This window comes from Platichthys flesus, chromosome 23 (assembly GCF_949316205.1).
Source record: "Platichthys flesus chromosome 23, fPlaFle2.1, whole genome shotgun sequence".
NCBI lineage: Eukaryota > Metazoa > Chordata > Actinopteri > Pleuronectiformes > Pleuronectidae > Platichthys > Platichthys flesus.
In genome coordinates this window covers 7,495,830-7,566,822 of record NC_084967.1, presented here as the reverse complement: position 1 = coordinate 7,566,822, position 70,993 = coordinate 7,495,830, and the positions used below count along the sequence as shown (strand labels likewise).

At 44.5% G+C, this 70,993-nt stretch overlaps 4 protein-coding genes and 1 non-coding gene across 6 annotated transcripts; 3 read left to right on the top strand and 2 right to left on the bottom strand.

Annotated features, from left to right (window-relative positions):
- Window positions 1-30,837: 30,837 nt before the first annotated feature.
- creld2 (cysteine-rich with EGF-like domains 2) lies at window positions 30,838-35,825 on the bottom strand. Its single transcript, XM_062382450.1, has 10 exons — window positions 35,496-35,825; window positions 35,249-35,331; window positions 34,037-34,147; window positions 33,734-33,825; window positions 33,413-33,589; window positions 33,226-33,324; window positions 32,952-33,035; window positions 32,677-32,772; window positions 31,285-31,425; window positions 30,838-31,190 (listed from the first exon to the last, which is right to left on the bottom strand). The coding sequence occupies exons 1-10, from the start codon at window positions 35,637-35,639 to the stop codon at window positions 31,138-31,140; spliced, it is 1,080 nt and encodes a 359-aa protein (XP_062238434.1). The 5' UTR covers window positions 35,640-35,825; the 3' UTR covers window positions 30,838-31,137.
- A 182-nt stretch (window positions 35,826-36,007) lies between these two features.
- Window positions 36,008-39,836, top strand: alg12 (ALG12 alpha-1,6-mannosyltransferase). Its single transcript, XM_062382449.1, has 9 exons — window positions 36,008-36,269; window positions 37,077-37,209; window positions 37,297-37,470; window positions 37,548-37,742; window positions 37,830-37,934; window positions 38,073-38,295; window positions 38,498-38,667; window positions 38,945-39,020; window positions 39,121-39,836. The coding sequence occupies exons 1-9, from the start codon at window positions 36,045-36,047 to the stop codon at window positions 39,362-39,364; spliced, it is 1,545 nt and encodes a 514-aa protein (XP_062238433.1). The 5' UTR covers window positions 36,008-36,044; the 3' UTR covers window positions 39,365-39,836.
- Window positions 39,837-40,263: 427 nt separating this feature from the next.
- zbed4 (zinc finger, BED-type containing 4) lies at window positions 40,264-47,303 on the bottom strand. The gene is made up of 2 exons (XM_062382448.1): window positions 47,161-47,303; window positions 40,264-45,086 (listed from the first exon to the last, which is right to left on the bottom strand). Exon 2 carries the CDS (start codon window positions 44,891-44,893, stop codon window positions 41,102-41,104), a length of 3,792 nt encoding a protein of 1,263 aa, XP_062238432.1. The 5' UTR covers window positions 44,894-45,086; window positions 47,161-47,303; the 3' UTR covers window positions 40,264-41,101.
- A 948-nt stretch (window positions 47,304-48,251) lies between these two features.
- brd1a (bromodomain containing 1a) lies at window positions 48,252-63,982 on the top strand. 2 transcript variants are annotated; one of them, XM_062383001.1, is made up of 13 exons: window positions 48,252-48,893; window positions 50,342-51,752; window positions 52,082-52,238; window positions 52,571-52,702; window positions 52,801-52,929; window positions 54,078-54,390; window positions 54,475-54,798; window positions 56,024-56,623; window positions 57,155-57,296; window positions 57,955-58,088; window positions 59,183-59,292; window positions 60,484-60,638; window positions 61,651-63,982. In XM_062383001.1, the coding sequence occupies exons 2-13, from the start codon at window positions 50,359-50,361 to the stop codon at window positions 61,832-61,834; spliced, it is 3,774 nt and encodes a 1,257-aa protein (XP_062238985.1). In that variant the 5' UTR covers window positions 48,252-48,893; window positions 50,342-50,358; the 3' UTR covers window positions 61,835-63,982. The 2 variants fall into 2 exon arrangements, with proteins under 2 accessions (XP_062238985.1, XP_062238984.1); XM_062383000.1 differs by having other exon boundaries at window positions 52,082-52,250.
- Window positions 53,384-53,456, top strand: trnak-cuu (transfer RNA lysine (anticodon CUU)). The gene has a single exon. It is a non-coding gene; the product is annotated as a tRNA-Lys (tRNA).
- Window positions 63,983-70,993: the final 7,011 nt, after the last annotated feature.

Here is a 70,993-nt window from a genome sequence, read left to right as displayed (position 1 = left end):
TCTGATTCATCGTCCGTGTGAAAAACTGAAGATATCTGAGGTCTTGATGCCTTTCTCAGCTCCTCTACATCAGTTTACTTCTCCAATTCCAGCTTTATGGAGTATTTGCTTGTTAGGTGGGATGTCGTGGGTGAAGAAATATCCATATCTGGGTCCAAATGTTCTTTTTTAATCAGCGGGGAAAACTAAATTCATTTAAGTTTCCTTTTTCCAGCCAAGCATAACTGAAATAACCCTCATTTCTTACAATTATAGCTTCTGTGCTGCCCAGTGAACTTTGTTTCATGTCGTATTTAACCGATTTCACCATCTCAGAGCCACAATAACAGCAAGGGACACAGCACTGTGGCATTTTTAGAATACCAGTACTTGACAGATATCCCATTTCACGACCTAACACCTGAAGAGATGTAACGAGGCCAGATCTGAACACCCACATTACAAAAAACACATTGACCACATGTGGTCGTTTCTTGTTTTTCAACTAGACCTGTCTGTTTGTCAGGGCACCACTTTGGTCCCGACTGAGATATCTCAGTGGATCGCTGCGACAATGTTTACATGGACATCAATATTACAATTATTGACCTTACTCTGAATGAGACGTTATTTTGATCAGGGTGTTTTTACATGAGTTGCTGGTAGAACATTCCATTCATAATCCTGTTTACATGTAACAGTGCAGAGTCTGATTAGGACTCAAGTCATCACATCCACTGCCCCATTACATCTGATGTTATTCCACCAGTTTTAATACCCCAACCTGAGATAGTTTAATGTTACAATATGCCATTTTGGTTTCTTTCTTTCTAATATTGTCTAAGCTGACAAAAATGTTGGGATAACACCTGTAGGATGTTATCATGAAATCAAACGTAGACGTGTCTTCATAATGCTGGTCTACAGGGTCTTGTTCAGACTTTTGGCTTCATCTGGTTCATTTTGGAACATTGGTGCCACGTAAACATTCCCGGTCCCCAGAGGATGAATCCACATAACATGATCCTCAGGTCAGAATTGGTCAAATATTTTATTTGTTTTTGACCAAATATATCAAAATAAACCCCCTCGGCCTTAGCTGTACTTTGTGTTTGGTGCTGATAACCAAGTGTTAACATGCTAAACACAACTATAGCATCATACAGCAGTTGGGCAGGAGCTTTGTCTCTGTTGGCACGTTAGCTGAATGCACCAATACACAGCCTCACAGAGCTGTTGTGCACTGGGTGACCTTGTGCTGGAAGGAATGTTGTGTTACAAAGCATCATAGCTGCAATTCAACTGCATTAACAACAGTCATTCTAATCTATTGTGGTAGATTAGAAAATGACGTAAAAATGTGGTTCAAATAAATGTCATTTTCTTTTAGTGTGCAGTAAATATGAAGTAAAAGAAATCAATGTTTTCCTTCAGTGTGGCAACCCTCTAATATTATAACTTTGTACTGTATGAGTCCTTTCACTTGAACCGTGTTAATGATCTTGTTCATCTTCGTTGTGAGCCCTCAGGGTTGCCAGCCTGTCTCCTCTGGAGGCCTCCTGTTTTCTGTTTCCCCGAGCAGAGCCTCCGCAGGGACTTTCCACTGGTCTGGCTCGACGTTCTTTAGAAGCGTTGCCACTGCCAGCGAGGAGTGTACCTGGCTGCCCAGCTGGTGGGAACCTGCTGCCGCCGCCAACGCACACCGTGAAGGGAACTCATTGTTCTGGGTCGACGGGACACGCCGTAAACATGAGGGCAAGAGCGTGTTGTGGGAGAAGAAGCAGGGAGGCCCACGTAGAGGATCACTCACAGACAAACACACAAACAGACTGAAAAGAAAACAGGGCCACAAAGCTTCAAGTAGGCCGATGCAATCATCCCCTAAGAATCAACAACAGCAGATCTCAGCAGGTGAATCCGGGCGACTGCAGGAGCTGGATATTCTTGGGTCAGAACAATTTGTTTCTTGTGAAAGAAGAAAACACTTTTTCAGAGAAGAACTCAGGAGGAAATGGAATAGACGTCATCGCTTGTTAGCTCTTCATACCTTGCCTTTCACATACGAAAAACACAGCAGAATACCAGGGTCAGACACGTTCACGCCAATAGAAAACCACATGTTTTTGTTGACAGCACGTCAACGCTGGCTTCAGCCCTTATCGCCCAAAACCCTTAAATCTCAGTCTTTCCACAATAACATCTTAATCTTCCACCTGCACGGTACCTTTTAATTAATCCTGAGAATGGCAGGAGAAGTTCTGGAAAACGTCCAGAGCAGCTGGATTAGCCGGACATTTGTGTGTTGCATCTATAAAATTTCATGAAAATGTCCGGAGTTCAGTGCATGTTTGAAAGCTGCTTAAGAGGGAAAGCAAAAAGTGAGAGGAAGGTGAAGAGAAAGGTGTGGAGAATGAGACAGTGCGAGTGTGTGTGTGTGTGTGTGTGTGTTTGTCTGTGTGTGTGTGTGTGTGTGTGTGTGTGTGTCTGTTTGTGTGTGTGTGTGTGTGTGTGTGTGTCTGTCTGTGTGTGTGTGTGTGTGTGTGTGTGTGTGCAGGAAAAGAGACAGGGATCTTAATCATTACAGTCTCTTCACAAGCTTGTAACATGATCAAAGCAGTCATTGACCCGGTGTTCATTTAGCCCTGTGGCTGTTATCTGTTTCTTCAGCGGGAGGAGAAAGGTCTTTTTAGCTGATGAAACACAACACTATCTGGGGAAGTTTTGGTCCGATGACAACAAAACATTGTTGTACAGGAGTGTGTTGTTGTAGCGGTGACAAAAACAGTTTCAGGCTACTCCGCAGCGAAACTCGCTGATGTGTTGAGAAAATGGCAACCACACAGAACACTGTGAAAAGAAAACAAGTACAAAGAATGATATGATATCATCGTGTTATATTTAGTTTGTTGTTTTGGGTCAATTTGACATTCGTGAAGAGCAACAGGAAAAAAAACATAATGATAAACTGTTGCATAATTTGTGTCATAATATAATATAAACTCTGTTTATAAAGAAAACATGGCCGGAGTAACCTTCTCTCAGGCGCTGGGGCACAGATTAGCTGCTGGGCCCCCAATAACCCTCCTCTTCTACACACCTTTATGCCGTGTGTACATTGTATTATTTTATATTGTATAATAGCTTGTACACAAGTACTGCAGTTTGTATTGTCGTTCGTCTTTGTGATTTGAGCTTTGATGGAAGCTTACACATTTTCTCCATCTATCTGATGGTTAACAGAAAACTCCTGACGTGCGCACTTTACTTTAATTATGTTATAAAAATGTGTTTTTCTCCAGAGGTCTCGATATACATGTAAACTAGAGTCATATAATTCAGGGAACATAGGCACACAAACTAGAAATAGCGATGTTTACACATTACGGTTCCCAGATGATGTATTCTATTGAGTATGAAGTCTGCATGATACTCACTGTTTTGGTATTTGGTGTAATGTCTTCAATAAAATGGAACAAGCCTGAAATGAAACTGTTGTTGCCAAGTAAAAGCCTAATGGCTGTGATTGGTGGATACATAAAGACGTAGTTCCCTTGGGAGCAGCTTTATATTTTTTATGTTGTTGTTATTGCATTTCACTTCCAACCTGGACAATTGTGTCAACAGAACGAGACATGATTCATGGTTGTTAATGCGTAAAGTAACGATTGATGATAGACAAGGTGTAGCCGAGCACTCATTTGTGTGTGTTTGTCCAGTTACAGACATCATTTGATTTACAGTCGATGGATGGAACAATCCATTGTTTATGGCCGGAGCTTTCCAGGAACCGTGACCAACGGATTAGAGAGAAGCAACATGGAGTCATGGACAGTTCATGAGGGATCTTTGTAATGACTCAGGACTCTTGTTGGAACTGATCAAGCTAAATGTATCATATCGCAGGGTCACTAACATTCAACTTTCTCCCCTCTGCTCTACGCGCTCTTCTGTGACCCACTTCTGGGCCCAGACTCTGTTTAGAGAAAGACAACAAGAGAGAGAGAGAGATCAAGGAAACAGAGGGTCACATAGCAGCAGTGAAAACAAATCTACTTCCCTATTATTTAGGTTGGGTAAATATCACTTCATGGTGGATGGGAACAGTTTACACAAGCCGGGATCCGATTACAAGCTGTGAGAATGGCAGGTCATGCAGCCTCCCATCGAGGACGGGTCATGAAAGCTGGCGCCTCTTCTGGATGACAATGATTAGAGGGCGCGTGTTTGGCCGAGGTCTCTAACAACCACTTCAGGCCAGGCTCTGCTCCCCTCGGGCTTCAAGGAATGTATGGGAGCTGCTCAGAGAGGGGAGAAAAGTACCACTGTGCGGGGAAACTACTCCCTCCTCTCTGCCACTGCTCCAGGCTCCTCCACCACACGCACTAGGTGCACCGTGGAGCTGCACTTTCACCAGCCGCTCGGCATGCAGAGTTATGGAATCGGAGGGAGCCTGGGAAAAAGAGAGAGAGCGAAATTACGGGCGTTTTAGAACTAAAACGTGCTGGGAAATGAAACTGAGAGCTTGTTGTGATTCCTGTAATAACCAGGCAGGGATTGCCGGTCCAGAGCATCATTACAGCTGGAAACGTGCTAAACTGGACAAGTTTGTAACATCAGGGAACTTTCTCAGGTTCTGTTTCCTGTATTTTGGTGCAAATCTCTGTTTACCCTGCGTGGATGTGATAGTCACTGTGGCAGATCTGTTAGAACCAGACCATTGATTAGAGGAATTATCGCAGAGCAGATAACTATGAACAAGGTAGTGAGATACACTGAAGGACACTGCAGGAAGCGTCCAGGTTGTACCGTCTGTGAAATATCCTAAATACATTTAGACACAGGAAATATTTGTCCCTCCACTATCCATATACAGCTGGGGGCGGGGCACGGATCACCAGCATGCGGAGACACACAACCATTCACTCTCACAATAACCTAACCCCAATTGCAGAGAGGACGTGGACCGTGGGAGGAGAACGTGCAATCTTCACACGGCAAGGCCCCGGCTGACCTGGGAACCGATCTGCTGCGAGGCAACAGTGCTGACCGCTGGACCACTGTGCCGCCCGGCAAATTGGTGTTTGTTTCACTATGAACGCATGAACAACCAAGCTCAGTGTAGATATCTTGTACTTTGACCAGTGTGTTCAGCTTGAGATGCATCAATACTCATTATATGCATGTATTTCTCATCTCTTATACAAAATGTACTGGCAACTGTGTCTCAGGAGAGGGTTACCCACAAAAAGTCAATGGTTCGATCCTCAGAACCTCTTGGACAAGATGCTGACCCTGAAATGGCCCCAAAGTGGAGATTTCAAACATTGTATGAGTATTGCTGTGCATATAAGTACTGTTTGAATGTGTGTGTAGATGAGTGAATGTGTATTTGTACTCTAAAGTGTTGATAAGTCTGCAAATGTATTATAGGAATACAGTCCATTCACCATGTTTTCATGATCCTCTGACCTTCCTGCTCTGCTCAAGGTGACTCAGCATCCCAACGCATGACTCAGCATTATTGTGCATCTAAATCAGGCTTGTGCCCTCTTATAAGACAAAACAAAAACAAAGGTCCTTCATGGAACATCTCTGGAACACTGTGATCCCGGAGCAGTGCCAGTGTGTTATGAGTAAAACCCCCGAGGAGCTGGATCATTGGTGAACCCTGCTGCTGCCTCGGTCTTATCCATTCACTCGCCGGCCTCTTTCTCTAAATGTCTCCCTCAGTTATCTAAACATTATCCAACTTAAGGTAAAAACTGTCCCTGACGTGAAAAAACAAAAACAGAGAGAAGTGTTTTCTGTTGTGCTGCCCCTGTTCCGAACGTATCCTAAAGCTCTTCAGAGAAATATGAGTACGTTCTCATCCCGAGGTCATTTTATCAAAGCAGTCACTTGTTGTTTCTGTCCTCGCTGATGCCGGCGATGGTTTACATGAAAACACCCAGAACAACACATGGTTTAGGAGAAGTCGTTCTTTAAGTTGTTTTTTCTTGTTTGCCACAAAATGTGTTTCTGGGAATCTTTCAGCTTTTAACATTTAAACATTGGCTTAATTGTTTTCGCCATTAGGAGGCTTATTTCCTGTTCTCCTTTCTCTACCTCTCTGGCTCTCACTCTTTACCTCTGTCTCTCCATTCCAGCTCCTTCTCCTCATCTCCTGTGTCGATTAGCGGATCCATCGTCCTCTTCCTCACCTGTCCTCACGTTGCCTCGTCCTTGTCCTCCTCCGCCCCACCCCCTTGTTTACCTGTGGCTCTGTAGCCAGGGCGATGGCCATGTTTGTCACGGTGATCATGTTACAACTAGGACAGCAGGTTCCGAGAAACAGGAAACAGGGGATTCCCAATAGTAAGGTGCTATTGTTCCCAAAAGGCTCAATCTCTCTCTCTCTCTCTCTCTCTCTCTCTCTCTCTCTCTCTCTCTCTCTCGCTCTCTCTCTCACAGGATCACTCCACACCCACAACAAACACACACACACACACACACACGCACACACACACACACACACACACACACACGCACACACACACACACACACACACAATAACATCCAGATACACTCTGAAAAGGACACCACATACACACTGAAACATGAGTGCACAAATGTGAACACACAAGCAAATTGACAATTTCTTACAATTTGAAACAATCATTTGGATGCTACATGAAAATGGAAGTCGTTTTTGGATAACTAAAACTAAATAACTAAATATATAAACATATGTTAGATAAAATAAAATAAAACTTTATTGATCCCACTTTAGGGGAAATTCACTTTTTACAGCAACAGACAGGTAACAATGAGCTAGACAAGAGAATAGAAAAAGGTAATACAATTACAATAAAAGCTCATACTAAAATGCAGATAATATGTACATAATATATACCTTTCACTTTATAATATTTCTTAACAAATTGTACCTGAGTAAAGTGCAATATTGCACTTTACTCAGGTACAACATGTTTGCACGAGGATGTAAACTGTATTTTTGCATTTTGCATTAGTATAAGGAGATAATGAAGTAGATGTATACATATAAATAAATATATAGACCATTATAAGTAGAAGGGCAGGTATGGTACATAAAAAAATATGTGCTATATTAACTATATAGAAATGTGGAATAATATAATTGGTGTACATTATACATTATGGTTACAACATCTCCCACTTGGTGAAAACAATGGCTGCAATGTTATCCAATGTCAGCGGCATAAAAACTATTCAGCCAATTAAAAAGAATTACTCTCTATAGTGATTTTACTGCACTTCCATCAAGCTGGAGGACTTTGGACTCAGGTTACAAAAATAGTGGTCAAGAAAGGAAAAGATCCAAGTAGAGCTCAGGCTCCGAAACGGGAAGAAAATGCTAAATATTACAAGTCCCATAATGCGACTCAGTATCATCTTTCAAAGAAGATGCTTTTAAATGTGAAGTATCGAGTTCTGAGTGGATAAGACCCTGATAACATCATCGGGTTTATTTTCTCCTTCTGAGCCAAAGCAGCCATTTAAACAGCTGTTTTAAAAACCTGAGTCATACTTTAACAGTAAACTGTTCTTGTGTGAAATGAACGGAGCGACCCTTTAGTTTGACTTTATCTGGTGTGACCACTCGGCTGCTAATGGGGGAAACTCATTGTTCTTTTTAACCAAAGCAAAGCTGACGTTTGGACATTTGACTGAAATTCAGAGTGTTCCTGAAATTGAAAGGGGGCTGGAACTTTTCCTTTCCTGATAAATCTTCGGACCTTCATCTGAGTTCATGTCGGGAAAAGGGCTAATACAAAATAGGTAGCCTGATGTTGTCAGACTCACAATTCTAGTCAGAATGTGAGTCTGAGACCGCTCCATTGGGCTGTGATTATGGGGCGTGTTTCAACTGACCAGGAAATACAATTCCTCTTCGCTCAATTGGATAGACCTACAACCAATCAGAGCAACGTAGTATGTGACGTATGTTAAGCAACGCATTGTGAGTTATTTACTACGCCGGGTTCACACCGGACGCTGAAGCGATGCCGAAGCAACGCTTCAGCGCAGTGTCAAGCCTTAAATAACAGCTGGCTCCCATCCACTCCCATGTTAAAACTTTGTGCGGGTCACACCGGAGGCTGAAGCACCGCGCTGCGCCCAAGGCTGCCTCGCGCCGTGCAGCGATCGTTTCGGCGTCGAGTCTATTTTTTGTGCTTGACTCGAGCGTATCGCACCAGGAAACACACTGAAAAACGATCTTAAACTATATTGATGACATATTTTATATGATATAAATGATCAAATATGCATCCCATACTTTGAAGTCCCCTTCTGTTGTCCTGGAGTTTTAATTTGACCAATGACATTATTAAATGTCCCCCTCTGCCCATCCACTACAGCCACACAAGCAGTGATAAAGATAAAAAGAGAGAGAGGGGTGGCTACGTATTCTCCACATAGGCTTGAGTGGAGAATACGTAATTTACCCCCGACACCCGACCTTTAACGGAGCAAACAGCGAAGAAGTTCTTCAACATGGATGACATTAAATTAATAATTGAAGTGGAGAAGTACAGTGAGTTGTATGATCCTCGGAACATGTTGTATAAAGACAACACCAAAACAGACACATGTTGGGACGCTGTTGCTTAATGTTGGAGCAACAAGTAAGTATATGCTTTTAATCTACTGGATCAACGGGTGATATTATTAGCGCTGCCCGGCGGTTCAGCGTCGCTTCAGCGTCCGGTGTGAACAGCCAAGCGCCGGGGCGATAGGGATTAGCTCGGTGCGGCGCTTTGGCGTCGCCTCCACGTTCTCTGTTCCTCTTTCAAAATGAATGCGCTGTCGATGTCTTCTATAACAGACTCAATGGCAGCATCTACACATCTCAGCTCGCCAGCGGCAGGCATGTTTGTTGAAAACGAAATCAACCCAAGGGCACTTTGATGACGTGGTTGATTACGTTACCGTTGATCATCTGTCCATCATCGTATAAAGCCCGCCCTGACAATCTGATTGGCCAGGTCGGGCATAATTTGTCCTCAACGGAGCGACTCCGGACCGAACTTCCCGACCTCAAATGTTGTGGGCGTGGCTAAATTCGTCTGGCATCCAGGCTACAAAAATAGGAGAAACACACTGTTGATGCATGAAGATAAGGACATTAAATGCAAATGTTTGACTCCACTGTCAGCATGAACATGAACGAGTAAAGGTAGGATGGAGGATTTAAGTTTGTCATGTGGAGCAGAAGGGAAGAAAACAGCAGAGATGAAGTCTGTGCTGGGCCTTCGCTGCTCCTCTGGCTCCGCTGCAGCCGAGCACAAATTCCCACTGGCTCCTTCCTCTTCTTCTCCTTTTTTCTCCCTCTCTCTCTAAAACCCGGCGTGTACGTCAGGAAGCCGGGGCTGAGAAACGAGCAGCTCAAGTTTTATGGGAAGCGAGCGAGTGCAGTGCAGTATAACCTGCAGCGGGGAGCTCAGATGCCGGCCAAACAGAACTAGGTCACATCCAGCGTCATAGCACACAACAGCAAATATGGTCCAGCAGCGAGGGCCAATGATCACGGCCTAGTTTCGGCCTCTTTTCTGCAACTTTGCTGTTTATTGAAAGTCACAAAACGCACAAAAGAGGTTTGACACAGAAAATATATGGGGTGTTACGTGTTACAAAAGCCTTCTCTAATAAAACCCTTAAGACCAGAGGCTTATATTTTGAGTATAATAACGTGCATACACTCATGAAGTTGAAATTTATAAAAGGATAATTCCCTGAAATCCACTTGTTTTTTTCAATGCACCCCACGGAAACCTGCGGGGGGGGGGGTCAGTGGATCGATATCGCCTACTCCAACCCGGGACGCCTTTCTTCCTTCGTGTGATCCCTGTTTTCCGTTCGGATGCAGAGCGAGAGAGCGAATCAACTGAAAATAACTTCCCTGTGAAGCACCTTGCTCCGTCGTTCTCTGCCAAAAAACACACGCAGAGGATCGGAGCGGGCCAGAGAACCAAAGCTCCCTGGAAGTGGACCAGCGTGAGACACTGACGTGGGTGTTTCCACGTTCAGGTGGACGGCAGAGGCCCCGGGAGACCGTGCTACTCATCGAACCATCGAGGCTGCCGGGGCTACATGCACACTTCCACAGCGTTTCTTTTTCATTATTATTATTATTTCAGGTAAGAAGAGGAACTGCTTGCTATCTGAGAGAGCGCTTTAAGCAAATGGTGTGAAGCTCACAGCCGAGGAATCGTTTCCGCTTCACTGACCGTCCCACGTTTCCCATCTGAGGGACCAGCACCACTGATAAAAACAAACCTACTGTAAATCTACCACTCGGTATAACTGATCCTCCACAGCTCTGCACCATGTGTGTATGTTGCTCCGTCAGTTCAGTCATGCACATGTTTGCAATCTCTGTTTTTCCCTCACAGCGTTGACACCGACACGCCTACTGTGTCATTACGGAAGGTTGTGAGCGTCAGGCCTCTAATCTGTTTGTGTCTGTGGAGTCGTCTGCTTTGCATATACAGTGTAATCCTTGCCGACAGATTTACAGGCCGAACTTCGCGTAAAGTAGAAGCTAATTTATGGTTTTATTTATGGGAAATTCAAGCCGACGCCGGGAGGGCCAGAGCTCTCTCCGTGATGTCACCAGCACGCAGAGGCGGGAGTGACGTGCAACAACAACCATCAGTCACGGCAATAAACCCAGTAACTGGTTTTAATGATGTGAAAAATACACAGATCCACCATGGCATTAAAACCAGTTACCTGTGTATCTCCTTTATGGCTGCCACTGTAAAACTCTCCAATTCAGCCTAACTGCAGAACCTCTGTATGTCAAGGGCAATATTTAAAACACTGGGTTGGATTTTCCAAACTATTTTTGACTGTGTACAAAAAGTAATGAACAAAATGTAATATGTTCAATTATTATAAAATAAAAGGACCAGGTGTCAAGTCTCCATCACTTCTGATCCACGTGCTTCCTTTGTTTTCTAGCTCTGAGCGTGTGAGTGAGTGAGGGATTGAGTGATATCACTGCTGGTCAACCGTTGGTGACTTTGTTATGCAAAGGGCCAGGTGTCAGAGCCGGAGTCACGCAATCGGCCGGTGATGTCATGGAGAGGCAAATTTGAAGTGTGTGTGCTTCTGAGATGTCGGCGTGTGTGTCAACATTTCCCATTGCCTTTTCCTACATTCCCTTGTCACCCTCAAGCACACACACACACACGCGCCTGCACTTTACACCGCCCACGCAACTTGAACGTGTAGCGTAAGAGCACACGCAGACACACACACACGCACGCACGCACACACACACACACACACACACACACACACACACACACACACACACGTACACACACACTCTCTTTATCCTTCATGCATCCTTGATGTGATATTCTACATGAACTCTTAAAAAAACCCTTTCCAGCAGGATTATAAAACGTGATATGACAGCATGGATCACGTTAGAGCGAGGTATGGCCGAATGAAACAAAAGAAAAAAAAAAAAGGTCAGCAACTTTATTAGCCTGAGCTGGGACTTGCTCAGAAACCTATAGGCTAAATATACATCTATGGGCACTGAGAGGTCCGCCAATCACAGCCGGAGAAGGATTCTTACCCAGCAGGCTTTTGGGGTTCAACGGTGGGCCAGAGTACAAAGGCAGGTCAGGAGGAGCTTGAGGGAAAAGTGTATCCACTCTGACCAGTTCCACATATGCATATGCTTATTATATTTATGATACAGAGATTTTCAGCCTGTTAAGGTTTAATGTATTTCTTCACTCTAACATTGGTCACCTGAGCAGATATTAAGCCCAGTGCTATGGTGCAGTGGTTTTTAAAGAGGATTTAAAATGTATAAAGGTTTAGGTGTGTGGGGATTTTCACTCTATACATAGAAACCATTAGACTTCTTGCACCGTGTGGTGAATTCATCTGGAAAACAATGTGCCCTATTCCGCACAGTGGGAAAGAAATAGGGTCTGAGTAATATGTTTTTAAGGTCGATTTTTTACTGTATTGTATATCAGAGTTTTGGAACCATGTTAAGGGGAAGAAAATCTGAGAATAAATTCACAATATTAAAAGAATAAAGTAATTTTCACATTTCAGAATGTAATTCTATGATAGAGTCATAATTTGAAAAGAATAAAGTAAGATAGTTAAGTTATAATAGCCCCTTGCTGCTTATTCCCAATAAAGATTTCGTCTTTATTCTTGTATTAAGCCTTTTTTTTGTCATTACATTACTTTATTCTCAAAATCAAAGAATATCTTCTTGTACTTTAATATGCCCCTAATACTCGAACATAGTATCGACTAAAGAATAAACTTCATTAATTCTAAATCCCCAAAAAAGAAAGTCCTCATTACAACCCCAAAATAGGTTATTCACATGTGTGAGTTAAAGCCTATTTTATTATTTATTATCGCAGAAAAAACAGAGGTGTGAATGAAATGAAAGTAACAGTTCAACTCTCTGGGAAATTTGTTGACATTTGCTTTCTTGCCAAGACTGAGATTAGACAATCAACACCTCTGTCATCAGATATACAGCCTCACTTTACCCAAGTGTCATAAAAGACAATTTGTCATTTCATGTGCCAAACTATTTCTTGGATGGAACTCTCGTGGTTTCATGACGCTCCATTGACTTGGAACCAGTCCTAACAAATATTCTTTATGTGGAAATTTAGACTAACAAGATGTTGAATAGAATAGATAGTTTGTGAACTTTAGACGTGACGGTAGAGTGATTTTCTTCCCTTTGGACGGATCCAGGCTAGCAGTATGTCTCTGTTTCTAGTCTTTATGCTAAGCTAAGCTAAGAGGCTGTTCAAAGAGTGATAGTCTCTGCAAAATAAATTCTGAAAAAGTTTAACTCCTTCTGTAATTACAGGATACGGAGGGAACAAACGAAACAGAGTAGTACCACTGGATATCCTAGGACCTGAGGACCAGAGGAAGACATGTCAACAATGTCCCCTTTTTGAAGAGACTTGGGGACTTTGCATTTTTATGATTTTACTTCGTCTTCAAAAAAAGGGACAAACACTCGCTGTTATGTACATGATCACGACCTTCCCTACCGCCCCCATGATTGTTAACGTCAGAAATGCTCGACTCTGCGCTGCCCTCTAGTGGATGTATTGTTTAACAACCAGGCCAACATAAAGTACACAAGTTAGTACGTGTGGGTACCATCATTTGAAACTGACGATCTCTTTTCGTACACATAAGGCAGCATAAATGAGCCTGTGCTGGGACACTTGAAATGAACAAAGCCATCACGAACACCATTGATAACATTATGAGTCACATTTGTTTCCTACTGTCTCAAAATAACTGCGGTGACGTTTAGACTTCAATCGATGTTCCTTTATCTTTTCAGTCGTTCTGTGTCGTCTATCTAATTGTGGAATGTTTTTGTTCTAAAAAAAAGTTTCCCGGGAAGATTGACGCCGTTGCCCTTGTTGTGTTTGATGTCAGGCTCATTATTTGGGCCGGGAGCCACAGAGCTGCCATCATGTGACCGTATATTTGTGGGACTGTGCGCATAAATACGATGCAGGGCAGAGAACAAGAGTGTGTGTGGAAGGAAAACAAGATCTGCTTTCAATGAGCGGTTTATGCTTGAGCGCAGGCATCCATAAACATATTGGTTTGTCTGCGTGTCCCCGCCTCTTACGTCTCTACGAGTCATGCCTCCTAAAAATAGAGTTTCAGTTATCTGCCCAGTGAACTGCTCTGCACTGCTTAATTATTCAGGACTGGAAAAGGCTAGAGACTGCTTCCCCCCACCCCGCCTCTCTCTCTCTATCTCTCTCTCTCTCTCTCTCCCTCCCTGGCTGGGTTTTGTTTCCAGGACGTGGAGTGGAAGACGGATGAGAGCCCCTGCGTCACCGACTGCGTGTCACCGTGTCATCCACTCGCCACTGGACGGTAACAGTATCTTCTAGGCTTTTCCCCTTATCGCCGCCCCGCCAGTGCGTCTGTGTTCACGCTGTCCGTGATTAACGTCTGACGTCGGAGGAGAGAGAGATGCACAGTCACATGCTCCCTCCCAGACACAGCTAGTCCCTCAAATCCCCCCCCCCCCACCACCTGGTGACGACAATTGATTGTAACGTAGACAATCACAAAGCATTGATTTAATCATCATCATTATTCAATCAGATTTTTGATCCTATCTCAAAGCCTCCAGTGGTAAAATAGACATCAAACAGATGTCCTGATATTGGTTATATATCTCTGACATTTTATAATTGGGATGAATTTTTTCTCTCCAGAAGAGGTTGGTCTTGTTTCTGGATAGATTATATTTCTATTGTCGATCATATATCATTTTACAATACTCATATTTAAGATATAACATTATTTACAATTAAATTAACAATAACACTAACTTAACCACAAACCGTACCCTAAGCCTGGTGGCTGGCTGTGGTATGGTTTGTAAGCCCTGCCTCCTCCGTGATAGTGAACAGGACATGGACCCCAAAAAGTCATTCAGCATATTTTGTCTTTGTTTCTGCCATTGCAGACATCCTTTCTCTACAACGAACATGGGAACTGTCACTTTCTATGGTTTGGGCCTACAATACAAAACTGCACTCTCTGGTTGCTGCATATTGATGAGTTGACACATCCTGGATTCAGCATCATAGACAGAGGAGCTGCTTGGTAACATTAGTCTGATGTCACCCTCTTGTCACTCAGTGAGTCGAGCTTTAATCATCACTCAAACTTGACAGTGCCAAAAAAAACAGATGCAGTAATCGAAGTAATTCCAAGTTCTCATAACAATTCAAATTGAAAAGTGGAATGATTTACAACATTGAGTAACACACACAAATATTTGATGTTGTTGTGTGATTGTGTGTGTGTTTTTATGCACCAAGAAAGTAGTAGGTACCTCTAATTTCGATGTATGCATGCTTACAATGACAATAAAGGCGAAAGTGATCATGCAAATTACGACCGCTACATACAATTTTCAGAAAATTCCCTTTTATTTTCAGAACTGACAGCCTTTGTGCAGCATTGCTTTTAAAGAATCGTGTTTCTCGGAAAGAATAAACTGCCATAGATAAATATACAAACAACTTAGTTCATTTGGAATATTAAGTATCATTAGTTTTGGCCTCAGGAAAATACAGAATAACACAATTTTCCCCTTTGCAGCCTCCATGAAGATGATATACTGTATCTCCACTGTGATTCACAGGGTCACAGTGGCAAAGAGAAAGTGCGTCACTGCTGCATGTACAGTTACACAAGGAGAATACTGAAGGACCCTTGAATGACGGAGCTTGATGTGCGAGTTAGCCGTCTCCTCGACTGTGGCAGGCGCCAAGGTGACAGGTCATTGTCCAAGGTGACAGTTGTGTGTGTTCGTGTCCATGTTTGCTCACCTGTGCGTCACTGCCTCCACCTCCTCCTATTCCCTTGGCTGTCAACTCTCGAGAGTCCAACACTTCCTCCATCACTGCACACCCTCTGTCTCTCTATGTCTAAGTCCTCTGCATTCCTTCATCGTTTCCTATTTCATGTGGGATCAAGCTCAGTTTGACGTGGAGTCTCCGTCGTCTCATAATGACGTGCTGTGCTCCTTTTCATCGTCGGAAGTATTTTTTGGGTTTGAAAGGACAAGAGTGGTGCAGATAAATCTAATTCTTTCAGAAAAGGATTAGCATATCAAAACCAAGGCAGATAAACATATCCTCTCCTTTAATTCAAACTTTTGAGTCCCCATAACGTGGAGGTGTTTGTACCACAGATGTTAGAAGAAAGAGAAAACCCACTCAACAAATTTCTATAGGAAATGATGGAGGTTGTATAACTGACACATGTCCCGCCTTCTCCCCGATTAGTCTGCTTCATTACGGCCAATCAAAAAGCATATCAATACAATTGTGGTTTTACACTGACACAAGTGAAGCTTTCGGGTTTAAACCTTAATCTTTGGCAAAGTTTCCGACCTTTTGAGGTGAGTTTTATCAGATTTGATTAGTGGTTCTGTAAATGTAGCTTTGTATAATCAGATTATGTACGTGCATGTGTAATCTGTACTGGTTTGCTTTCAATTTACAGGGAATACAACAATTATATTTCACAAATGCCATAAGGCCACAATTCATAGTGAGACTGTTGAACTTTCATAAAGCAGCTTTATGTTGGAAATGGTTTACTGGACAGAAGCATAATACAAGAAAGGAAAAAGATAAATAAGTGAGTAACGAAAAATAAAGATAAAATAAACATGAACAGATGCCTACAGGCCACAAGGGTCACAGAAGGGTTTGATGATTATGAAAATGATGTCACCCATTGGGCTTCACTGCCTCGAGACTGACAGCCAACCTATCACGACTTATATCTCTGTTTTTTGGATTTGAGAGTTCCTGTTTTACTCAGATGCTTTTTTTTTCTGTTTCCTAGTTTGGTCTTTTGCTTTTTGGAGTTTCCCTCCCTGCCAATTTAACCATAAACCTGTTTTTTGAATCTACCATCTTCCTTACATCTTCTTGAGTCTGCCACAGAACCAAAGTGGAAGCTCCTCTGGTGGCTTATGGTGACACCCGAGACACTCAGTGCTGGTTTGTCCTTGAACTGGTCTCTTTCTGACCAATGGAAGATGCTTTCTTCAACCTCCTCCTCATGTTGCTTCTATAATCGGACTGCAAAACTGACGACAACAAAGCCGCCCGAGCTACACAATCACACACACATCACAGAACGCTCTCAAACAACTGAAAGAAGCGGAGTTCGGTCACAGAGTTCACTGAGGCCATTTGGTTGGCAGCGTCCATACGAGCACGTTTGCCCTCAACGCCCGCGCGTGCACACACACAAATACATGAACCCCCCTGACCTCCCTGCCATATAAACAGGCAGGCATGATAAGAATGCCCACGTGCATTTACAGACATGTATTGTGCCACCGGTGGCATTTGTTTGGTTAATCAGTCGGAGCAGGCAGCGGGCTCTTTTGTTGCGGGCCCGGGCTGCAGGGCGGGGCCTGCTGGTTGAAAGAACCTATGAGCATCAGCAACATCCTGCTTCATTCAGCAGGGGGATACGGGATGCATTCCTGTAACATGGCAGTATTGTCATCCCATATAATGGCGTAGAGAGGGAGAGAGCAGCGGGAGGAGAAGGAGGAGAGAGCCCTCATCTGTCACTGTCACAGATTCTCTCCTTTCTGCGGACCTCCATACTCCATCTGAAAGGGAAATGAGTTGGTACGGTCTCCATTAACCGTCATGGTTGAAATACAGTTTTCCAAGGGCAGGAGAGACGAGAATGGGCATTTATGAGCAAACAGTACACAGCACAGTTCCATGATAATCATATTCACTGCTACAGTGGTGGTAGGTTGATGAAAAACCCACCAATTCAGACAATTCCATATACTTTACATTTAGTATTTGCAGTGAGAGAACACTCATCATTGGTGCCTCCGAGTGAATGCTGACATTTAAGATTTCTTTACTGCCTGTCAAAAAGCAACGGATTGCTGGAGTCCTAGATCAGACATGGATTTGTGGAAAGAGGGACATGGATGTGATGGGTTTTGGTTTTTGCAGGTCACAAGAATCTTAATCTTCTTTTCGATTTATAACAGAGATTCTATATAAAGATTGAAAATAGGTCTCAACTTCTTTCCTTTCTAAAAAAAACAAATAGAGGCTTAAATATCGTGGCCGCAAGTCACCTTATGCTAACAGACAAAGTGACAGAGGAGAGGTGGTAGCACAGACCCTTAAAGAAGTGACCCATAAGTGTAGATATTATGTTTTTGACCAAACATAACAAAGAATGACTCGTAATAGGTTGCAGATGGAACTCAATGGCTTCTATGGAGGACGGAAGGTTTAAAGATTCTGTTTATTCCTAAAATCCACTCGTGCACTGATCACATGGCGGATCTTACTCGTTCTCCCCTAACTCTTCACCTGCACCACGTCCTTTTGGGATTAGCACACAGGTCAAACACAACTGGACTCGCAGTTTGGCTCTTAACATGTTCCGTCACTTTGCCCAGAGGCCTCCTCCGCTGACAGGACATCCCAGGCGTGTTAACCTCTGTGGGTCATTGAGGCTCTGAGGTCACATGAGAGTCACGTGGGTCCGATGTGGATCGTTAAGTGTGCGTGGTGCTGCACATGAGATTCATCAGGGGATGAAAAAAGACCAAGTCCAGTTGACTTTGGTCACTTATCTCTTGAGGGATAATGACTTTTACCTACATTGACTTCATTAGGGCTCCACGTGAGGAGATTCAGCCTCGAACAATTACGTCCATTCATAAAGCACCACATGCAAAGGCCTGCATTGTCCTTTAGAGGAGACCTGAACTAACCCTTCAGTTTCCCACAGACAGGATGCATTTAATTTAGTCCAGAGATGCTAAATGTAACCACCATGATCTGCATCCAGGGGTCTGGGCTCTTTCCATCCGACTCTGAGCTGCAGAGAATGAATGGCTTCTACATGAAGGAGCGATTGTTTTCCGATTTGCGGTTTGCATCGACTTGATTTGTAAAAGAAACAGACGTGGGGGGGCTGTATGACAACACAAACCTTGTATTTATGCGGCAACACAACAAGACTATTGTGCTGCAGCCTGTGTGATGTGGCCAGGTGGGGTGGGCTCGGAAGACGAGGAGGGAAAATCCATTTAAAACAACACTTGGCGTTGTTGTGTTTTTTGACAACCGGCGCATTGTTTGACCTGCAGTCAGGTGTGTGTGTGTGTGTGTGTGTGTGTGTGTGTGTGTGTGTGTGTGTGTGAGCGACGGTGTGTTACGCTGCAAAGGACAGACGGAGAGGCGTATATGCTGAGAAGGGAAATGGCATTCGACTCCCTCTCGTTTTCTTTTTCCCACATACTTGCTCTCTCTGCCTGTGTCTCCCAGGTCGTGGCGGGGCTGCTGGGTGCGAGCAGAATCACGTCCCCCCCCCCACACACACACACAATCCCCCCATCCCTTCACCCTCTCCTGCAAGCCCAAGACAGAGTGGCCTGTGTCCGGCCCAAGGAGCAAGGTGACGCCAGCGGGCCACACTGAGCCTGTTGTTAGAACCTGCACAGGGGGGCGGGGGCTGGGGGCAAGAAGAGAGGTCGGGGGGGGTGAGACGTTGTGGTGTTTTGGAGGGAGAAATGTGAGGGAGCTGGGGAATAAACGAGAAGGAAAAAAAGGAAAAGGAAGGAGGGAGATATTGAAAGCCTGGTCTGAGGGGGGTCGCACGAGCACTGAAAAGATAGGCAGAGCTGGATTAAGACGTCTGTGTGTGGGTGTGTGTGTGTGTACATGGCAGCAGAAGTTACATCTGTTCTCAGTTAGCCCCCCCCCCAAACTCACCTCTCTTCCCCCCCTTCAGCTTGTAAATGGTAGCATTCTGCCAGCCATGTGGGGCTGTGAGGGGTCTCGCAGCTTGGCGGGAGATGAGGCGCGATGGCCCGACATTAACAGTCCAATCTTGTTCTCTCACAACCTCGAGTTGTGTAACCACCTCCAGGACAGGGTGAATGTTGAAACCAAGCAGATCCTATTCAGTGTATAAAGAAGGCTGAGTGAGACTTCTCTAGATCATGGATGCACTTTATGCCTTTATCAGGAAGTCATATATTATTATTATTTATTATGTATATTTGTCGGTGGTACTTCTTGTACAATAATTGCTGTTATCCAATATAGAGCTTATATTAATGGTGAAAGAAGCATTTTGGTCTTTATAAACTTGTTGCTTTTATATTTTTATAAAAAAAAAAACATTGCAGTCAAAATCCAATTGCTGCAAAGAGGAGGACAACGTTCATGATATCAAACTTTGCGTGAAACCTGAGTAGTCAGATTGTCATATGGCTTCAAACACATCACCCATTTAGCTTAACATTTTTGGGACTGAAACTGTGTGTATCCAGCCCTAGATTTCAGCCAAATTGGCTTTTAAACAGTTGTCACCAATGGCTGTGTGTGAACTCTTCAAAGAATCACCTCCTCACACTAGAACTCTAACAAGCACAATATCTAGACACATAATTCCCACTTATCATGTAACTTGTGTGTTTTCGTGATGTTACTAGTCAGGGGTTTCTCCTGGGAAAGATTGTGTAGAGATCGTGTGACCCCCCTGTCGCCATTCAGTCGGGTAGTATAGACACAACGATTGAAAGATTCCCGATCATAAGACGGCAAGTCCTGTTGTGTGAGCTGCACAGCGATCTGACGCCTTTGAAAGACGTGTCAACTTTGCAGTGTTGAGCTAACTTTAGCCGACTAACAACTTGCTTGTTTATGTTGCGCCACAAGAAGATATTTATTGAAGAAACATGCAACATATCTTCTTGTACCTACTCTTGAGAAAGCAACACATAGTTTTAATAATCAACTCCCTCTTAATTGTATCTATTGTCACATTTTTCTATAAAAACTCACAGTCCGACATTGAGCCCAGTCAGTTTAGCGTGTCCGCTTTCAACTCATTAAATCAAATTCAATTCATTTCATAATTTCATTTTGTAATTTCCGTTTCGCTATCCATTTTTATCCCAGCGTTCCTGTGTAGAGCATGTGAGTGTATTTGTGCATGTGCGTGTGGGGGCAGCAGCAGGCTGGTGAGTAGGCGGCTCACTGCCTTCCTTCTCTCTGGAGTCAGACACACTTCCACGGCGTTTGGCACCAGAGCCATTCACAGCCGTCACATGGAGTCCCAGAAGGAGGAATAGGATGTCAAAGCCGCGAGCACGTTTATTCATCACTTCCTTCTGAAACAAGTCGAGAGTTGCATTTTATTATGAATAAAACAAGACAATAAAAGATACGCCTGCCCAGTCACTTGAGCTTGAGAGTCTCATCCTACTTTATCTTTAACCGTCTCCTCCCATGCACTAAGGGATTGCTGAAAACGTTTTGGATTAACATCCATAATAGTGTGTAGGTACAGTTGCTAAACCTAGCTAGTTATCTTGCTTTTAGCCTGTCTAGCATAAAGATGGACGACATGACAGCGCATACAAAAGTGAAGCCAAAGCATCTCGATCGCCACCTTGTGGCCGGCTGCAGAATAGGTCATAAACCTCACCTCCTCCACGTTAGCGGAATAGGTAGCTCTTATCTCACTGATGTTTGTTCAAGTGTTATTCTGTTCATTTACGTTTTATTCAACTTTTTTGATGCTATGAAAATGGGGTGAAACATGATTGACAGCTGAGACCTGACAGTGGGACCACACCACAATCCCTGCTGGACAGACGCCGGGCTCCAAACGGATCAGTAATGAAAATGGCAGTGTTTACATCCTGGATAATTCAGCTTCATTTCTTATTGGGAGGAAGTGGAGACACGTTGTCCCTCCTTGTGTAGAGTCTAAGGTCTAGGCCACTTTGTCGACTTCCTTTTAGCAAGTTAGCATTCCTAGGTCTCAGACAAAATACTCAGGTCATTAGTATATTATCATATATTTGGGACAACACTTCTCATGTAAGCCCAAATTCGAATTAATTGCAATTATCCAATAACATCCACCTCAGTTTTAAAGCATGATAACAATGGTGAATCCTTTTTACAGCCACGGTGAGGACTATCAAAAGATGGGAAATGTGTTTTCAAGTTTGTAGTTTGAAACAGGCCTTTGTTACATAATCTCTGCTTTGGTACGAGTCCATCTGGGAGTACTCTGCTGGCACGTACAAACATGAGAGTGAGAGTGTCAGTGAGTGGGCGAGAGCAAGATGGAAAGAGTTGAGTGCGTGTGTGTATCTGTGTGGGTGTGTGTCTATCAGCCGTATCCCTCAAATCTAATTCATATTTTATGATTTCATTTTGCCCATGTCAATTTGTTACCACATGATGATATGATGGCGGTACAATGAAGCCATCCTTCTTTCCGCTCTCCGACCATTCCTGTGTACGGTACGCAAGCGGGGTTGCGTGCACGTGTGTGCGGGGGCAGCAGCCGGCCGGCGAGTGGGCGGCTCACTGCCTTCCTTCTCTCCGCTGTCGGAGGCACTTCCACGGCATTTTGCTACCGGAGCCATTCACAGCCATCGCTAAAGAGTCCCAGAAGTGAAGGCAGGATGCGGGCCAAACTGGAGCAGCTAGTGGTTGGCCACGGGAAACCGACTCGGCTCCAGCATTACGTAAATCTGCCAAATCAAGACTTGCAGTCATTTGGTCACAAGCTGGATTTTCATTTTCAGCAAAGGGATTGAATGCTGGACTCTTCTCTTCACTCTTCTCTTCACTCTTCTCTTCTCTTCTCTGCATACCTGGAAAAAGCCTCTGTGCAGGTCTGACACAGAGGATGCCTTGATGTCACCATTATTCAACCTCAGGAGCAGCACTGGCTGTAAAGCTGTGGTCATGGCATTGTGTAATAACAGCGTGTGATAACTCAACCCTTGGCATGCAAGAATACAATTAGTGTACGCATACAAAAAACCTCAACCTGGTTCCAGCTCCATATAAACAAGCAACACTCTTAGTGAGAAGTATCACCTGAGGCTATGTTCTACCAGAAGAGAACATAATGTGAACTCATGCTGTTGGTTACTTAACCACAGCCAGGATCAATGTCTTCTAGCGGCCCGTCGTAAACTCAAAGTCGGGTCCTGAGGCGAAAAGCGCTCATGCAGGCACAAACTCAGACCAGCACAACAAGCACAGGCCGCCTGGAGGAAAACGCTCTGCTGGGTGATTCCTGTCTACAGCTGTGTCGAGCCTTTGAATTGTTCCTGTGTCCAGATGTTTCTGGCTATTAACTCTGTGCATGTGCAGGCCACCGTGGGCCAGCTGCCAGGCTGCCAAGGTCGCCTCCCTGTGGTCAGTGCTGTATGTTCACCACCGACAACCGAAAGTGCGTATGTAGTTTTTCTATGCTGCTAACTAACCAAGAAATAAAACATAACTTCCTTGCCGGGGATACCTGACTATTCAGCCTGAGCAGGAAGATCCACCCATAGCCTTTCATATAAGTAACTCACAAAAAAAGAGATTAAATGATGAAAATGATTTAGCCCTACTTGCCACTCATGAGTATCAACAAACCTTTATCACACTGGTATTTTGCATATGACAGATCTGACCATTTCATTTGTTTGTATTGGCTGATGACATTTACAAGCTTTATGATTGGATCTTTCCGTTTTAAAAAACATAAATGAATTGTCCCCACTGAGAATATAAAGGGAAAACAGTCGGGTAGCTTCACTCCAGTTTTCTCCGGCAGCACTTCACCTCTGGTTAAACCTAAAATAATTCATCCCTGTTCTTGTAAAATTGGACATTTATGTGTATTTTGAGTGTGAAAAGTGAGAGGCGGGGGCGTAGGGAGCGAGGGGCTTCGGCAGAGCGGGCTGCCGTGGGGAACGAGTGGCACGTCACCAACCCTGCAGCTCCACATGGCAGATACATGCCCAAAAGTGCTGAGCCGGCAGAGAGGTGACAGGCAAGGCTTAGCTGAGCCAGCACTGCTGCTCTCTCTGACTGCAGACTCATCAGCACAGCCTTCAATACAAAACCCCACTCTCTTTCCTGGAAACCTGACTGTCAGATTTACACTTTGCAACACAAAGAGAATGATGGATAGACAGATGGATAGGAAAATTTACTGTTTTAATTGAGGCTAATGTCGAGCAAGCCTTCAAATTGAAGCATCTGTCATTACGCGGGCTGCCATCTTGAAGAAGAAGGGTTTAGTTTTTCCCCTGAGTCTGCTGAGCTGAACGCAAATCACCCCCGGCGCTGACCGGAGGTAGCACTGTCGGTTGCATAACGGCCGTCTGTGGGGTGGTCGGCGCGGCTGAGCTGCTAAGCCCGCCCCCCCCCCCCCCCCCCCGTGATCGTGGCTCTCTCTCTTCTCGAGGGGTTCCCGTCCAGAAAAAACAAAAACCATATGAGCCGATAGCAGCCAGGAAATGAGTTACACGGAGAAATGGCGCAGGAGCCGGGGCCTGTTTCATATCCACTCGGTCATAATGAGGAGAGAACTGGAATTGATGCCTGCTGCTGTTGTTGTGGCGATCGGCCGGCCCTCGCTTTCATGTGGCCGCGTGCGCCTTTGAAGGTTCATAAGAGACTCATGTCCCTTTTTTATTACGCTGCAAGGGAACACATCCCCTAAACCACCCAATAAAACAGGGATCAGACGGAGTCACGTTAAGGACGCTGGAAGGAGACGTGAGAATGTTTTGATGACCCAACAGTAGTGGCCTGTGCGAGGCTGGGTTTGAAAAACAGGAGCGTGACTGCCATTGAAAGTAACTTGAGCATATTTACAATAAAACACACACACAATCGCCACAAATTAGAGCGTGAGAGTGAAGTTATACATGCGAGTGGAGCTGTGTGCAACCCACTCGTCACCCGAGAGCCAGTCTTTCACTTGTGGCCTCAGAACAGCCTGTGAGTCTGTCACAGTCTCCGGCAGGAGGACGTGCAGGGCGGCATACAGCTGTCCTCTTTTAACACTTAAAAAGAATGAACTGTTCCTTTTGCACAGCATCTTCCCTTCTCGGCAGCCTCTGTACTGAACAATCCAAATTAACCAAAATGATCCTGCGTCATCCAGACCCTGTTTATATAGCATCAAATGACAAATTAAGAAGTGTCTGAAAACTAAACACTTTCACAAACATCAGTATGTTAAGAAATTAATTAAAATTGATTTGCTAGGTATTTAGACTTTTTAATTTGGTCTAAGTCCTATCTGTTAACATGGATGAGGTGTAGTTTATTTATTGTACAGCAGCCAGCCAGCAGGGGGTGATTGAGACATTTTGGGCCTCACTTCTGGGGAGCTGTCATGTTGTCCATCTTTAGACACAATTTTCCACCATATTAGCCAACAACCGTGTATGGTTTATGTTAATATTCTGTTTACGGGTTTTATTTTCCCTAAAATGGCCAAAAAAACTTGAATAATAAGTTTTCTAAATATGTTGTGTTCATTCGTCATCAATTCGTCACTTCACATTCATTTGAGTCCATTAGGAAATTTTGCACCAGACAACAATATCTCTCAACAGAGCATTTCTCACAGCTAAGTTACACACAGCATCAAACCTGTGACCTCCCACTCTCCCCAAACACTAATCCACTGTAGTCTGTCTGAGCCTGTGTGTGTGTGTGTGAGACGCCCTCTCTCCCCTGCACTCCTCCACCTTGCTCCCTCTCCTCCGAGTGTGTTTACATCTTGCAGTGTCAACACCGCCCGGGCGCCATGGCAACGCACACCGCGGCGGGTAGGAGCGAACGCGGGGCCTCAGCTTCCATCGGGGGTTTTACAACTGCTCCTTAGATAAAAGCCTTTCGGGAAAAAGGTGCTTTGAAGCCGTGTCCAACGCTGACAGAGAAATATGTGTTTGATGTGAGGAGGCTGCTCGTGGTTTGCACTGCTGCAGGTGCTGAAATAGGTTAACAATGCAAAAACACAAACTATTCATAGACAAACATCCACCTTTACAACTGGTGTGAAATAGGTCACACTATCACACACACAATCCCTGATACTCTACCTTTCTAGGGTTTGGTTGTACCTTGTTGTTGACACCTGAAAAGCTGGAATAACACTTTGAATAACACTTTACTGTCTGTTCAATGCTCCTCCAATAGGCGCCCGGACAACCTTTTAAAAATGACGCCATTGCGATGCTTTCTCTCATCCAAACACTGAAGTAGACAACAGGCTGTTCTTTGATGAAACTCAACCTCACCCCATCGTCTCATCGGTGTGACTTTTTGTGTCCTTATGAGGCTCCGGCTTGTGGTTTACATGACATTTAAGTAACCGGTTACTTAAGAAAGCCGAATGTAACCTGGTTACTTGATGTATTAGCATGTAAACACTGTGGTCTAAAAGCATTTGCTATTTCATGTCAGTGTAAAAAAGACAGTAAAGCCTCTACTTGTTGGGGGAAACGGATTAGAGTGTCAATTAAGAGCCTTTAATGTAAGTGTGTCGTATAAATCAGGATAATAAATAAATGCCAAGATGGACAGCACTGAGGTGATTTATGTGTGCTCTCTCTCTCTTCTTTTTGACTTGGAGTCTTTGAAAACAAAGATTTTAGGAAAGAGAACGGCAGCACCGAAATCTCCGGGAGATCAAAGTCGCCCTCTCTGTCTCCTCTCATTCCTGATGGGTGGAAGAGATCAGAGGCCAGACAGTACAGTCACACTGTAGAGCCGCACGCAGACGGACACACACAAGCCAAATCTTATCACACTCTTATGCAAGCACACACACACACACACACACACACACACACACACAGATGTGCAGACAGACACGTGCAGACATTGGGCTTTTGCCTGTCAGATCAAACAGAGGTGAGTGCAGCATCAATCCATCGCCCCTGTCTGCAACCTCTCTGTGCAGCCGCAGCCGGTGAGCGCCGTGCCACTCCCTGTCTCCTTTTCCCTCCTCTTCCTCCTCCTCCTCCTCTTCCTCCCGCTCCCATGAGAGATACTGAGAAGCTGTTTAGCGCCTGTATTTTCCTATGGGAGGCTGATGTGCAAGTGACTAAACTGAAACCAGCATTAATAATTCTCTATAACAGTAGAGAAAAGCAAAAGGCTCTTTTATTTTATATATCACGTTGTCTCCTGTATACATGTCTTTGTGTGAATATAGTTCTCACACTGATCCTTATTAAAGGAGACATTTAATGCTCATTTACAGGTTCATCATTTCAATTTGGGTTATTACTTGAAAATGTTCACATATGTTCATGTTAATAAAACTCCTCCCCCTGCTCACACTGTCCATTGCTGCAGCTCCTCTTTTCAGCCTCTCTTTGAAACATCTGGTTTTGCCTCCTGTCTCTTAAAGGCCGCCTCCCAAAAAGCGCATTCTGCTCTCTGATTGGCCGGTACTTAATATTCGTTGAGTCACTTGACTGATGGCTCCGAATAAACTCTTTATAAACAGGTCACAGAAATATGCCGATCCGCCACAACAGTAGAACCAGCTTCTGTGGCTGATGTCTGTATATTTCTAGTAAAGTACATTAGCTTTCAAGGGAAACTTTGCACATGAGGTATAAAGAACATGGAGTTACATTCAAATAGATGAAAAGATGAAAAAGGGATTATTTTCATTCTAACTTTTCATTTCAAGCACAATCCACCTGCAGGGCCACATAACACGCTGAATAATTAAAAGTGTTTGGATGGGTTTTACACTGTTATTGAACAGAACAGTCCCAGGTAGAATATATATATATATATTTTTACCTGTGAGTGGAAAACACCGGTGTTACTGGTGTTTTTAGCTAATGTATTATTTCTGTGCTGCTCCAGGCACCTTGTTGTGAAGAAAAAGCTATTTCATGATGTAAATAATTCAGATTTACATTACTGCTTCCTCCCATCAGAAAGTCGGCCCAGATCCTAAACACACACTGGAAAGTCGGCACGACCGGAGCTGCGTGATCCACTCAGTGCTAATCTACTTTTTGATACTGATTAACTTTTACCACTGAAAACTTGTGCTTGAATTTGTTTTAGAGAAAGACAGGTCAACCTTCAACTAAAGTTAAAATACTCATCAACAAGCTCCTCGCAAATAAACACTGTTGATTTTAAGCCGGAGAGAAAATAAACTGACGCACCAAAGTCAATTTACATTTTAATTAGTTTCAGTTCAACTTAAAGCCAGTCAAGGGTACTGTATCAAGAGAACATCCGATGAATAAGGCCACATGTTTGTATTTACACACATGTAGGCATCATGGCTTCCACACATAGGCTGGGTCTGTTTGGTGAATGATGGACAACTACTGGATGTCCAGACACACAACTGAAGCGGAATGCTAATGTGGCTAAGAATTAAAGATACATATGAGTATAGTTTATGTTTGCTTCTCTTTTAAACTGTCTTTTTGAATCCCACTTTTGATCGAAACACAAATCTTCAAGTTCCTCCTTCCTGACTCCAGACAAGCGGCTTCACTTGCTGCCCCAGCTCCCATTTGATTCTTTTACTTGGCGCAAAAGTCTGATTCATAAAGCGACTTGTTGCTGTCGGTGTGTTCACTGAGGCTGATTCCCAAACAGCATCTTGAGAAGCTCTATATTCGAGTTGCTTCTGCCTGGCAGAGTTTCCAATTTGTCCGGCTTAATTGCCGGCGGTGGAGCTTTCCAGCTGGGTGAAGGGAAGGCAGACCCGACCGCATCAGAGGGGACAGCGAGTTTGAGGGAGGAGTGCCCGACATCAGAGGCGGTGCAGACCACTGACAGCCGGACAGGAGCACATGGTGCCACATCTGGCTTCTGGCTTAGTGTGCAGTTCCCCTCAATGCATCTCCGCACTGTGATTATCTCTGTCACCGCTGCCTTACAATGGAACAAAGGGGATTGTTGTCCAAGGATAGCTTTGGGAAGCAGCAGCTCTGAGATTTAACTGATGAATGAGGAGGAGGAGGAAAATGGAAGGCAGGGCGTCCGGGCCTGTGAGAGTGCTCCCGGGTTTCCTCAGTAGCCCTGTCAGTGTCCTCATGGTCACCCCGCTACAGCTGGACCATGTGGGCCACAGCTGAGGTTTACTGGCAGAAGAAAACCACCACAAAGTGCCGAGAAAAGAGCAGGGTACCCCTCCGACCACAGAGCCTTTGTGCACATGCTGCTGCAGTCAGTGTAAACACACTTATGGGCAGTTCTGTGCATGTGCACGAGCACGAACGACAACATCAATGTGTTGATGCACGTTAAGTGGAATCCAAACGGGGACTCGCCGCGACGCACGAAAGGGGCGGGGCAACACGTGGAGTAAATAAGATTCCAGAGGAAGTGTCTCAAAAAGGTTATGAGTTCAAAACCCTGTGAACACTTTAGTCAAGAACCTGAAACACTCCTCCTGCTCTGTCTGTAATGAGGACCTCCCCAAAAGTGAAGCCAAACGCCACCTGCTGGCTGACTGCAGTATAGGCCATAGAACCCACCCCCACAACACAAGTGGATGGGACAAGGACCGAAGTCAAAAGTCAAGTACAAATCTAAATACTTGGACCTTAAATATTTTGGCGCCATGTCTCAGTAGGGCCGGTTGCAGCAGACAGAGGCAGGAAGTAACTCATTCATTATTAATCCCGCTCCGGAGATCACATGGCTATGTTTACATCACATAAACGTCTTCGTCAGCTCTTATCACCAGAAACTCTCTGGACATCTTCGTCTGTGTTTTTTTTATTTTATTTTGACTGTTGCTGATTTGTACCAGGGGGCCTGGTGGGGAAAGTCTGCAGATTATCCGGAGACTCTCGCTCGGACATTTGCATTCAGCTCATATGCCTTTCCAGGAGGTGATCGGTACAACTTACGAAGCAGAGAAAGGTCACAGGTCGTGAGCTTGAATCCCTGCTGCCCCTATGTGCAGCAAGTCAGTCGAGCCGTGGTGACTCAGAGGAGCCAGGTGAATCTCTGGAGATTCTTACTCATGGTAAAAAGTGACTCCATCAGCATCAGCTTGCCGCGACACGATCGCAAAGTTTCCTGGTAGAGCGTTTATCACCGAGACCAGATGTGGAACTCAAACATCTCATCTGCTCCAATAAAGATTCAACTCACCGAGGAGGGTAATGTAGCATCAACAGGCGATACGCTGACTCATGTTAGTCTGAGCGCTGACTCATGCGAACGATCTCTGTTGGTTTCTCTGCTTTATTGTGTTCTCATCTTTCCTGACCTCTCCCATTAAGACAGACGTAAGCCCTTCACCTACTTAGGATACATGTGTTTCACAGGTTGCCTAGAAGCGAGCTTTGTTTACTTTGCTGCTTTTACTTTTCCCGTGTCCCACTTCAGGGGCTGCATCTTCTGAAGGACTCTACTTGCCGTCCACGGCGTGTCCCATGTGGACCGAGCAGTCTGCTGAGGCTGAGACTAAATGAGACGGGCTGGTCTACGTAAGGACCCCAGCTCGTCTTGCTGTTACCAGTGTATTTTTGTACTGGCCACCACATTAGCTCCATGCATGATGCATTCGGTCTTCTAATGCAGGACACGTCCCTGAAGTAGGACACATTAAAGAATCCTTGATAAGTGGACTTCCATATGAACTCATTATTTGTGTTTGCTTCTCTGTTTGGTCATTTTAGAAACATCTTCTCTGTGTGATTTCATTTATATCAATTGTAGAATGTATATTCTGGTTTTTTGGGGGGGTGTGAACCATTTCCCATCCTCCCTGATAAAACCTTCCCTTACAGTGGAGTTCACATCCAGGGGTGAAAAGTGGAGGCTCGGGTGCTTCAATGTGTGTGTGTGTGTGTGTGTGTGTGTGTGTGTGGGGGGGGGGTGGTGGGCCTGTGGCATGATTGCATCTCTGCTGCCTGACATCCAGCTCAGACAGGTCTCAACTGGATGTTCCTTCCACCTTCAGTGGGCTTGTCAAGTCAAAACAGCTGACATCATCCCGCAGGAAGCTCGGAAGACTTATTCCAAAGGTGAGACGCGGGTTAGAGAAATATGCTTTGATCCGAGCGGGGCCGCGGGAAGGTCTCGCCATCTGAGTGGTTACAGTGCTGCATATTTGCATAAGAGCAAAAGAAGAAGTCTGTGATAAAGAGATTTGAAGAAGTCCCGGTCTGAGGTAAAAAGGGGACCCGTGGTATGAAAACATATTGAGGTAAATCCCTGCATCAATACAGTTATATGAAGAAAGCTTGAGTAAAAACAGTGAGGTGCTCTACTTGGTCCTGTTTGGCTTCATTGTAGTGAAACGCAAACTCCACGTGACTAGACTGCCATCGTGTGGCCATTTATGAGGACTGCAGCTGCACAGATTTAACTTCCACCTTCTGCATTTGTTCCCCTCAAATAAACAACAGAATAAACACAGTTTATTGACACGAGTTTACCTTAAATTCAAAATGATTCACCTTTATTGAAACGCCTCCTAATTTTAAAACCATACAACAGATAAAGACAACAAGTGGTCATTCGCACACACCAGAGAAAAGCGACAACACCAACCAGCGTTACTAAGAGCATCAAATGTCTCTTTCCTTCTGTCCTGTAATCCCCGGTCCACAGCTGGAAAACACTGTGACAGCAGCTTCCAGTCGGTCCAAGTGCAGCTGGTACTTCAAGTGCTCATCGTTGACGATCTCTAAGATCAGCGTCTTACTGACTTTCCTCTAATGGTCCCAGACATCAAAGTTCTGTACGAGTGCTCGTCTCCTCCGCTTCTGTCTCCTCCTCTTTTTCTAAAGCAAATACAATCATGTGTGAATAATAATTTGATGTGAACAAGTATATACAATGTTATATACAAAGTCAGTATATTCAGCACCGACTCACCTGGCTGTGGCGGTTGCAAACACTCGCCCTCCTCCTCCTCGTAGCCCACCTCACAGATACACACGTAGCTGCCTTTAGTGTTGATGCACTTCTGGTGCTCCTTCGTACACACCGGCTCGGACTGGGAGCACTCATCCACGTCTTAGGAGAAAGAAAAACATAATAAAGATAAGTGAAACCAGACTTAGAAGAAAATTACACCTAACATGTTAGTGTAACGATTTGGGAGTCGACTAGAATAGGACATTAACTGAATATTGATACTATTAGAATGCTTGAATTCCTATTTGAATGTGTATCGAATTGTGATGCTGCTGCTGCCGGCCCCGTCGTTCAACTTTGAGTTTCACAATGTGGTTTTGTTCACAGTCGTTTCCAGAAAGGAAGGAAGAGAGAGAGAACGAAAGAGGGAGAGAAAGAGAGGGAAACACCAGAAAAACAACTGATTAAGATACGTTTATTTATACCAAACACATGCACAGACATGCACAACACACTCATGCAATGGTAGGTAAATTTATCCTCTGCATTTCACCCATCTGGTGCAGGACACACAGAGCAGTGAGCGACCCTGTACAGCGCCCGGGGAGCAGATGTTGGGGAGTAAGGTGCCTTGCTCAGGGGCACTAGACAGGGTAGGGAGAATTCTCTTGGATTTTTGGACAGATCAATCCAGGTGAGTCTTTTTGTTGTCTCACCGTGGAGTCGAACCAGAGACGAACCAGAGACCTTTTCTGCCCATTGTCCAAGTTTCTGCCACTCTTCAGTTTACGTTTTCACGCCTCTCATATATAAACAGTCGACATTTACAGACATTGCCACCCCTGTGAAAACCAGTACTGTTGCTGGTTTAAAGCCTCAACAGATCATTTCCACTAGGTTCGTTACAGTTGGTAAGAGTAAATGTTTATTTATAGCCTGATGGTGGTAATGCCCTCTAGTGGACAGAATATGTTCCAACCACATGATGACAGTGGCACTAGTAAAGCATAAGCCTGTATTTACATAATGGGCTATATTATTTAAAAAATGTAATTTAATATTCAAACATAATACCAAACATAAGTGAAATATGATGGGATTATAGAGGGTGATTGACAGCTGATAGAGTATAAATCCCTAATAATTGCACCAACCCTTACTGCTACTACCACAAAATTTGTCTTTGTTTATTCAAACTATACAATTATGATCTGTTTTATAAATTCTCTTGCCCAGTAGAAATCAATGGGCTTGGGGCTGGAAGGAGTCGAGTATTTATAGACAACGAACATAACGTTGTTCACTATGTGTTAATGGCTCCATTTTTGAACTGACTCCCTATTTCTTCTAGAAGTGACCGAGAGCATATAGAAATGTCACCCTTCAAACAGGCTATGATTGCCACCATACCTGTGCAGGTGCCCTCTGCGTCCTCGTAGCCGCCGGCACAAGCCTGGCACTTATCAGAGCCTTCTCCAGTGCAGCCGGAGCAAACTTTATCACAAGCTGCAAAGGACAAACAGAAACACTCTCTCTGTTAAACTCACATCACAGATATATCTTTAAGTGAAGTGGAATAAATAAATGAAATGTTCATCGGCCCTGTAGTGAGTCCTGAGAATCTCTCAGTAGACGAGTCACAGATTTCTTTATTAAATGAAGCGGTTGATTATCAGTGTTCTTACGCTTGCAGGAGTAGGAGCCTTCTGTGTTGAGACAGAACTGATCTTTCTCACATGGAGAAGCGTCTTCGGAGCACTCGTTCACATCTGCAGATTAAAAGATTACAGCCACGTGAACTGGTGTTGCACAGATTGTATTGTAGTTTACATTCTTTATGTCTTTCATCCAATCAGCATGAAAACTATTTTATCCTCAAAGATCAATATATTTGAACACAGCTCTGGTTTAACCCCCTTAAATAAATATATCTTCTCATCTTTTCTTATCTTTTCTTACCGACACAGGTTTCCTGGTCGTCCTCCTCCCAGCCGTCCTTGCACTCATCACAGTCCTGACTGGTTCCTCCGGTGCAGGTCTTGCAAGACGAGTCGCATTCTGCAGGAGGAAGTGAAGCCCAAACAGGTTAACCCCCTGCCCGACATGTTTTAAGATGAAGGCTGGAGACGTGTCGGGGATCCTGTACCGGTGCAAAGGGAGAAGGTGTCGTTCCTCACTTCGTTGAAGTGGCCGTCGATGCAGTCGAGGCAGAACTCCCCCTCGTAACCGTGGCTACAGCTGCACTCTCCGTTCCCTCCGCGGGTCCCATCGCCGTCGCACATTCCATTTCCGTGGCAGGGTCTCTCAGAGCCGCCGACACAGGCTTACAGGGAGAATCACAAACACAAACATTACATTTTAACATTGGTGCTACTTCCTCGGGTGGACAGGGTCACTTTGTATATCTATCGTATTCAAACAGCAGCACTGTGTGTGTGTGTGTGTGTGTGTGTGTGTGTGTCCTCACCGTTGCAGTCCGGTCCAAACGTTCCCTTGGGACAGCACACTTTGATGGTTTCAACACAGAACCACTTATGCAGATCAGGATGTTTTGTTTTCCTGCGAGGTGACAGGAAGCAAAACAGGAAGAGATGAGGGTTACCACATGTTACTGAGCGAAACTAAAATAACCTCAAATATCTCGGCAGGTGGAGATCTCTATAATATAATCGCATCAATCTGTCTGTCTTTGATTTCGACATCCCAGAGTTAAGAAGAGTTTCTATCCAGCTTCCTTGTTCATCCTGAATCTGCATGAAGCGACCCTCACCTCTTGAACCACCAGGTCTCAAACTGCTCCTCGTGCTCTTCTACCATGTGGTTGCACTCGAAGCTGCTGCTGTCACACAGGCCCTCCACAATCTCCATCAGACGAATCTCACTGCGAAAAGACGGACGGGGCGGAAACTGTATCAAAAACTGTCAGGAGTGGTGTGTGTGTGTACGTGTGTGTGTGTAAATGCATGATGCAGGGATGAGCAACAAGGCCAAAATGACATGACCCCCAAGGAGCTTCATCATACACACTTTCCGAGGGCTTGGTTTGGTGGCTGCTCTTGGTTACTGTACATGTTTTTGGAATGGATTTCCTTTCAATTACTTATAAGGCACTCAATAGTCTGACTCCTCAGTACGTTGTAGCTTTTATCCCCACACAACCTCGGGTTAAGGGGGACAGAGCTTTTGAAGTCAGGGCCCCGAGGCTCTGGATGACTCTGAATGAGGAAGTACTGCAGCTGAGTCAGTAGCTTCCTTTGAATCAAAGCTTAATAACGTTTATCTTGATTTACACAATTCAAGTTGTTATTATTGTGCATAATTTGAGTTTTTTGCAAATTTGTTTTGAGGATGAGGTTTGAAATCTTATTTCTATGATAAGAAACAAATACTATTTGTAAAAAAACAGACACATTTCTGCATTAAAAGGTTCCAGAGCCCGATGACAAAGACCTGGTTGAGCCCTCAGTTACTGTCTCGACTTCAAGACCTCAGAATACGACTCTGAGCAGCAGATGTAGTAGCTCTGTAATTTGACTGGCTCTGGTACAGGCCACCTGTCAGTTCAAGATTCAGATCTTTGATACGCTTCATGTGTGCTCAGTGCAACGCTCTGCAGCTCCGGTGTGAACTAAGCAAACACGACTCTGGTGACACTGGGGCAAGTTAGCGTGACCCTTAACCAGTTTAGTTCTCTAGAGCCGTTTAAACCCCTGAAGTAGTGGGAAACTATTTCAATTCAAGTATTGTCCGTATTGTGAAGGTGTTGCTCTCTGTCATTACTTCATGTAAACTGACTTTAATGTATTTTTCATTCAGGACATTCAGCACTGACTTCCCCTGAGCTCCTTCAAGATCATCTATACCAGGCACCAACTAGCAGGTCCCTCTCTCGTGTCCCTCTCTGTTCTCTAGCAGCTCTGATGAGATACCCCCGGCTCTCTGTGAATGGGACCTTGTCCTGAAGTGGGACAGGACGTCTCACCTCGTCTCGTACTTGGACAGCTTCCTCTCCTCCCAGGCGGTGTTGCCTCCACCAAAGTTCTGCTTGGCTGTTCGGTCATAGCCCTGCAACACAAACACCACAGTCATGGTGGTCCAGAGAGAGACCAGGAGGAGACCCGAGTCATTTGAAGACATTTAGACACACAAGGGTTAACCCCACGTTTGGTTGGACTCGTCAGTAGCATGACAGACAGTACATCACAGACAGTGTGGTCGCGTTCACTGACCTTGCCGAAGTCGTCGGTGATTTTTCGACATGTGCTACAGGCGCTTTTTAAATCCCTCTTGGCGCTGCTGCCTCCGAAGAGCAGAAGCAGAGTAACACAGGAGAGAAGCCGCAGCAGCCGCAGCTGTGGACCGGTGGACAGCATCGCGACCGTTCACTACAGACACCACTCTCACATCGGAACACAGTTCGATTCCCTCTCAACAAATCGAGGTGGGGTTAACATTAAACATCGGTAAACGCGGGCTATGCAAAGCGCAGTTAGGTTGTATTTACATGCCGGTAAGTGTGGTTGTAGTTTCCGCGTCAGCGTCCTGCTACAATTGTGGCTTGCGCTCATTGGCTGTCTGCCCTTGTCAGTCAAATGTGTAACGAGTCACAAGCCGCCACGCGCGGGACAAGTAGATCCTTCCGCACGTGGAAATAACAGGAAACCTGGTTGTTTCGTTAAAAATGTAATCATTTTTTATTCTAATCGAATTATTCAATTGAATTCATAAGAAAAACCCTGACAAGGTGACTATAACAATAATGTACATGTTTTAGCGACATGACAGCATGTCGTATAGTGCAACTTCCGGCCAGGACCGGAAGTGACAGCAGGCTCTCAGCTGTCATGGCTGAAAAGAGGAAAGTTTTGGGGCTTCCACTGCTCGTTTTGTTGATTTCTGTGTCTCTCCTGCATTTATTCATCTGCCCGTTCACCAAGGTCGAGGAGAGCTTCAACCTACAAGCTGCGCACGACATTTTATATCAAAGACTTGACTTTGACAAGGTAAGGAGCTGTTTTAGATTAATTTAGAGGATGTGCTAACAAGCTAGTTGTACACAACACCAGTCCATGGCATCATATTTATGTAAACATAAGTGAATATCTAACACAGATCACACTTACAATAAAACAGTTATTATATATTTAAAAAATACACCGATTTTATACTGTTATCGGTCGTAGACAAAGATATTGTTTGAATATTTAAAGCCTTACCATATATTGAGATATTTAAAGCTATAATTGTGCAATTTGAAGTTATTTTTCAATATTTAGTGCAAAAAATATGTAACAACAAGGAAGCTTGTACTGTTTGAGAAATGAAAAAGTAATCGTTCAGATCTATACAAAGTAATTTGACTGCTTTAAGAAATAGAACCTGTTCATGCGATACAATATATAACATAATATATGTGTGCTTTATTATTAACATATTAGCAAAAAATAATATATATTTCATATTTAAAATACTTTCCATTTTATTATCTCCAATCATACAGTATCAGGTTTACAGAACCGGTAATAGTATAAATCTGTAGCTTTCATCAAAATCACATGACACAGTCTTCATCAGAAGGCGGAAGTTACCTGCTTGTCAGGGTGAAAATGGTAATCTGAACATCTGCATCTCCATGACAACTGGGTGATCATCCGTCTCTTGCGGTCTTGAGACCATGTGACCAAAGCCCCAGATCAGCTACTAAATGGGCTGTTGTTTCCGTGTGACGAGCAAATAAAAAAAACTGAAGTGATAACCCATTTCCTGTGTGATGTTGTGGCTGCATTTGTGATGTATCTTCCGTGTTCCAGTATGACCACCATGAATTCCCTGGTGTCGTGCCACGGACTTTCCTTGGCCCCCTTGTCCTCTCCGTGCTCTCCTCCCCTGTTGTGTTTGTGTCCTCGCTGCTGGATGCACCCAAATTCTACACACAGCTGATTGGTAAATCACTAACATTTTACAACTCGCTACTCAAATAACTGTCACTTCAAACCATTTAAACATGAGTTGTTGTGATGTTTTGTTCAGTCCGAGCTTCCCTAGGATTCTGCGTTATCGGTGCACTGTGGCACATGCAGAAGGAGGTGAGGAGGCAGTTTGGCTCCACAGTTGCAGGGCTCTTCTGTTTGACATGTGCGTCACAGTTTCACCTCATGTTCTACAGCACCAGGACACTCCCTAATGTATTTGCACTGCCAATAGGTAAGACAAACCAGTATTAATCATCCAGAAACCATTTTGTTAATCTACAAATGATGACAGTAGGTTTTTCTTCCCAGTTCTGGTAGCGTTCACATCTTGGATGGCTCAGAAATATGGCCGCTTCATCAGCCTCTCTGCTTTAGTCATCATCGTGTTCCGGTCGGAGCTGAGCATCTTCATGGGTCTCATGTTGTTGATCTCACTGCTGAGCAGGAAGCTGGGGCTGCTACAGCTGCTTTACTACGCGGTTCCTGCCGGGATCTTGTCCCTGGGTGAGCGGTGAATGTACATTTTATAAATAAAGTTTAGCTTAAACGGAACATGCACAAAGATCGTTTTGATTCCTTTTGTTTCTGCAGCTCTGACAGTGGCTGTTGACTCCTTCTTTTGGGGGAAGCTCCTGTGGCCTGAAGGTCAAGTTTTGTGGTTCAACACTATTCTCAACAAAAGCTCCAACTGGGGAATATCCTTTTATTTAAACTTGTACATTCCCATTAACAAACTGATCAACTCTACATTTACTTCTTGCTTTAAATGAAAACCATCAAGGCTGATCTCAGCCCCTCCCCCCCGGGTTCTCCTTGACTCCTCTCCCCAGTAAACCTCCCCCTTTCTCTGGTACTTCTACTCTGCTGTGCCCCGGGCCCTGGGCTGCACGCTGCTCTTCGTCCCCCTCGGCCTCCTCGACAGGCGGATGAGGCTGCTGCTGTTTCCCAGCGTCGGCTTCATCCTCATCTACTCGCTGCTGCCCCACAAGGAGCTGCGCTTCATCATATATGTTTTCCCAGTGCTCAGTTTGGTGGCGGCCCGAGGCTGCTCTTTCATGCAAGTCAAAGCACTGAACCCCCCCCCCCCCCCCCCCCCAATGTTTACAGTGAAAAAATTAATATCATTATCACTTAATCAGACAAAGCTGATGTTTAGGATACAAAAGAAACAGAAGAGGAGGAGAAACCTGCTTTTCTTTTAGATGAAGGCTTCTGCTCATGTTCCTCATTTGTTTTTTCGTTTTTCCTGTTTGCTTTAGTCTGTGCAACTACCAGAAATCCTGGATGTACAAACTGGGCTCTGTGGTTGTGGTGGGCCAGCTGTTGATCAACGCAGCGTACTCTAGCATCTGTCTCTATGTTTCCCATCACAACTACCCAGGGGGCCGCGGGATGCAGGAACTCCACAGGCTGTTGCCGGCAAATGCAGGTTGGAGTCACTATCAGCTTATTTGTATTTGCAGGATCCGCCATATTACCAATAACATATATGAAATGTTCAAGAAATAAAATGGGCAAAGTGTGAAATCCTCGTTCTTTATCTTGGGTTACTTTTTCTGTTTTTGTGTTATTTTCAAGCTTTTGAATTGTGTGACAAACTGTTAGTTGTGCAGGAGACAATTAAGAATATTTTTTTTGATATTTGTTTTAAGAAATTGTACAAAGTCTTCGTTGTATAAAAAGTCTGTTATGTTTAATTCTTCCAGACGTGTTTGTTCATATTGACACCTACGCTGCTGAAACTGGAGTATCACGGTTCTTGGAGCAAAACAGAAAATGGAGGTCAGTGTTTATTATGTTGATCTCACGTCTGTCTTTGAATCTAATGCGAACAATACTGACATTTAATGCTTAATAATAATGACTTACTGTTTTTGAACAGATATGACAAACGTGAGGACATGAATCCCTCACACCCTGAAATCAAGATATACTCTCACCTGCTAATGGAGGCTGATGAAACCAAAATACATCAACTCCGGGACACTCACCAGCCTCTGGCCTTCTTAGAAGGTTACAGCAACACAGCCTTCAACGTGTTTCACTTCCCTCCAGTCAGCGTGAGACTGGAGAGGAAAGCTGTGCTAATGAAGAGGAAGACTGAAGCGAGGCCTCAAAGAGAGTGACTTTTACAGGAGTGCTGTGTTGGATAAGGACGATTATCTTGGTGACCAAATGTGACAGTTGTGGACCAGTGTTTTCACAGGTTATAATAGTATAGACTGGAATGTAAAGGGTATTTTTTCCAGATTAGTTTGTATTCCACTACAGATTAACTGCTAAAATGTGCTCCACGTGGTGAACATGTTGAATTGGAGCAATAATACTGTCATGCATCTTTTCTGGTGTTTCAAATATTCAACCAGTTGAATTAACCAATTCAACTGGTGCTAGTGTTCAGACTGGTATTAGAGTTGTTAAACACATGGATTGCAAGAAAAAATGCTTTCATATAATCTGAAAAGTTTATATATTATTTACCTCAGATTGTCATTTGTATATTGTGTTTTATGGCTGAATAAATCTGAATGTGAAGATGGTAACAATTAAAAGGCACTATGCAACTTTTTCTAACCTTTTAAAATAGCAGCTTTAAAATCAGTCCCACTCTGAATGATTGTTTTTGCTTCATGCAACTCTGGTGGGTGGATACAATCTCCAGTGAGAGATGTGAAGCTGATAAGTCACAGTTTCAATTATCAGAAACAGGCCGAAGTTCAGGAGTAGCGCTGAACTGAAGATCAGTTAAAAAGACTTAAGTTATTAGAAAAGTGTTTATTTCTGATATCAAGTAAGAAAACTTTTAAAATATCATGAATCCTCAACATAGTGTGTTTGTTACATAACATTTGTTGCAGCAGTTTTTGTGGTTCAGGAAGCTGGCGAAGTTCAGGAAGTGGTTAATATCCACCGTTCAGTTGTGTTTCAGTTCAGAGAGGGGGACTGTGCAGTCCACGAGTAACAACCCAGAAATCCCTATTTGTACAAATATCCTAAACCATATTAAAAAAAAAAATACACTGCAATTTTTCATAAGGAAAACCTTTATTTACAAATGACCACAAAATTTGCATGGTTCCAGTCTCAATGCTCAAACATTTATCAAATTAGGTTCAGAAGTCATTTCATATAAAATGTACAGTACATTGTTTTACTCAATAATAAACCCATAATTTAATCCCCTGGACATAAACTTAAATTGTGCTTAAGAGACAAATTGTATATTCCAAACAAACTCCTTATTCTGAAAATACAGCAATATTATACATGATCTTATTAAAAACATTTCACAAGTAAAAAAATGTTCTATTTCTAAATGACAGTACCATGAGCCACGAATTCACAATGAAAATTAAATAACATTAACTTAAAACATCTTTCAGTCACAGCATTTATTTTTGGACCATGTTTCCACTTGGAAAACAACTCTGCATCTATCGTTTATCCATAAAAATTAAAAAGCAACCTGACGTGATCCGCGCAATTTAACAAAAAGTATTTACAGCATCTTTGACCTGAAGTAGTTTTGGATAAGGCACAAGGAGAGAGTAGACACAGAACAGAAACGTCGATTTACAAGCAAACACATCATCATCATCAACCCCTACAGCTAGAAAAACCCTCCCTCCCTGATACACTTCTGACTGAGACTATTCATCACAACAGCTCCAAAGTGTTTCAACAGTAGTACACAAAATACAATAAAACCTCATCTGGCCTTTGCATTGAGACTCGATCAGTGTATAAATTGATATTTTACATTTTGCCCGACAGTAAAAAAAAAAAAAAAAACACCCCACCCATTTCACAGCTAAGCAACTTGGTCCTTGATAAAGGGTTTTCAAGTTAATGCTCAATAGTAATCAGTACTGAAAGTAGATCAGAGGGAGGTTGACCTTGAGGAACAGCAGGCCCTCCATGTTCTCCAGTAAATGTCTGGGCTGGTTTAGAGCATAGTTGACGCTCGCTGTGCTGAACAGTGTCTCTGCTGGGATGATGCTGGGGGGGCAGCCAACGTAACGGGCGGCTACTTTGGCGAGATCGGACCACAGGAACTTTTTCATGTTCCAATAATCGAGGGGGTCACAGCTTTGATCGAGTATGTCTTCCTCGAGGTACTCCAGCACCGCCAGCTCTGAAGACTTTGGCTTCTCCTCGTGTTTTATCTTTTGCCGAATGTCGGCCATCAGGGACCAGAGGTTGTCCCTGTTCGGGTGGGGGGCGTCGGAAGAAACGGGTTCCTCGTTGCAGCCGTTGGGCAGCGAAGGTTTCGCTGCAACTGAGGTAGACGAGGAGTCCAGCTCGCTGATCAGATCCTGCTTGAATCGCTCCGCCTCTTCCTCTGAGAACAGTGAGGTCTTGTATCGCGGGTCCAGCATGGTCGCCCAGATGTAGCGTGGGTCCTGCAGGGTTGTTGACATTTTGCTCACCATGGCTTCCTTTAGAGACTTGAGCATGTTGTCGATGCCCACAGTCTCGTCGAACAGCAGGTCTATCTTTCTGTTGAGGATGTGGGTGAGTGGTATGACTTGTCCCAGGGTGGCGGTGTGGCTGCTCATCTCCCTGCAGGCCACTTCAAACGGCTTCAGTGCATTGCAGACCGACAGCATCACCTCCCACTGATCGCAGCTGATGATTTCCCTGAAATTGCACTCGACCGACATCTCGTCGATCGCTGTCTTCTGCTCCACCAGCCGCTCCAGCATGAAAAAGGACGTCCGCCACTTCGACGGCACATCCTGGATCAGCTGGTTCTCCGGCAGCTGGTGGACCCTCTGCAGCTCAGCCAGCTTCTCCTTGGCCTTGGCCGAGCGGTGCACACGTTCACAGATCTTCCGTGCAATACTCAGCAGGTTCTGAACCATTCTCTGGCTCTTTATGGCTTCGCTAACAATGAGGTCTATGGTGTGTCCGAAACACTGCATGGCGACATGGCCATGGTCCTCCAGAGTGTTTCTGATGGTGCTGTTGTCTGTGACGGTGAACCCCTTTTTCAGCCCTGATGAGGTGATCCAAGAATCCCACAGATACTCTAGCTGCTTTGGGATGTCTTGCATATCGTTATCACAGTCTATTTGGGAGACATTAAGAAGAGCGGAGCAGTGGAAGTCCTGACCTTGGGGTCTGACACTTGACTCGTACGTCGCCCAGTGGGCGGTAAGGGTCAGGTATTCCCTCGTCTGGCTACTGACCCAAATACTAGTTGTGAAGTGGACGACCCCCCCCTCAGCCTCTTTCAGGTGGGTCAGCACCACATCCTTCACTCTTTCGTACATGTCTGGTATGGCAGTGCTGGTAAAGTAAGAAGAAGTTGGTAGAGAATACTGAGGCTGGAGGTTCTCGAGCAGTCGGTTCAGTCCAGCATTCTCCACCAGAGCTGATGGCTGAAGATCCAGTGCGAGCATTTCTGCGATAAGTTTGGTGATTTTTTTGGCAACCGGGTGGTGTTCATCAAACCTTTCAAGGTTCTGTTCCGTTTCGTAAACTGACGGGTCCACGAGCTCTTGTTTAACATGAACTGCAGCAGACGGCACATCACCTGAGATAGCATTGTTACTTTCAAGAACGTGTCCATGAAACCTCTGCATGTGTCTAAAGAGGCAGCTTGTGCCGAGGTTCGTAGTCTTTTTGCCTCTGCTAATTGTGCGGCTACAGTGCAAACAAACCACCTTGGTGGGGTCAGTGGGTGAAATGGAGAAATGGTTCCACAGTTTTGACGTCTTTTTGCTGAAAGCAGGCAGGGTGTGTGGCTTCTTCTCACTGGACGGGCTGTCAGTTCCTTTGGTTGAAACGCCGTCCGCTCCACTGAGACTTGTGAAGGGATGAGGGGAGGAAGAGTCCAGCTCATCTGTGCTTTTTTGGTTTTTGAGGACGTCTGGGTGGCGTCTCATGAGATGCCTCATCAGACAGCTTGTACCAAAGTCGCCCCGTTTCCCGCGGCTGATGACGCATGGACAGTAACGGCACAGTGCTTTTAACTGGTCTACCGGAGACACTATGAAATGGTGCCACACCTCGGATTTCACCCGTTTCATTATCTTCTTGTTTTGCTGGAAAACTGAGTGATCCTGATCGAGGCCGGCGCCCTCCGAGGGGGGACACGGGGAGGAGGTCAGGGGGCTATCTTCTTCTTGAATTTTGAAGGAGAGATTGAGAGAGGACTCCTGCCCTGAGAGTTGCATCGCCTCATCGGATTCCTCTTTTATATGCACACTTTCCTCCATGCTTTGGGGCAGCTCATTTGATATGGTTTCCGGTGACGAGGGAAGAAGGGGGGATTCTTTTTTCACCTCGAGTGAATCCTGCAGTTGTGTGCGAGACAAAAGTGAGGGCGGGTTTGTGTAGGGTGGGGGAATGTGATTTCCCTGGCCGTTCTCCTCGATCACAACCTCTTTGTGGGCCCTCCACATGTGACGAATGAGACAGCTCGTCCCTAGATCTTTCCCGTTTTTCCCCCTACTGAATTCATTCATGCAATGGATACACACTGCTTTTGAATTGTCCACAGGCGACAGGTAGAAATGTTTCCATACAGCCGATCTCCGACGAGAGCTGGAGCTTTTTGGGGTGCCGGGAAGACGCTCGGCTCCTCCGTCCGACATGTCCTCGAGGTTGTTGTCAGTGGAATGTGAGGAAGAGAGCGTGCTGCCGACGGTGTCTGTGTCGACGTACGGCTCGAGTTTTGGTTCTACTTTGGGTAACACTTCTTTGGATGACAGGTCTGAGTTCTCAGCTGAGGAGGTGGACGGTGAAGTGTTCTTTGAGGCAGAAGTAGTGACGCTGTTAGCCAAGTCTCCGTTTTTTGGTGAGTTTGGGGAGGCAGGTGTGAAGGAGGAGGCGAGGGAGCCGGTCAGACTGTTCGAGGAGGCGTCTGCTCCTTCTTGTAATAGCACAGTGGGGTGAGCCCTTCGCACGTGCCTCATCAAGCAACTTGTGCTGAGGTCTTTCTCGTTCTTTCCCCGACTGAACTCTTTCATGCAGTATAAACAGATTGCTTTGGTACCGTCTCGTGGCGATATGCAGAAATGATTCCAGGCAGGAGATTTCTTCCGCGGGTTGGAATGACTCCTCATGGACGACAGAAGGCTCTGAGTGACAGCGTCCATGGCAACATCATAGAGGCTTGAGTAGCCGCTTAGTAACGTACTGTAGTCGTCACCGTCTCTCGATACAAAAGGGCCAATTGAGCTACCAAACGCTAGCCTCTCGTCATCCTGGGTCTCCTCCTCCATTTCAGTTGCATCCCCCATGTCCTCCTTGATATGTTCGCTTGCTTCATCAAGGTTGTCAAACTGCTCGTCCTCTGCGTTGTCCTCGGTTTCAGTGTTTAGGCCTTTGTTTGAAAAAGTGGGGGAGCCTGGATCAGTCTCTTTTGCATCGTCGGACTCCACCTGTTTGTCACCCTGAGAAGATAGACTGGGAGAAGGGGGAGCGTCTTTATCCAGTGTTATGGAGGAGCAAGCAGGGGACGTTGCATCAGCCGTGTCACAAGGTTTAAGGGTGTAGGATTTGAACACGTAGCCGTCCTGGCCCTCAATTTTCAGGCAGGTCCCTTTGGCCTCTCTTCGTCTAGTTTCTATGGTTCCATTGGGTTCACTGACCATATCCATATCCATGTCCTCGCTCATGTGTGACACCTCTTCCTCCCCGTCCATGGCTGCAGCCCAATGGTTTCTGTAGAATGGTCAGGTCTGCGTTGTCAAACGTAATCACCTCCTTCAGGTGCAGTCATCGATACAGCAGCGCTCAAGCAGGCGTTCTAATATGCGTAGGGCTCTCCAGGACACAGGGTGCCTGCTTGTCGCTCTCCATTTATGACTGAAGCTGTTCCACCTCACCGCACACGACCTAGAGAGAGGGAGAGAGAAAAATGTGATTGTTTTAAAAAGGAGCAAGACTCCAAAAACAGGTAATACAGGTAGTTTGAGAACAACAGATCCGAGCAGGCCGCTTAACTTTTATTCTTATTATCTCAAACTAAACAGACTTTAATATAACACTGGGTTTGGTTGGTGTGTAACATTACAATTCCCACTGTAAAATGATGTCATGAAACTTTAAATGCGATACCGGCCACTTTGATTTGCCATTCGGTGATAGACATGGAAATGCCTGAATTTGCAAGCGGATGAGCACCGCCCGGACCGAGTGTTACTTTTGGCCTCAGTGAGACTCATTACCAGGTGCCTTGACAGAGTCAGTCCAGTCACTCTGGGAGCAATTTGAATCACAATAGGCCCGTGCTCGTCCCAAACGCGCCGCCCTCTAAAGCTGTATGCAAATCCATTCACTGGAAGAATTATGTTTCGACGAAATGACTGTTTACTTTGAATTTTCCCACATGCCATTGCAAATTTTGGGACAATGCTTGTCTATACATGCTCTATAACACCAGCCACCTTCCACCTAACACATTTGATTATTTTGGATACATACATGATAAATCTTTAATATACTAAATGTAGATTTTTGAAAATAGGTAATTTTGATAAAACACGTTAAGCAGCTGCTGTTATAAACCATTGAAATACACGGAGGTTGGGGTTAGAATAAAATTGAGAAATATGTTTTTCAGTTTTCAGTGACTCACGTTGTTGCACACTGCTACTGCTAGCATTGGTTTCAGAGAAGTGATTTAAACACTTATACTAACCTCACTTACATCAAAACTAGAAACGAGACAAATTTGAAATATAAAAATAAAACAGAGGGCAATTCAACAGCACCAAAATCTAAAGCCTACACAATGACCAATGAGTAGAAATAACACCAGCTCAAATAAAAAAAGATATCATGATCGTCTAAATGACAGAAGGATTTATTGCAGGCTGTTTAGACTGCATTAGTGTTCACTAGGTACACATAATAAACCGGTCCTTGGTTAGATAATATGTGTATCTTGTGCCTCGATGGCCGGTCATTCACAGGCTGAGGGATCAGGTCAAGTGTGGTTATAACAATTGTTCAAAATAAAAATATGTTCAAAGTCATCAATATCCAGCAGAGATATATTAAGATCGTCCCAACACTTGTTTTCAAGACCATAACAGTATATGCTGGTATTGCACAACATATAGGTTGTGTGCCTACAAGCCACCTCAGCTCTGAGATCATTAGCCCGAGTAAACAAGTGTCCCAAACCACGCCAACTTGGAGTAATCCATAACAAATAATCGTCTATCGGGCTAAATGTGAGCTCGGTTATTTGGTAACAAGACCGATGGTGTTCTCGATCTTCAACTCGAGTTCGGATCCACGAAAAACAAGCAGCCGTTTCCTGCGCGGTCGGACGGTGACAGCCAGTTTTCCGGGTTTGGCTGAAGTGCTAAAGGCAGGAAGATGCGAGAGGACAGCAGAAAATAGCCACCGCTGGCTAGCTTACATGTTCATGCTAACGCCAAAGGTTGTGAATGTGTGGCTTCACGCCGGATTTCTTCCCACTCTCACTGAACCACACGAGCCGTTTAAACTCCAGAGAGCCTCCTCACAATATCACAATCACGTTAGAATGAAACACAGCATCCTGATCCGCTTCCTCGCGAGTAAACACCACGGTGGCTACCCTGATGCTAAATGGGCTAGCCGCGAGGCTACTAAACACATTAAAAACAACGCGCAGGAACAGTAGTGGTGTCACATGGATCCACAGCAGGGATATTACAGCTAATGTAACTTCTTCAACTGTCCCGCTAACGTCCGGCTGACCCGAGTAATCGCGTTTAGCCCGTTTCGGACCGCACCACGACAGCTAGCTGGTTAGCTGCCAGCTAGGCCACACACAGGACAGACGAGCTAACCTGGCGAGGCAGAACCAGCCGAGGCGACACGACCCACACGGGATCAGAATCAGACCAGCGCTCAGCACGACGGCCCGGCCGAACCAGGCCCGCCCGGGACGCCAACGAGAGCCCGGTGGACTTACCGTGGTGTGTGGCGGTGGGATGGCCGGGTTTGTGGCCCCGAAACGGTTAAATCTGACACATTTGATTGATCCGGAGCGGGGTTCACTTTGTTGCTTTTGTCTCCTGGTCTGCGAGCAGCGGTTCACGTTCGGCCGGAGCAGCTCCACACAGCGTCGGACGGAAGGAACATGTTTTAGTGATGTCACCGGGAGCTCCAGTGTCAGACCCACATTCACACAAACTATTAACTTTAATTTAAACTGTCACATTACACCACTATCTACTTAGGACCTTTAACTTTCTATTATTAACAGGACAGACCCAAATACGTATAAATATGTAACAAGCCACGTGTTTTCATATTAACAACAACAGATCACAATAAATAAAAATAATTATGGATGGGGCTTTATTTTGTATTTAACTTATATTTTCGATATTTTCCAACCGAATTGCATTTATTTAAAAGTGAAGTAAATAAAACCAATGAGGCTAGAGTATTACCCTGTTTCCACAAAGTATTATATTATCTCTTATTTTGCTTATTTAAAACATGTAAATTAAATGATCATATTTGGGGTTGGGATATTATTCTGTATCTGTGAACTATTAACTAGCTTGTTTATTTAAGTTTTGATTTGTTGCAGTCGAGGTTTTAGTTTGCATTTTAGGCGAAATACATTGATTTAAAAAATAAATGAAAATATAATAATGGAGACGGGCGTATTTATTCTGCATCTGTTTGTTATAGTTTATTTCTTCACAATTATACTGGTAGCTTTACTTTGCAATTTTAACCAAATTGAATAAATAATAAATAAATAAAATAAAATTAACAAGTAGCCCAGGGACAGAACGAATACGGATTTAAAAAAAGAAGAAGAATAGAATACAAATAAAACAGAACAAAACAATAAAATACTGAACAATATTAAGAGCGAATAAATGAATGTTGCGTTCAAGGTCATCCCGGGGAAACGGTATTTTCTGTGTTTATAAATCTCAACAAACAATGCACTATGATTGTATCACGAACATGATGCTGCTGACAACCGACGGTGTCTGGTGACCTGAAGGACACGGCGAGGCTGAACCCTGGGTGGGGCTGGCCACTCGTCTTCCTGCTGCGTGCACGTCAAACACAACTTATAGCACAGAAACACACACATCCCCGTTAAAACCCAGATCCGATGGTTGTGTTTTATAAAGCAGCTCGGCGCACAGAGAGCTACCACACAGAGACACACAGTCCCCGCAGTGATCGGAGCCCCGTGTGTGTCTGTGTGAGTGGGGATCGACATATAGTCAATGCATCGATCGTGTGACAGATGGGCCATTGTGTGGGAGCTACGACTCGACACTAAACATGACCTCCAGCGTCACACGTAGAGAGCGGAGCGTGCGGGTGGGAGTTGTCTGCTGGAAACGCATTGTTGTGTTGGGGGATGAACCGTCCGTAGAGCCGCTGCTGCTGCTGCTGCTATCCGGTCGACCGCGGCTAGCGAGTGGCTCTAGCCCCTGAATGGTCCGCGAAGCAGCCCGCCGTGCAGTGCCTCTCAGCGGGAACCCACAGGCACCACAAAGGCCCGGTTCTCTTTTCGCTAGCAGCGGTGAAGTCCCCCAGCTCCACCCGTTGGATGAGAACACTGTGTGCGGGTACAGAGCCACTTAGCAGGCCCGCTCCCCTCTGCTTTGTACGGCTGCTGGCTAGCTCCCCTCCTCCTCGGCTAGCAAAACTGTTCGTGCACCCGAGGTACGTGCTTTGGTTCATTTGCCCCTTTTACTTCACTGCTCGAACAAATGCTTCCACGAGTGACATGTTTAACTCCACACACTTGGTTCGACTTTACTAGCGGTCGCACAGGGAGAACTCTTATTTTTCTTTGACGCCATTTGCTCCGTCTGCGAAGGGGGAAGCTAGCGCCACTCGCTAGTCAGCAGGCTAGCTAATGTTTTTGTTAGCAATTGGGCCACTTTGGACTGCTAGGCGGGTCGTAGGAACAGAACAGGGGGCGATTGCACCTCTGCACCAAACGGGCAAGTGCGAACTCCTGCACGGTGTGATCCAGATAGCACGGGGTGGCCGCCTCCCACCGCGGTTAAATGCCCCAGACACCAGTGTGAGTCCAGGAGCTGGCTAACAACACCACAGCTCATCACAGAGTTATTCACCAGGGCTAGAGGCATCAATGGAAGTTGCCCCTTCCCTTTCCTCTCTTTGTCAGCTGAGTTTTAAACTATCATGCACTCAGATCACTTGTTGACAGTTTTTTTTTTATAGTTCGGTTCTATAGTAGAATCAGTTTCTGTCTTGTGTAAAGCTGATGTGTTATCATAGCAAAGGTACATTAAGCAAGCTACAATATGTTTTAGAGTATTTGTTATCTTACTGAAGGTTATGCATTGTATTTACAGTCTTTATTCATGATTCTGAGCCATGTTGTGCACACATTTATCACCTCATATTATATTTTGCGCTGTGCCAAGTGGAAGTCTATGTCTTTAGCAAATTGCCACCACACAAGACTGTATCTCTGTGTCTTTTGAGTTTCTTCACCCTCAAAGTGCAGCTACTCTTGTTTTATCCGGAGACCTTTTCAAACATTAACCTCAGAAAACAGGGTCCAGACGCTCTCTGGACTTTCTCACTTATTAAGAACGTGGCAGGAGCATGTCCATGTCAGATGCATTCACAATAATAGTAAAACCGAGGAGTGGTTTCTTGGTAGAGGATGCAGGAGGCAGGACATGATTTTTAAATGGCACTGTAGTAAGCCTAATGTTGTTGTTTACAGCTGGCGTCAGCCCTCATCACCAAAAGCCCTTGAATGTCCTGGTCTTTTCAAGTGGAGGCATCTTTGTCAGTGTCTTCTACGTTCACTGATACAGGCCACAATTTACAAGACCATGTGAACTGATTTGAGCACTAATGCTTGCAGTGTGAATTCAGTGTTTGAAATTACATCAGCACGCCCAGTTCTAAGGAGATTTTCCTGCTGCATTCACACATGGTCTTACTTAGATATTTCATAAGGGGGCTGGCAGGAATAGTGCTGACTCAGACATTTGTGTTCTCACACACAGCCCCTCTGGATAACCTCAGGTAAATGTCTGGAGCTCAGTGCGTGTCAATACTTGACCCCGGACAAAATACATGTATGCAGATTTCTAACTGTGCCGCTCCCCACTCTGTCTCCACAGCAACACGGAGCATCAGGATGAAGAAGAAAGCTCGGCAGCACCGGGTCGCGGTGCCGCAGAGGCCATCATCTCCCATCATGCCTTCCCCCAACAAGCAGATCCTGACTTACGCCCAGGCGCAACGCATAGTGGAGTTTGACATTGATGGCCGCCTCCATCGCCTCAGCGTCTATGACAGGCTGGACGTGATCTCGGATGAGGACCCCATGGCGCAGGAAATGATGGAGTGCACCAGTAATAAAGAGAATGCTGAGAAACCACAGCAAGTCCTCCTGAGGTCAGTTCGATTAAAAAACAACCAGGAGAAGAGAAACGCTGCACTGGGCATAACTAGTCAAGGAGAAGGGGCTGGGCAACAGGCCAGCGCCAATGTCGGCCCAAAGCTTCCCGAGCCAAAGTTCCGTGCAGTGGAATATAACCTTCCAGCAGTTCCTAAGCGTCCAGCCACGTTTTACAAATACATAGAGAAAACCGAGGAAGAGTTAGATGAGGAAACAGAGTATGACATGGATGAGGAAGATTACGCTTGGCTAGAGTTGGTGAATGAAAAACGGCGAAGCGAAGGAGCCAGCCAGGTCTCCCACAATGTCTTTGAGTTCCTTGTTGACCGCTTTGAGAAAGAGCTGCACCTGGAGAGCCTGGATCAAGGCTGTGAAAAGCAAGCCGCCATCGACGAGGACGCTGTCTGCTGCATCTGCATGGACGGCGAGTGTCACAACAGCAATGCTATTTTATTTTGTGATATGTGCAACGTTGCTGTGCACCAGGAATGTTACGGTGTGCCCTACATTCCCGAGGGCCAGTGGCTGTGCAGACACTGCCTCCAGTCTCCGACTCGGGCGGCAGACTGCATCCTTTGCCCCAACCAGGGTGGAGCGGTGAAAAAGACGGACGACGACCGCTGGGGCCACGTGGTGTGTGCCCTCTGGGTCCCGGAGGTCGGCTTCTCCAACACCACCTTCATCGAGCCCATCGACGGTGTCAGCCACATTCCTCCGGCCCGCTGGAAGCTCACCTGCTACCTCTGCAAGGAGAGAGGTGTCGGGGCGTGCATCCAGTGCCACAAAGCCAACTGTTACACTGCCTTCCATGTCAGTTGTGCCCAAAAGGCAGGCCTCTTCATGAAGATGGAACCCATCAAAGAGGTGACAGACACAGGGCAGCCTACGTTCTCTGTGAAGAAAACCGCCTACTGCGGAGCTCACACACCAAGTGGGTGTGTGAGGAGGCCGCTTACAATCTATGATGATGCCAAACCCAAAAATGGACTATGTAGGAAAATGGACAAAGGGAGAGCCGCTGGTAAAGGGCATTCAAAAGGAAAGAAAAAGAGTAAGAGTAAAAAGCCTGAGCCTGAAGTTGAAAGTGAAGCTGCAACGCCTGCTACTGTGCCTACATTTCCTGCTCACAGGTACACACAAGATTTAACTTGTTAATAATGGATGTGTTGTGTGTTGTATTTGGTTTGGTGTCCCATATGTCACTGGCTAATATTTGCTTTCCCCAGTGATCTCTTCACATGCATTTGCTCTGTGTCAACTGCTGTCTAAACTGTTTGGAGCTGTGACGTGTGATGTTTCTCTGAAAAATACAATCAAATGTAACCAGCCACAGATTCTGCGGTCGACTTCACTGATAAAACTCTGGCAGCAGCAAATAACATTGAGTGTTTGAGATTAGATGTGTGGCTCTGTCTCCCTGGTTCTGTCCCTCTAATACCCGTCTTCTTTACTCCTCCAGGTTACAAACAATTCTCAACCAGGTGTCAGTCCAGAAGAAGAAAGCTTTTGTGGAGCTGGTCCTAAATTACTGGACACTGAAGAGGCAATCTAGGAACGGGCTTCCTCTCCTGAGACGCCTCCAGACAAGCCTGCAGTCCCAGAAGAATGCACAACCGGTTTGTTCATCTGTCAGTCAACCCCGGAAGACTTTCAGTCTTCATTTTGCCTCTTTACCAAAGTACCAGTAGTTTGTAGAACTTGAAGCATGTTTATTGATCGTCCACTATCTTCACACATTTGGTCAAGCCTATGCAGAAGTTCTGTCAAGATATTTGATAAAGTATGTATAAATGCCTGTGTCTGCCTCAGTTGGCCATAAAGTATTATACGAGCTTTCTCTGAGGAAAAAATGTGTTTGCCCTGAAACATGTATATATTATGCAAGTAGTTTCGTGTTCCGTTCCATTCCTGAATGTGCGTTTCATTTTTATTTTAATGTCTTCTCCAGAAGCAGAATGAGGAGGAGAGCAGAACATTAAAAGACCAGTTAAAGGAATGGCACCGACTCAGACACGACCTGGAGAGGGCCCGGCTGCTGCTGGAGTTAATCCGCAAGCGGGAGAAGCTCAAGAGGGAAGAGGTAGAAGTGGATGCATGGATAGAGTCGACGGACTATGTTACTACTTGTCGGAGAAAATCCGCCTAATAAAAGAGTTTTCCTTTTGTGCTGTGTTGTAGATGAAGCTGCAGGAGACTCTCCTGGAGATGCAGCTCACTCCCTTCAGTATTTTGCTCAGAGCTCTGTTGGACCAGCTTCAAGCTAAAGACCAGGCCAAGATCTTCATCCAGCCAGTTGATCTTACTGAGGTGAATTAACCACAGAATTATTTTTCCTTTGCATTCCACAGATACTTCCATATTGCTGCTTACCAAGTTTCATATTTCAGAATATGTGTTTTTTTGTTTGTTACTGAAGCAAGTTGTACATCGGTATTGAGGTGCAGAATTCACAGTGTCCTCCTTGTAAATATCAAACCATTGAGCTTCTGGACGGACATAGCTGACTTTAAAGGTTTTATAATTCCAAAAGGAACTTTGTCCTTCTCTGTAGCTATTAAAAGTTACACCCGCATCACAGAGCTGCACCCAAACACATCACAGAGGTTATCACTGCCGGCTCCACGCCACAAGATCTGATCTTTGTGAGCCAGGATATCCACCCCCGCTCCGCTCAGTGTCGCAATGGAATGTGTAACATGAGACCGAGGTCTTACGGCAGAGGATGCCGGTTGTAAAACCCGTCGGATGTGTGGCGAGACAAGCCCGGCTAGCTCAGTCGGTAGAGCATGAGACTCTTAATCTCAGGGTCGTGGGTTCGAGCCCCACGTTGGGCGCTGTTCTTTTCTCTGAATTGGATCACGTTACTCTTAAAATCATAATTTGATTTGTTAGTTTTGCATCTGTAGAAATGTCTGTGGTTAATGATCCTAATGAAGTTCAAAACTTTTAATATTTTGCTAAAATATGGAATTGTATTGTTCTTATTGAATCTCTTAAGATGCAATTGTACAAGCTATAAAGGATTCATGCACAGACATGAAGGAATTTATATGCTTTACTACAATGTTTCCCAAATTTAGAGAAGTGGCCCATTGGTGGGCACTGGAGGTATTGCAGGTGGTTCTCAGCCTGGGCTATAAAAACTCTTCTTTCAGCAAATTCATTAAAATGTGCATTGTTTGTTTAAATATTTTAATTAAAAATACATTATAATATATATATCATAAGGTAGGATTTGTAATTATTTGATTTGATTATTTCAATCATTGATTAAGATTAATTTTAGAGATTAAGATGCATTTATTAGTCCCAAACACATGCACAGACATGCAAAGGCACACTCATGCAGGTAGGGAAATTTAACCTCTGCTTTTGACCCATCTGGTGTAGGAGACACAGAGCAGTGATAGGATTATTATTTCTTCTTCCATCATATTTGTATTCCGTCCACTTAGGTGCCCGACTACCTCGACCACATCAAGCACCCAATGGACTTCTCCACCATGCGGCAACGCATAGACGCCCAGGCCTACAGCAACTTTCAGCAGTTTGAAAGCGACTTCAATCTCATAGTGGAAAACTGCATGAAGTATAACTCAAAGGACACCTATTTCCATCGGGCCGCTGTTCGTCTCCGAGATCTGGGTGGGGCCCTGCTCAGAAAGGCGCGTCGTGATGTGGAGAAAATCGGCTTTGACGCGGAGAGCGGCATGCATCTAGCAGAGGCTCCGGAAATTAAAACATCAACATCCTTTTCCTGGGAGGACGGTAAGGGCAGCAATAAAGATGCATATCTCTGTGATACTTCCAGGGCAAGGAATATTCATTAGATGTGTTTAATGCTTTCCTTAGTGGACCGCCTACTTGTACCAGCCAATCGGGAGCACCTGCCTCTGGACAAGCAGCTGCAGCAGCTACTGGAGAAGTTTGACCTGACCTGTGGCATGAAGTCCAGCCCCTCCCGCAGCAAGCGAGTCAAGCTCCTCAAGAAGACCATCAACGACGTGCGCAACGAAATGAGCCTAAAAAGAGTCGTACCCTCCCACCGCCACCACTGCTCTTCCTCAACCACTCCCTCCACAGCCACATCCTCTTCATCGGCTCCCTCCCACCCAGAGACGGGGAGGCCTCAAGAAGAGAGACCGAAGTCCAACGGACATTTTCCAGATGATGACAGTAGGTTTGAATTCATTTTGTGGTTGACTCTGTGCTGGTCATCCAGCTTCCTTCTCTTTTAAAGAGAACCAGATGCCCTCAATATCCTGAAACGCATGTCAGAGATTAGCCCCCTACCCCAGACATGACCTCGTAAGAGCAAAACGGTCGAATAACATAATCATTCCTAAATGTGGATGAAACATGAGTGTTGTTGTCATTGTTGCTTTCAGCGCTCTAACTTTTGACTGGTTCCTGCCTCTGATTTGCTGCCCATATCTCCGACTTGTTTAGGGATTTGAAGAGAATGAAATGGGGATTAAATCAGATTATCAGGCTACTACATAGTGTAATTATTATAAATCCCTGCCCTGTTGTACAGAGGTGAGCATCTGCTCGTTGGGTAAATCTGCTAAAGTAAACAGTGCTGTTCTTGTTATTTATTCATTTATTCCCTAAAACCAGAAACAAGTGCGTAAAATCCATTATAAACATGTTTTAACCTAATTAACCCCATTTAATAGAAATAGGGTTATTAGTGCAAATATGATCTGTGATAGTCCAGCTGAAGTTTTTCAGTGACATTTGCACACTCCTAAGATTAAATTAAATTAATTGAAGCAAAATGCCAGCTATATGTAAACCATCAAACCATCCTGCTCACATTTGTAAACAAGGTCATAAGAAAGTGATTGTTCAGCTTCACCCGCTGCGTCAATGCAGACGCTTCCTCGAGCCTCAACCTGCAGCGCTCGCTGAGTTGCATTAAGTCGGCTGAAGACGGCATTAGAAGTAGCTAGTGGAGGGGAAAGAAAGAAGAAAGTCATTTTGTTCTCATTTTTTATTCATTAAAGTGCCTCAGTGTTATGCTAAACAGGCCCTAGTTTGACTTACATGACAAACCCGAAAGCCAAATGATGTGATGCCGTGTCAGCGTTTCTGCAAACACAAGGACTAGGTGGATGTTACAGCACAGCACTGTGGGTCATTCTTTGGTTTTTGTCACAGGCTTTTGTTGAACTTGTTATATTTTGTACTTTTTATGAACAGCTTTCTACTATTCTTCCAAAAATACTTCTGTAGTTTGTCTGTACGGTCAATGCTTTACCAAGAAACATCTGTCTGTAGATCATAAAACAACTTTGCAGCACTAATCTAAACCTAAGAAGAGTTGAACCTGCTGCTGAGGCCCCAGAGTCCCCTTATGAAACCACATTTTATTGATGTCTCTTCTCCTCCCTCACAGGTGACAAGTGTCTTCCTCCCAAACTGGAGCCTTCAGACTCCATACCCCCCCATATCCACTCAGACACAGACCCCGAGCCCCCCACCCTCAGACCAATCGACGACGGCCCAGATTGCGATGACAAGACTCTCTCCAAGCGAGTCAAGTTTGACGCACAGATCCCGGACCTACTCTCCTCCACACCACGCCTCAACGGCCACTCGCACGATGGCCTCCAAAACTCTTTGCTGGACGGAGACGTGAGCGTGGTGGCCACGTCGACTCTCGCCCAGCCCACACGGACAGTGAGCCGCCGGACAGCCGTGCTCTTCCGCAAGTCGAAGGCCGCCAGCTCCCACAAGCCCCAGCGGAGCAGAGACGAGGGGGGTGACCGCGTCAGCAGGAAAGATGTCCAGAGGGAGGAGGAGGAAGACGAAGATGGCGCGCAGCTGGGTTCCCAATCCTTCCTGTCTGTGGTCATACCCAGGCTGGAGACGCTGCTGCACGGCAAGAAGAGGAAGAGAAGCGGCAGCGGAGACAGCGAGGAGGAGGAGGAGGAGGGGGGAGAAGAGGGGGAGCATGAAGAGGACGGGGAGTCTCCCATGAAACGGCTCGACACTGGTAAGAAGTGAACAGAGAAAAATATCCTGCAAAAAGTTTCGGTCTGACCTTTCAGGTTCTCAAGCGTTTAAAGAATTGTCCCTACTTACACCTGCTTAAATCAGTTTTGCTTTACGGCCAACTGCTCAAACCGGATGTACAAATGTGCCACAGCGCCACAAACAAATTCCAAACTTCAGTAAATAACCACCTGTGGATACTTCCTCATCTGTTCTGAGTTTGACTGATCATCCTGTTGCACACACACACACACACACATATATATCAACATGTGGCTCAGGCTCATTGTTATATTTCTATAATTTGAAAGGAATTTACATAATATGCTGCTAGTGATTATTTATTGTTATTGTTGTATGTGTATGTATTCCCTTTTATATCATTAATTTCTATACTCGTACATTTCTGTATTTCTCTCTTATATTTCGACACGGTTTCATAAATCTTAAGGACTCGTATTGTAATTCAGTTGTGTCTGCAGCCGCACAGTGACGACCAAGACTCCTAGTGTTCTCCCCTGTGCGCCCTCAGGTCTGTCGAGTGGTTTCCTGGAGGTGGAGGAGGAGAAGGAGCTGGAGGAACCCAGTCGAACCAGCAGACCTGTGGAGCCACGAAGACGCTGTGCCTCCGAGTCCTCCCTCTCCTCGTGTAGCAGCTTGCCAGGAAGCACCAGGTAATCCATCAGATAAAGAGAAACAACTCCTGTCATCACTGAGGAATTGGCAGCAAAACACAAAGGAAGAAGCTGTGAATAGTTTACCACTGGCCCGGTCGATGCAGGTTGTTCACACGTACAGATTCAAACATTCACTTGGATCAGACCTGGGCTTTGCAGCTCCGCGCCTCCTGCTGAGCTCGACAGACTCCAAATGTGCCCAGCCTCACTGCAGGGCGGAATTTAGAAGAGGTGAATATCCTAGGATGCTGTGCAAGTGTAAACCAGGCAAGGCGGAAGTACAATCATCTGGATTCCAATGGAAGTGTATACACAGTTGTTTAATGCTGAACTCCACTGCGTGAACTTTAAACGAGTTTTAAAACTTTAAATAAATGAGGGAAAGTTGATGGCTGCAGGTCTCCATGTCTATAAGTAGTTAGCGAGACATAAAGACACTGTAAAAACAAATCTCCCCTGGTGTAGGTCTGTGAGGTTGTGGCAGAGAATTCAAGTAACCTACACAACACAACACACAGAAATACAGATTCACAAGAGGCCAGATCCAGTCAGCTGCTTTAAAGCTGTTCGTCCAACACTTTGCACACTCAGTCATGGCACCTGAAGTTTCCTTTCTGTACCTGACCTCTGTTCTGTGTGTTTGTCTTGTTCCCAGCACCATTCTCAGTCTTCCAAAATGTGGGAAGGGAAAACCTGCCTTGGTCCGGAGAAACACTGTGGACGATAAGAGCGAATTAATCGCCTGCATCGAAACCGGGAACTTTGCAAAGGCAGCACGCATCGCTGCTGGTAAGTTGTGTGAAAACAAACTACATGTATAGGGAGGGAGGGTTAACATTTTTAGATACAGATCTATTTTATTAAAAGAAATAAATATTATTATAAAGCTCAATAAAGTGTTTTCTTGTGAAATATTTCCATTTAATTGATGATGGAATTCTGTTCTTTATTGCTCCACACCGACAATTGAAAGATACCAGGGGTCGATAGTCAATAGTAAAGCGCTATAGACGGTTTTTAACATTCAATAAACATGTTTTACAAAGAGCCATCGAATGTTGTTATTAAGATATTTATTTCCTGCAGTTTCTTATTGCATTTCAGCCAAAATACACACAATGTGATAAGGATAATAATGATTAGTCAGTTATTGGATCAATCGAAAATTATTCTGCAAGTGTCTGAAACTTTTCATTTCAACCTACTCTGTGATGACAATGATGTTAATAAGAAGACAAATACAAATTTAAATAATGAATAGGCAAACAAGGCATTAGAGTGAATGGGAAAAGACAAGACAGAGACACTCTTTTTATCATTTGCAATTGTGCCGTTGTTTCTCTCCAAACCCTAACCTTTATATGAGATGTCAAGTTGACAGTAAAGAGGCAGCACAGTAAGGGGCGGTGTGTATCTCCAGATGTCAGCAGGTTCTGTAAATGTTAAAATGCCTCAAATACCAAGCAAACAACCGGAGAATTGGCTTTTTATTTCCTCTGGCTTCAATATGATTTTCCTCTTGAAAACACTTATTCGAATGAACTTGCGGACACCTGGTGTTCAGACAAGAACACAAAGCAGGGCTGGAAATTCAAAGCAACCACCAGCCAAATTCTCTTTTGGCTGGACTTTTTTGGCAGTGACCGGCGAGTCTCTGCACCTCGGCACGTAACCAGTCAGCATCTGGAGAGGCTCCCCTCATCTAAAGTCCACATTTGGCTGATTAAACGACACTAATGGCTGATAAATATCAATATCTGTCGGTCACCGCCGGCCGTACCGTGTGCTCCTGCACTTTAAAAGCATGGCTGTAGGAAATGTGTCTCTCTGTGCGTGTTTGAACCCACACTTAACTTTGTCTGGTGTTGTTCCCGCTTCCATAGAGGTTGGCAACAGCAATATCTGGATGCCCGCTAGTGCTGCAACCGTTACATTGGAACCCTTAAAGCTAGTTTGGGCCAAGTGTAGTGGATACCCTTCCTACCCCGCCTTGGTGAGTGCTCGTGGTCCTTTCACTCCGATGTTCTGTCGTCATCGCTTCTCTATGTGGGAGGTTGAAACCTGACTCTGGCTACGTTTACATGGACACTAATATTCAGACTGTTGACCTTATTCAGAATCAGACATAGTTTCCATTATGATGGTTACATGAGTTTCTATTCTATTCATATCCCTGTTTTCGGGAACCCACAGATTTGTTGAATGGGACAAAGACGACAAACAGCATCATCTTCAATTGTTACCTTGTCGTCTACGGTGGAGAAAACAAAACACTTCCACAACAGAACATCTCTGGCTTACTTCACTGAAAGGTCAAAGGGTCAAGCTGATGATGAGCACCCTTTGCTGGATCAGACGGCTTCAAGACCTTATATTTTCAATTCAAACAGATCATTAAATACGAAATTTCCCCCCAATGTTGGAATAAGTGTTAAAATTTCAAATAAAAGGTGACAGCCATGTCTGGTTAAAATGATACCGAACATATTCTAAATATGATTTCCATCATTACGTCCAACTTTATTTATCAACTTATTCCTCCAGTTTTAAAACTCAAACCTTAAATTTTTATATACGATCATTTATATTTTTTTGTACACCATTTTGCCATTTCCTTATTTTCTAATTTTGCAAAAATCGTTAACTCCTTTTTATTGTTCAATTTTGCTCAAAACCAGTTCATGCGTCTTCAAGCAGTTGGTAAACTGTTGATGTCGTTGCCCTGAAAACCCCAATAGGTTATACTGCAATTAATACGTATACATGTTTACGTAATTTCACTAATGTCCAATTACCACATATGTCTTGATTTGATATTATTTACCCTGAGTATGACCTTATTCATCGAGTTAATCAGGAAATGCTGTTTATATCAGAATGGGGGTGTCCATGTAAACATAGTTAGACTCACAGGATGAAGAAACAGCTTTTCTTTAACGCCACTGAAAATGTTCTGTCTTTCCTCTAGGTGGCAGCGTTTCATTGTTAACCAGTTTAATTTGACCTTTTATGAAAGGAAAATTGAGTAAAGAATGTTACTGCCACAAGCTGGTTGCATGCGCGTGTGTGTGTGTGTGTGTGTGTGTATTAAGTCGTCTTTATTGTATACTAGAGTGATTCTTTGTGTTTGCATTCACGAGGGAGTGTGTCTTACCCCCCCCACGACTCCCCCTGCTGTGTGTAGATCATCGACCCCCACATGCCGCGAGTGGGCTGCCAGCACAACGGGGTGTCCATCCCCATGCCCCCCATGGACGTGCTCCGCGTCGGCGAGCAGATGCAGTACAAAGCCGAAGAGAAACTCTACCTCGTCCTCTTCTTCGACAACAAGCGCAGCTGGTGAGTGTCGCTCTCTCCCTCTCTCTCAGAAGAGGTTTTTAACCAGGGTAGACCCACCAACCCGCCTGTCACCCCATCATGTGCTCGGAGGTGAAAGGTCAAAGTCACAGTGACCTCATGCTACTGTGAAAGTGATCTTGAACAACGCAGAGAGAAATCTCTACAGGTAGTTCAAGCTCAGCAGCTGAATCACATTCCCATTCTTGTACTCCTGGTATTCTTGAAACCACTGTAATTACTCTCTATATCCTTTCTTTCTATTTCCTGCCCTCAGTTAATCTCTGCCATTAAACCGCATGCTACTCTCATATTCAATGATTACGGTAATAGACTATTATAGTCGGGTACCAGGTAGTCTCATCCACATCTACACAGCATCCCTGAAATAACCAGATGTTGGTGCATCCTTATAATGATTTGTGTTCATGTACGCTGCTTTCAGACCAGCGCTGGAGTCTGTGTGTGAGAACTCAAATGTCTGAGTCCGTTGTTCTGGTAACTTTACCTCTCAGGCCCCTCGTGAGAGGTCTGAGGGAGCCCATGTGAGAATACAGCAATGACAAAAAAACTAATTTCAAATACTTGCTGCATAATTTAAGAAGCAGTAATTCAGTAATTGTGTTGGTTTCAGGTAAAGCTGAGGCTTAAAAGGTAGTTCCCCTGTGTGACAACATATATGTCGATTATGCATAGACATGAACTTCATTTTGTAGGCATTTTACTTAAAATAAAATCCAAATGACAAAATGTGAAAAGTAGAAGATACAGTCAAGATAAAAGCAGTAAAACTTATGTATGAACCACATTGGTGAAAAATAAAAACAAAATGCCAGATTCCTTATAAATAAGCCCTCTTGTGAAATAGGAGTGATTTTAAAACTTGACATGGACTTTGTTTAGTTATTTTAATCCACAAATAAAATAGTGATTCTTCTCAATTGATGAGGAACACATTTGACTTTAGCTGCTGCCCAGGTGATTAAAAGTGGATGCTTGTCCCCCCCCCCCTCAGGCAGTGGCTTCCCAGATCCAAGATGGTTCCTCTGGGGATGGACAAGACCATCGACAAGATCAAAATGATGGAGGGACGCACGTCCAGCATCCGCAAGGCGGTCCAGATCGCCTACAGCCGCGCCATGAACCACCTGAGCATCGTGCAGGACGAGCCAGTCAGCGACCTCAGCGACGTGGACTGATGACGCTAGCTTGGCCTGCCTCACCCTCACACACACACACACACACATGCAAACTTGTACCTCTCCTCTACCAAATACCCTCCTCTCCTCTCCTCTCTCTCTCTGTCTCTCTCTCTCTCTGTCTCTGCAGGAGACTCAAATGTTTACTGGGCACCTGCTTTAACAGTCGGGGGCTGCTCCTCCATTCCTTCTCGTACACACTCCCCCTACCATGTGCCGATGGGATACGGCTGCTGCTGAAATGAATGTGTCTATCTGTCCTCTCCACCTCCAGGCTTGTAGCTGCGCTCAGAGACTGCTCCCCCCCCCCCCTTTTTTTATTTTGTCACTCCCACCATCACTCCACCAATCATGTCACTGTCATTTTCATTTATCACTTCGGGGCATAAAAACACCGTAGTGATTGATTCCGTACATTTCTGATGTGTCCAGGGTATCATGACTTGCTGGTGAGACAAACCGTTAACCACCGGCTGTGGTATTTTTGGCTCCTGCTGATTCATTTTTCAACTTGGGCTACATCCACACTCCCACGCTGTTGTTTGAAAACGCCTTCTCTGCCACGGATACGCCTGGGGTCGCTGTTGAAACCCATTTTTTGTTTCCTGACAGGTGGAAACACAGATGTTTGGAAACGATGGTGTAAACACTCAGCCGCTCACTGATTGGGTCTTTTCGATCAGGATTTAGCCTTTGCTGATTCGTCGGGCTCACGTGACCCCCCCCCCCCGTATAAAACAATCCGCCTCAGCGTCGGCTACCAGTCCGGAACGCCAGATGGATTAATCACTGACAAGCATTGCTGACCCTGTCGTCTTTGCCAACAGCTGTTTTACATTGAAGGTATACACCTGCTTACATGTGGAGGAGACGAGCTGTTGTTTGATCTGTGAACACTTCACAGACGGGAATTCAAACTGATACGGAGCCAAAACGCGCGTGGACAGAGATCGTTTGAGTTCGGAAACGCTGCTTTCAAAGGAAAGCGTGGCAGAGTGGTTGTAGCCTCGGTCCGTTATTTCATGGTTTTCGTTACGAGTTTCATACAAAAAAACGAAGCATCTAGTAGCTGATAAAGCAGCTAAAGTGGATTCAAATCAAATCATGTACATTTCCTGCCTTCACGAAGGCCCTGCAGTGGTGTTAAATCATCTGTATCCAAAGCTCATGTTTATGTTTAACATTTACGTACTGACGTCATCTCCATTTACAGAATCTCTTCCTTTTGTATTTAAACTGTAAATAACATGTACAGTTGCCTGATACTAACTTATTTTGTAGTTTTGACAGAAATGGGTACTGTACAGGAGTTTTTCTTAGTATTTATACTTGATTCATTCTCGGTGACGAGGGCTGTTTTTGCCAACGCTGTGCGATCCAGACGAATAAGAAGCCTTGGTATTAGGGAGATTAGGGCTAAAATGTCATGCTCCTGAAACGTATGAAAGAATTCCCTTCATTTTTTTAACTTATTGAAGTTTATAAGCATAAGCTTCCATTTGGCATTAATCCTCTTTTTGTATAAAAAAATAGTTTTAGTACATTTTTGTTCATATATATATATATTTATATCATTTTTGAATACATGGTAAAAAAACAGTATGTGAAGCTCATACAGGCAGTCTGATGTGGACACAGAACGTATAATGTTCTCAAGAAACCAAAAATGTTGCTACCCAGTTGTTTTTGTTTTGCCAATTCTTTTTCCTGTGTGACGTGTGAAGTTGTTGCCAAAAAAAAAGTGTATTTTTTACGTGCTGATACATTTGACTGTCACTTGGTTTTTGCTGTATACGTAGGGGAGATGCTGCCTGCGTTAACTTATTGTAAAGTACTTGCATTACTTTATATTCCGAGGAGAGAATTGAAGACTTGATTGTGGTAAAGTGGCACATTTTATGGCGGCTACTTGCCTTCTTTTTAAGTAACCCCCTGTTTTTTCTAACCTTTTTTTTTGTAGTTGCAGACTGAAAGACTTTTTTCATTTTATACTATTGCCTATTTCTTTTTCTGGGTAGCATTTGGGTAGTTTTGGTATATTTCATTTTGTACTTAAACTAGTTGTTTTTTTCAGGTCATACTGAAATATCGCTGGGACTGTTTTTTTTGTAGCAAAGCAAAAAATAAACTTACAAATAAGAACATGTACCCTCTTCTCCTTTTCTTGCATCGTGAATTATTCATGTTCATCTCTGTTGTTCAAATAAATGTTTCAGGCATCCGCAAACTCACGACACAATCAAATAACTAAAGAAAACTAATTTCAAAAAAAGCCAAATTTGAATTTATTATTAGATCAATTGTTCTTGAGTCTTATCTGGTGAACGAGAGAGAGACTTGGGACTGTTTGTCCTTCATGCTTGGCGGAGGAAGGACACTAATTCAACCCACCACTTGCCATATGGCACAGGACCATGCTCATCTACTCCGCTGATGATTGTCCACTTACATTGCAAATGGTGTGCTATAGACTGCCAGCTACATAATGTGGGGGGTTAGTTGATGAACTGTGACGGAACACATACAAAACATGATCTTTACAGGCTGCAGCTCACTTTGCATGTGCGCAGACCACTAGGGGGCACAACTACAGCTATAATAATAAAAACACAATAAGAAGTTATTGTTTTAAATCACTCCCCTGTTTGTAATTCTCTGAAATGACAAATCAAGTCTGCCAGTTGGATTCCCGTGATTACTAGTGAACCCATAGGGAGGATGATACATTATTGAAGCCTATAGCTTCAAGAGATTTTGAAATTACATCATTAGTTTCCCTCCCTCAGTTCCCACTTTCGCTTTTACTGCTTTTCAGGAGATAATCCAGCACTGACATGGTAACTGTAATCTTTTCCTTCGCTGAAAAGGCTTTAACCAACACAATACAACAATATTTGTATAGCACATTTCCACAACAAGGCATCATGAAAAGCGACAAGGCGATACAAAAAAAGAAGCATTGAATAGGAGTTAAAGAATACAAATAAAAAGATAAAATATTAGAGTAATTAATGGAACTGAATTAGGTTTTCAAAGGGGAAATGTTGAGTGAATCTAAGAAAGCTGAACACGTGTGACACCTCTGTTTTAAAATACTGAAATGTAACCAGGTAAACAAATACAACTGAGTAAGTACAATATTATCCAATGAAATGTAGTGGAATGTAAAGCTTAAAAAATCCAGGTTGAAGCAAAGCTGAAGTCCTTCTCCCTACCCTGGTCCCTGAATCCAATAGGATCGATTTTTTAAACACCTAACAGCTACACTGCAGATCGTTGGATTCTGAACTGTATGAACAGCTCCAGGGACTGAAACAAACTGCTGAAACAATGTGAACAGCTGGAAACACACCTTCTTCCTCTCTGAGAACAAACAGCCTTGTGTTTGACTAGATTATTTAAATGTCGATGATCCTGTTTATAGGTTGTATCCTTTTTTTCCCCCTTCTTGTTTTTACCACAGCTTTAGTTTTTTTTATCACTGTATATCTTTTATCTTACTTGTTTCTTATAACAAAACGTCCATGTCCTATTGTTTTGTGAACCTCTCAGTGCTTTTATGTATTTAATGCTTTTACTTTATTTAATTTTTTTTCCTTTCATATAGGTAGAGGTACCTCATAACCCACTTATAATAGAAACCTTCCAATCTGAATTGTTGGCTTATTTTTTTAATTATTTGTATCTATACAGGCACTGATAGTTATACCGAAACACATATTTCTAGAATTGATTTTTTCTGGAACTGTTTATTTATTTTCATTTTTTATCATTTATTATAAGTCTGTGCTTTTTGCTATTCATTATAATTATTATTATTAGCAATAATAGAAGTGCTAGTGGTAGTAAAATTAAGCTACAAGTTTGGTATCAGCTTGTCACATGGAGTCGGCTATTTGTGGTCCGTCCACAGGGGGGCGCTGTGGTTCCACATAGAACCTTTCTCCGTGTATTCAGGAAGTGATGCAGAGACTGAGCCCACCTGACGCCACGCGCTCCGGTGCTCTCAGGTAAACATCAGTATTCAGCTTCCATCGCTGTGGATGCACCCAATGTCAATTAATGCTAAATCAAACATGGCCGCCTCTTGGCTCCTCTCGCCTGCAGCTCAGCTCAAAGTGTCCTCGTGTCAATCACTCACCCATTGTCTCCGTCTGTCCCGCCGCCATGTTCTTCTTCTGTGTCCCTCACACTGAATTCAACTCCCATTCATGTTACAAGTATATACTTATCATTTCAAAAGTTATGAGTTTATTACAAGTATAAAGTTGAAGTAACATGAGGAGGAGAAAGGTAAATATTACAAGAAGAAATTCATACTTTAACGAGCAAGAAAATCATAATTTAGAGATGATATTACGGGTTAAATGTACAACTTTCTTTCATAATATTGCAATATTAAGATTGTATCCTTGTAAATGTATACATCAAAATTCTTACAATATTAACACTTTGTTCTTGTTAATTAACATCTTCATTGCCTTTAAGTGGCCCTAATACTCATAGATAACCACTGAGATAACCATCGTAGATAGCCACTGAGATATCCATTGTAGATAGCGGTATAAAAGCATAAAACATATAAAGGGGGTACCAAGTGAGGAACCTGGAGAGAAGGGATTCAAACAAGGTGAAAGTTGAAGCCGCTCTCTCACACTTGTGGCGAAAACTCTGTGGGCTCACTCAAATGCGGGGTTAAGAGACCGAGCGGGGGAACGTCTCCGATGCAAATGTGACTGAAAACTGTTGAAATATGCATCGTACCCGAGCCAATCGGGCCTCTGTCACTTCCAGCCACTTACAGTCGGAGAGGTAAAGCAGGTTTTATGGGGACTAAATGAGCTTGTAATGGGCCCTGTGATATAGGAAGCCACCTTCAAGCCGGGCTGAAAGACATCTCCCATCTTCATAAACAATTGCGGCTAATGTAGTCTCCCGCAAACACGCGGCAGCGAGAGACGCCGTCCCCGTCTCCCCTCTATTGTCTGTCTGTCTTCAGCAGATACTAATTGTGCGGGGAGGTAAACACCGCAGTCAAGTGGAGAGGACGGCGAGTCAAGCGTGAATATCAATCTCCCCACATCAGTGTCATCAGATGACTTTGACTGAGTTGAGACGGGCTCATTAGAGGGGTGCGGCAGCCCTGGGGGGGGGGGGGGGGGGGCTAACATCCTGGTGCACGGCTCTGGAGTTGTGGAGGCCCCAGTGAACACTCAGTGAACAGGTGAATGTGTCTGTGTGTGTGTGTGTGTTTGTCTGAACGCACCACAGAACTTGCAGGAAGGGTGCGTTATGGGTCAGACAAGAACCCACTACATTTTGGTGCAGATATGGATCACAGGGCGGATCCAGGATTTTTCCTTTAAAGTTGCAGTGTGTAGAATTCTAGTGACATCTAGTGGTGAAGTTGCATGTGGCAGCTGAACACCCCTCACCTCATCCTCCCCTTCCAAACATGAAAGAGAACCTGTGGTAACCTTACATTTTTCTATCAGGACAGATCTAAACAGGGCCCCAGTGTGTGTGTGTGTGTGTGTGTGTGTGTGTGTGTGTGTGTGTGTGTGTGTGTTTGTCTGAACGCACCACAGAACTTGCAGGAAGGGTGCGTTATGGGTCAGACAAGAACCCACTACATTTTGGTGCAGATATGGATCACAGGGCGGATCCAGGATTTTTCCTTTAAAGTTGCAGTGTGTAGAATTCTAGTGACATCTAGTGGTGAAGTTGCATGTGGCAGCTGAACACCCCTCACCTCATCCTCCCCTTACAAACATGAAAGAGAACCTGTGGTAACCTTACATTTTTCTATCAGGACAGATCTAAACAGGGCCCCAGTGTGTGTGTGTGTGTGTGTGTGTGTGTGTGTGTGTGTGTGTGTGTGTGTGTAGGTGTGTGTGACACTGAGCCACGGATGTGTAATCCAGCCCTCCTCCCCTGCACAGAGGTGTCACCAGGGTTCATGGAGGAAATGTCAAGCTCCCACACAGATAATAAAAAAAAAAATTCCCCTGTATGTTTGCGGTCTTCTCACACACACACACACACACACACATGGAACCGCACCAGTTCATGGCTGTAAATGTGCGCTCACATATTCCTTATTCATACATGTGATCATTAAGAACTCATGCCACCCTTGGTTCTCTGGCTTCCACGTCAGGCGCTGACAGCGAGGAATACCTGAGTCTGCATACTGTTGTCAGACCTGGCAACTAATTCCTGATAACGTTTCCTCCACCTTCAAGATTTTGGTGATAAGTTAGAAAAAAAGTAGTAAAAAAGCTTATTCTCTTAGTTTGTTTTCTGTATTCTTGACTTTTTCTCTCCAGGCAAATTCTATGAACCGTAAAAAGTAAAGCAAAATCAACATGGACTTCATAACAGTAAGCTAGCTGGCCTTTTAAGGTTTATTCTGTACTCTGCATTATTTACTATCCAATGATTGGGGAAGTGTAAGTAATTCAGATATTCCTTCATATCTGTTGCACTTAAAGTTGCAGTGTGCAGACTTTAGTCCATCTAGTGGTGAAGTTGCATGTGGCAGCTGAACACCCCTCACCTCATCCTCCCCTTCCAATAATGAAAGAGAACTTGTGGTAACCTTAAGTTTTCATAAAAAACTCAAAAGGGTGTTTAGTTGGGCCAGCCTGGGGCTACGACAAGAAACATGGCGTCCTCCATAGAAAGCCCCCCCCCCCCGATATTTATTTATAAAGTATTTCAATATAAAGGGCACATTCTAGGGTCAATAAAACAATGATTTGTATGATTTAGATGAAACACACTGATGAAAACATCACTAGGATTATTTTATATTAAATTGTCTGTCATTATCCCTTTCACATAAATCTTACACACTGGACCTTTAACATAGGACTTTACATGTATTATGGTCTGAAAAAGTCTTTGATTGAAGTTTTTCAGATCTGCAGAAACTCTTTAAAAAAAAAACATGAAATACACATAGTACAGGGAGGAACCTTTGATGTAACTCTGTGGTTAACTTTGTTTCGTGCATTTTACATCCGTTTCCTCTGAATTCAGCCCAAAGTTCGGATCTCTCAAACGAGACTTGAGTTGGCTCTGACCGACCAGTGGAGCTGCGGGGCCGCAGGGCTTCAACAGGTTTTCACCTTGAGTTTAAAACAAAATAAATAAAATAATATGGTTCCCTACAAGCACCAAAACTCCTCAAAATGCAGCAGAGACTGGTCTTATTTGTGCCTGAAAGTTTGGAGCGGTGTGAGGTGACTCGAAAGGGAAACACACTCTGAACCCTGCCCCGCTCCTCCTGCATTAAACATCACGCAACCCATCCACTTTCCATTTCGGAACATGCACAAACATATTATCCTCCACTACTCTTCTTTCTCCCTCTCCCTCGCTCTGCCTCTCTCTCTCTCTCTCTGTCTCTCGGCGGGTCCCTGATAGGCGCGATCTCCAGTGGCCATGTTCAAAACACTAGGCCAGAATAGCACAGGCCCTGGGTAGATAAATATTTATGGGGTGCGTTTACTTCTTACCACAGAGGAGAAGTCGAAATAGTGTGTTTCCAAGGTGAGGAAAACAAACAACTTCAAAGGAATTTAAATGCGCCTCATGTAAATTTCTCTCCCACAGTCACATGTTTCTGCGGAGATTATCGTTAGATTGTTAGTGAAGGATTCACGCCCGGGCGCCAGATGACCTGATTATTGTCTGTTTGCGGAAACGAGGAGCCCAGAGGCATCGGTGAACGGAGTAGATGAAGTTAATTAAAGCGTGTGTACACAAGTGTGCGTGTGTGTGTTTGTGTCGTGTGTGTGTGTGTGTGTGTGCGCTGTACATTCCCAGTCACGGGGTTCTCCTCTCTGCCATTAACCCGTGGCTTTTAGGCGGCAATCAAACTCGCCTGAGCTGCATTATTCATTGATCAGGGTGGACTGTGATCAAAAAGCACTGATGGGTGAGATGAAAAGATGGGATCTGCATGGGTGAAACCAAACGGGGGGGGGGGGGGGGGGGGGGGGGGGGTGGGGGCGACATCATCACCGGTCCCTCGGGATGTCATTTATTTACCGCTAATCTGTAACAAACTACGCAGGCTTCCATCGCGGCTGCGGCGCTACACCTGTGATCTAATGGCGACCGTTAAATGTGTGTGTGCAGCGTCTCGGTGGATTCCCGCTCGCTGAGTTGACTCGTGGACCGCCCCTCGTCACGTTTGCCCCCATCAAACGCAGCCAGGCGATGGTCTACATTCAGCTGGCTGGTGATGCCTGTGTGTGTGCGTTTGTGTGCATGTGAGTGTGTGTCGGGGGTTGGTTGGTAATGGGGGGGGGGGGGGGGGGATCAGCAGGACTCGGAGCGCAGCCCTTTGATGTGAAAGATAATTACCTGTGTAGTCAGGATAATTAGCAAAAAGTCCAGAGTGAAAGTAAATACGCTAACTGTCACTTTCACTGTAGCCTGAATGAACTCAAGCTGCGAGCCAAACAACTCGTGCTTTTCCTTTTTAGAGGAAAGATTTAGGACGTGCAACTGGGCCCAGTTTTAAAATGCATGTGTATACTGTTTGTAAACGTGTGTCTGTAAATGCAAAATCACATCTGCATCCTGCTCTGCTGGAGGCTAAGTAGAGCAGCTGGCTACCACTATATTAAAGGAGTATAACGCCTGTTTGCAATCTTCAGTATTTTACAGGAGAATTTGTTCCTGTTAGTATCGTATGGCAGGTGTATGTATTGCTTATTGGTATATGTGTTGATAAGGCTGATAAGTAATGCGGAATTGCAATAAAGAAATGTAAAGCTAGGTTGAGGTAACAGTGTTTGCAAGAATTATCAAGACCCACAAAGTTTTAGGCCCAATCCCATTTCTCCCCTTAGCCCTTTGCCTTCGCTTTGCCCGTGTAGGGGTGAGCTGTCCCACTACCTGTTGGGATGGAGGGGTGGGGCTAAGGCGTAGGGCTTTATACCCCTCTGAATGGCGTTTTTTCCGACCATCACTTCGAAGGTAGAGATCTTATTTTAGTCAGATCTCTAACTTGTGTTTTGCTCTGCTGCTGCATTGTATAAGCTCTGTAGGGCTTCTTTCCAGTCGTTCACTCGTGCTTGGTCCATAAAATTGTTATCATCCATGCAGATAGTCAGACCTCATAGTTTTTGCTGCAGTTTGGGT

Bases quoted from the DNA above. Each gene is read 5' to 3' on its own strand.
- creld2 (XM_062382450.1), bottom strand. From the start codon at position 35,639: ATGCTGTCCACCGGTCCACAGCTGCGGCTGCTGCGGCTTCTCTCCTGT. The intron at 33,590-33,733 runs GTGAGGACACAC...TCTCCCTGTAAG, and splicing joins GTTTGGACCGGACTGCAACG to CCTGTGTCGGCGGCTCTGAG. The intron at 33,325-33,412 runs GTACAGGATCCC...TTCCTCCTGCAG, and splicing joins CACCTTCTCCCTTTGCACCG to AATGCGACTCGTCTTGCAAG.
- alg12 (XM_062382449.1), top strand. From the start codon at position 36,045: ATGACAGCATGTCGTATAGTGCAACTTCCGGCCAGGACCGGAAGTGAC. The intron at 37,210-37,296 runs GTAAATCACTAA...TGTTTTGTTCAG, and splicing joins ATTCTACACACAGCTGATTG to TCCGAGCTTCCCTAGGATTC. The intron at 37,743-37,829 runs GTGAGCGGTGAA...TTGTTTCTGCAG, and splicing joins TGCCGGGATCTTGTCCCTGG to CTCTGACAGTGGCTGTTGAC.
- zbed4 (XM_062382448.1), bottom strand. From the start codon at position 44,893: ATGGACGGGGAGGAAGAGGTGTCACACATGAGCGAGGACATGGATATG.
- brd1a (XM_062383000.1), top strand. From the start codon at position 50,359: ATGAAGAAGAAAGCTCGGCAGCACCGGGTCGCGGTGCCGCAGAGGCCA. The intron at 52,930-54,077 runs GTGAATTAACCA...CCGTCCACTTAG, and splicing joins AGCCAGTTGATCTTACTGAG to GTGCCCGACTACCTCGACCA. The intron at 56,624-57,154 runs GTAAGAAGTGAA...GTGCGCCCTCAG, and splicing joins CATGAAACGGCTCGACACTG to GTCTGTCGAGTGGTTTCCTG.